This window comes from Cryptomeria japonica, chromosome 8, assembly GCF_030272615.1.
Source record: "Cryptomeria japonica chromosome 8, Sugi_1.0, whole genome shotgun sequence".
Classification (NCBI taxonomy): domain Eukaryota; kingdom Viridiplantae; phylum Streptophyta; class Pinopsida; order Cupressales; family Cupressaceae; genus Cryptomeria; species Cryptomeria japonica.
Genome location: NC_081412.1, coordinates 214158954 through 214231042, shown reverse-complemented (window position 1 = coordinate 214231042; position 72089 = coordinate 214158954).

Sequence of the window (72089 nt, the reverse complement as noted above, 5' to 3'; positions counted from 1 at the left end):
TGTTGGTTTATTTTGCTACTAATCTTCTGTTTACAGCCTATGGTGGATTCACAGAGAGGATTAGATTAGTAATTTTGCATGCACATCTCACAATAGTTAAAATTGACATGCATGGATAAATCTCACACTTCAATTTTTAGTGCTTAAAATCAACAACAGTTAAAATTGACATGCATGGATAAATCTCACACCTCAATTTTTGGTGCATAAAATCAACAACAGTTAAAATTGACATGCATGGATAATCTCACACTTCATTGTTGGTGCTTAAAATGAACATGGGCTAAAATTGACATGCATGTATCTCACACTTGGTTTTTGGTGCTTAAAAATCAAACAAATGGTTAAAATTGACATGTATGCCTTCATTCTTGGATTTGGTGTTTAAAATTGACATGCACATGCAGATCTAACACCTAAATTTGGGCTATAAAAAGAACATGAATCAGGATGCATTAGATTAAATCATTTTTCATTTTCTTAAAGGAAAAGAACTTTTCATTGTGTCTGGGGTGGACCTACTATTGCACTAACTGACTTTGTACCTACCATCAGACCTAAGGGAGAAAGAAGGAAGGTGACAATGACATCAAAATTTTATTTTATTCTACATAGTGAGGGGTATCTTTGACTGGGGATTTCATCACCCCACAGAGGTACTTCGAATTGGGATGCATTGGGGATATCATCTCTCCCAGCGTACTCTCGAGCAGGTTTTTTGAGCGGCTATATAAATATACTAGTCAGGTGGCTAGAGTGTTGAGTGAATTCGATGTATGTGGGGGCCTTCCCTGCACCGATAAGCTCAACTAAAGCCTTAAGTGGCTTGATTTGAGAATCCATCATTGGATCAAGATCCCTTGAAACCTAATACTAAGAACCAAATTAGTTGCCAAAAATCCTACGTTCAGTGGTTCCGGGAGTGCGGGTCGTACCCCATAGATACCCCTCGTGTACCTTACATTATGAGTCAGAAATCCCTCGATGATAAGATCTTCAGATCTTCGGGGTAAGAGAGACTAGCATGCCTGAGAAGTGTGTGCCATGGAGTGGAGCTAGTGCTGCTAGACTCTCTATCTATCCATCTTGTTTCGGTATTTTTCTGCAGGGGCCTCACTAAATGGTGTCCAATATCCAGCCTAAGACTGTTTTCTGTGCTTTTTTATGTATCATTGTGATAGACCAGTATTGAGTTATTCGCTTGGGCTATTTCAGGCCCTATCCTATGTATCTTTGAATTTTTTGAGATTGTATGAAAATTGAGTCAGTCAGCTATACATACCTGCCAACCATTGTTCTCAGATTTAGAAAACTGCAAAACATTGTCTTACACGCGAAGTTACCAAAAACAAAGTCCATTTTGAAACTGATTCTCAAAACATCCTTACATACTTGTGATCTTAGGCATAGTCCCATTTTACATCCTCATTATCATCCTAAGTCTTTTGCATAGTCCCATTTTACGTCCTCATTATTGTCTTAAGTCTTTTGCATAGTCCCATTTTACGTCCTCATTATCATCCTATGTCTTTTTGCATAGTCCTATTTTACATCCTCATTATTGTCCTAAGTCTTTTTGCATAGTCCCATGTTACATCCTCATTATCATCCTAAGTCTTTTGCATAGTCCCATCTTTACGTCCTCATTATCGCCCTAAGTTTTTTGCATTATTGTCCTCATATACGTCTACACCTAGACCTCATATACGTCTAAGTCCATTATCATTTATAGGTCCATAGCATGTGCCTTCATGGGTCTCCCAGGTGATGGCTTGCTCCCCTTTGAGCAACCTAATCTAGTTCCAAACGGCGGTCAACTAGAAATCATTGATGGTCTAGCTAACTTAGCTTGGGATTTAAGAAGAAGCGCACCCTAGTCTATGGGAGTTATATATGAGATAGATATTGAGTCTAGGATTTCCCATAAGATTGATAGAGAGATTGAGGCCGAACAACTTCGTCAATAAATGGAAAGACTTGCATTAGAGAAAGCTAGAAAGGCTAAAAAGGTCTCACATCAAAATCCTCAATAAAGAGTCTAGTATAGTATTGCATACCTCATATTTACGTCTACTTTCTAGTGTTAGGTCATCATCTTGCATAAAACCATCATCATATAGGACATTTTTAGATGCCCGTCACAAGGTCCCAAAAAGCAAAAGGAATAATGGACCCGAACAATACATAGTCTATAAACCCTACTAGGAACATGGACATGTCAATAGGTCAACACTCAAGTACACAGACAATGTCCACCATAAACGAATTACAACAACATCTGACAAAGGAAGAAATTGAGTCCGCACAGCAAGACCCGCATGTCCTCATGATCCTAGATGCACTTATACATAGTGATAGGGACAAGTATCTTTCACTGTTAATACAAAATGGGGCAAAATTACCTAAGGATTTTGATGTCACAAAGATTTTACCACCAGGAAAAACTTTAGGTCAAGATAACAATCAAACATTACCCTTGACACAAATACAAGCAACGACCTCTAGTCTTCCTCAAAACGTACTTCTTCCAACAAATGTCAACACAAGTGCAAACTTTCAAACAAGCACGACATCTTCAGTGATCAATGCTAGTATACCATCACAGAGCCTACCGATAATGTCAAGTATCTCAACACCTATTCAAACACAAGCAATAAGTGTAAACCAACCTCCAATTTCCTATTCTATGGGATCCACATATGGTTATCAAAATCCAAACCCAGGTACTACCAATACAACAGGTACAAGTCAACCAAACATGGGTTCACATATCACCTATTTTACAGTACCTACGGGAACACACAACACACAAAGTTATAATCTTGGTACATTCCAACAACCTCCTAGTTATGCAACCACGAATCCTTTTGTGGGACATACAAACACACAAGGTATACCTTTGACATCAACCAATATTTTGACACAACAAATACAAAGTTTGCAACAATAGATGATGACCATGCAAACTGGTACCGAAAAAAAGAGCTACACAATGTAGGACTTACGTCCTTATCCATTTGATCACATAGTATACATGCCACCTTTCCCACAACACTTTGAAACACCCAAATTTGATAGATATCGAGGGAAGGGTGATCCCAAAGATCATATCAGAGAATTTTTTACGACATGTATAGAAGTTGCCTCGGAAGATACTTATCTAATGAGACTATTCCCTAAAAGTCTGGGAGGTCCGACTTTAGAGTGGTTTTCACATCTACCACCAACCATCACATCATGGGGAGAATTAGCTAAACAATTTATTGCAAAATTCTCGCACAACATTGACACCCCGATTGCTTTGATGGATTTATGTGTAGCTAAGCAATACAAGAAAGAAACATTTGCATCCTTCATACAACGATGGAAGGCTCTCTACAAAAGATGCAAGATAGTTATCCTAGAAACAAAGCAAGTGGATATGTTTACAGAAAAATTGATTCCAAAGATTAAGTATCCAATACAAATGTAGTGCCTTACCACATTTAAACAAATCACAGAAAAGGCTCTCAAATGTGAGAAGGGCTTGATAGAACAAGGTCTTATTAAGTATGGCAACATAAACAATAGTGGCAAATCTAAGTTTTGGTCAAAAAACAAAAACATGAGCAATGATGGTGTTGTAGATGCTAGAACTATAAACAGAACCCAACCTGTTTTATCATTTGGAACGAGTCAGTCAACAAATCCACATACTGGAAATAACACCAATGTAAATGCTATGCAAAATACGAACACAAGATACCCCAGGGTAAACACTCCAAGAAGAAATTACACACCTTTAGGAGAACCTATTGAGTCAGCGCTCGGCGCTCAAAAAATTAATACAGACAAACATGATCACTCTACCTGAGGTAAGAGTTTATGAACTAGGTCTGTTCAAACCTACATGGTGGAATGACAATGATTTCTACGATTATCATAAGACTAAAGGCCACAAAATGACAAGTTGCTACAAACTAAAAAACTTGGTCCAAGATATGATAGACCAAGGGGACATCACAATTGATACAGATAAGACCTCAGCAAACACAAATCATACAATTTTTAAGGATCCGTTTGTCAAGCATGACAAGGGAAAAGTAACTACATCGGGTACCCAAGACAACATGGCTAACTACACAAAAGTCTCCTACGACTACACTATTCATGCCATTAGTTCAGGAGATACAACAAACAAAGATTCACAAGAAACATCTGATCAGGAAGACCAATATCAAGACACTCATAAAGATGACAACCAAATTTTCATGATATCCGAAGGACCAAAGTATGATGAGGATACGAATCTTTGTCTCCAAGACTAGGGGCAAGATCAACCATCTCACTCAGATTGGTTTTAAGATGGACTCATTGAACATATTATGAATGTCAAACATACACATTGGGACTATGAAGAAGGATTTAATATAAATCTAGATAAAATAGCTTATGATACCAATGATACAATTGCTACAATCACAATTACTCCCAAAGACAGAGACTGTGTAGTCATTACTTGAAGGTCAAAGGTAACCTTACAAGGGATACCACAAAATCATCCACCAACAGTAGGGACTTACAATGTAGTTGACCATCTTAAGAAAACTCTGGCACAAATATCCTTATTCGAACTACTGTGCATTTCACCCAATCATAGAGCTGTAATGGACAAAGCACTTCAAGATTCAGTAGTGGACAGAGATATAGATGAACGTGCCTTCCAGTCTATGGTAGGAAATCAGACACAAGGTACACATATTACATTTATAGAGAAAGATATTCCTAGTGATAAAATGCTTCATAATGACCCACTACATCTAGAAGCTTACATTCACAAGAAAAGGATGAGACGAGTACTTATAGATGGGGGAGCCAGTTTGAACATTTGTACATTAAAGCTAGTCAAAGCATTAGGATATTCTGAACTTCACATTGATTCCTCCAAAAGGATAAACATCAAGGCTTATGATGATGAAGAACGTCCATCTAAAGACATTGTAACATTACCTGTACAAGTAGGACCAATAACGACAGAGGTCGCTTTTCAAGTCTTGGATAGAGAGCTGGGATATAACATGTTATTGGGCCGCCCATGGATCCATGCCATGCAAGTAGTACCATCCACATTTCATCAGTGTGTCAAATTCCCATACAATGGTATCAAAATTACCATAAAGGGTGATCCAAATCCATTCCAATATTGTAATTATCTAAAAGATAGTGTAGATAATTAGGTACCTATCAATCAGGTTGCACCTCTCACTACACAGTTGGAAATGTTAAAGATCACAGAAACACAAAAAGATATGCCTATGACATCCTCCTTACAAATAAAAGATATGGGTTGTGGAGTGTACTCTATTGCAAACACTTCAAATGGGAAACAATTATCTCTTTCTCCTAAGTACTTTGGGAAACCTCATACTACAGTACAAAAGAAATACAAAGGAAAAGAAATTGTTAGATACTCAGACTCATGCTCTTTCATTAGATGGGGAGACTTAGAGGAAGAATCCTTGAATGAAGATGTTAACCATTGGATATATAAAGAAGAAGAACATATGACAACACCCAGAATACATACAGATTAGTATGGCAATGGATTCAAAATACTCCAAAGACATGGAAATGATGGTACCACAGGCTTGGGGTTACAAAAACAAGGAAGACTAGAACCTGTTGTTCCTAATGATAATCTAGGAAATCAAGGATTGGGATACAAGAATGTACAACATATCACACAAACCAGACAGTGTACCCTTGATATACTAAATCGACCAAGCAAACCATCAGATTACATATCACAAAGGAATTTGTCCACACAGGCTCTTCCATCTTCATCTCAAATAGGCAATCAGGTACCTACATCACCTAGCGCAGAATCAGATGGGGAAGACATGAGACAACTCTTGCAAGAACCTACCATAGAGTTACAAAATGATGTAGTTATTGACACAATAGTACAAGCTAATGTGGCAACAGATGCAGGATTACCCCCACCACCTAAATCCCACCCATGGTTATTGTCACTACTTCTACCACGAGAGGCAACTCAGGCTCAACCTAACGAAATAGATGAGGAAAGATTGCAAAGGCTTATACCTAGCTTAAGAAGAGTAACTAATGTACAAAGAAGACTGGTCAATCTACAACGGAATCAGGGACATGAACAAGAAGAAATAAGTGATGATAGCCCATATGATGAAGCATATATTGATAGTGAGACAGATTCTCATGACTATGAATTCATATCACTCCATGACTCTACCCCACCAGAAAGTGTGATATCAAAAAATCAAGTCTTCATGTTATCAGACTCTACTACAGAAGAGAATAATGATTTACCCCTAGTACATTCACACTTGATTGATTGGGGGAAAGAAGGAAAACCAACGTTGGATTGGTTTGAAAATGACGAAGCAATTTCAGAATTTCTAGGAGTTAGAGAAGGATTTCCGAAAGGTGATCATAAAGCAGGGTTTGCTAAAGACCTAAATAGAACGGCATACTTTGGAGAAGAAAGTTCTTCTCAAACAGAAGATAACAATCAAACTACCCATAATAACAAAAGTGATTTGGGTAATCTTCCTATGGAAAGAGAAAGTTCAGCATTACTTACAGAGGAAACAGAAGAAGTAAACATAGCAGAAGGGGAAGTTGTACATAAAATCCATCTGGCAAAATCATTGAGCAAAGAAGAAAAAGATAGATTCATCCATTTTTTCAAACAATGACCTATCAACTTTGCTTGGTCCTATTCAGACATGCCAGGCTTAGATTCTGAATTAGTGTTGCATCATTTCCATTGACACCAGGAGTTAAACCTTACAAGCAAAAACTGAGAAAAATGCATCCAAGTATCGCATTACTGGTTAAAAAAGAATTACAAAAGTTGCTAGAAGTAGGTTTTATCAGACCTATTGACTACATGGAATGGATATCAAACCTGGTACTTGTGACTAGGCCCATGGGAGGCATCAAAATCTGTACCAATTTTTGAGATCTAAATAAAGCTTGCCCTAAGGATGACTTCTCGCTACCTAATATCGACATGATAGTTGACCTAACAGCTAGAAATGAGATGTTATCCTTAATGGATGGTTTCTTAGGATACAACCAGATTAAAATTGCACCATAAGATCAACATAAAATGGCCTTTACATGCCCATGGGGAATGTACTGCTGGAATGTGATGCCATTTGGTCTTAAAAATGTTGGCGCAACATACCAAAGAGCCATGACAACATTATTTCATGACATGATCCATAACATAATGGAAGATTATGTGGATGACATATTGGCTAAATCGCAAACCAGAGAAAGTCACTTTGCAGTTCTTACATAGATATTTGATCAGTTGGAACAATATAATGTCATATTAAACCCAAAGAAATGTGTGTTTGGAGTAATAGCAGGTAAACTATTAGGGTTTATAGTATCAAACAGAGGAATTGAAATAGACCTTGCCAAGGTCAAGGCAATAATTGATATGCAACCTCCATCAACACTTAAACAACTCAGAGGGTTAGAAGGGAGATTGCAATCCATAAGAAGATTCATAGCACAATTGGCAGATAAGTGCCACCCATTCCAACATTTACTCAGGAAAGGAGTTATTTTTAAATGGATAGAACAATGCCAGGAAGCTTTCCAAGCTCTAAAAGAGTATCTTTTGAACACACCAGTGTTAATATCCCCTATTCCAGGACAACCTCTATTGTTATACATATCAACAACAAACTCAGCTCTGGGAGCTCTATTGGCACATCATGACAAAAATGGAAAAGAAAGAGCCATTTATTATATAAGTAGGACTCTGATTGGCTATGAGCTTAATTACACCCCCATAGAGAGAGCTTGCTTAGTAGTAATCTTTGCATCCCAAAAGCTTAGACACTACATGTTGAGTCATAAGGTACAACTCATTGCACGGTTTGACCCACTCAAATACCTATTGAGCAGAGCAACATTGACCGGGCGATTGGCTAAGTGGGTTATGATCTTGAGTGAGTTTGATATAGAATACATAGACAGAAAAGTTATCAAAGGACAAATCATAGCATATCAATTAGCAGAGACTCCTATACAAGACAGTCACCTATTACTAATAGACTTTCCAGATGAATCCATGTTTACACTAACTACCTCAATAATGTGGAAGTTGTACTTTGATGGATCATATACAAATCACAAATCCGGAGTAGGTATTGTCTTCATTACTCCTCAAGGGGATGTTATACCTAAGTCATTTAGGATCAATTTCCCATGCACCAACAATATGTCAGAATATGAAGCTATCCTCATAGGACTTTGTACAGTTGTGCAATGGAAAATACAAGAATTATAGGTCTATGGTGATTCGTAGTTGATTGTGAAGCAGGTCAATGATGATTACAATACAAAGGATGACAAACTCATGCCTTATATGAAGTCGGTCGAAGATTACAAGGAGCACTTTAGCAAAATCACCTTCGAACAAATCCCTAGAATACAAAACAAGGCAGCAAATGCAATGGCAACAATAGGGTCTCTTCTGAATATGCCTACTAATGAAACTCAGTTTGAGTTTATCATAGAACAGTTAATGCTACCTGCATATGAGACCCCCCTATCAGACTATGTATGTGCAATTGTGGGACTAGAGTCACCTTGGTACAATGAAATATATACATATTTGAATACCCAATACATGTCACCAAATCTGTCTAGAAATCAAAAGAAGACATTTATTCATCAAGCATCTAGATACACCATCATAGCTGATACTCTATATAGAAAGGGTTTCGATGGAACTCTTCTCCGATGTCTAGATGAGAATGAAGCACACCTTGCTTTAAAAGAAGTCCATGATGGAATCTGTGGGGCTCACCAAAGTGGTCCGCCATTGTCAAAGAAACTACTAAGAACCGGGTATTACTAGCCAACCATGGAAAAATATGCTTACAAGTATGTACAGAAGTGTAAACAATGCCAAATGCATGGAGACCTTATTCATGCACCAACACAAGATCTTCAACCCATCACATCACCATGGCCATTTTCACAATGGGGATTAGATCTCGTAGGTAGAATCAACCCTACTTCATCCAACGGGCACAAGTTTATCTTGACAGCCACTGAATACTTTACAAAATGGGTCGAGGTAATTCCTTTAACATACACTATGGGAAAGTAGATATCAAAATTTATGCTCAACTACATTATATGTAGATACGGAGTTCCAATGTGCTTTATTACAGATAATGGGCATCCATTTAAAAACTAGGAAGTGAAAGAATTGTCTGACAAATTTCACATACAACAGAGATTTGCCATGCCATATTATCCACAAAGTAATGGACAAGCAGAGGGTACAAATAAAACAATATTGAAAATTCTTAAGTAGTCACTGACATAGGACAGGACTAGCATCTCCAGCTAAATCCCACTCTCTGGGCTTACAGAACAAGAGTGCGCACCCCTATAGGAGCAACACCATATTCCTTGGTCTATGGTACAAAAGTGATACTCCCCATTGAAATAGAAATACCATCTCTAAGAGTATCCTTATAGAACATTATATCAGAAGAAGACTACAGGGTAGCAAGGTTGCAAGAACTAGAAACCCTTGATGAAAAATGACAAACAACATTCAATCATTTACAAGGATATCAAAATAGATTGAGGCAGAGCTATAATAAAAGGGTCCGCCCATGAACCTTTCAAGTGGGGGATCTAGTACTTAAAGAGAATCAAAGGAACTTAGCAGAATGAGAAAGGCCAGGGAAATTTGAACCTAATTAGCTAGGTCTTTTCATTATAACAAGGGTCATAGGCAATGGTGCCTATCATTTGGCTACCTTGGAGGGAAATCCAATCTCTGACCCTATGAACAACATGCATCTTAAGCAGTATTACACCTAAGGGCTGTGTAGTTTAGGTTTTACTTTCCGCATTCCATATCATATCATTTAAAACACTATATTACACATAGTTTATTTTTCAAATGCACCACATTCTTAAAGTTTTGCATTCTCACATAGAAGCATCAAATAAAACAAGGCAACTATTCGAGTTTATCATTCATTTTGCATCCTGAAAAGAAAACAAGGGTCATTGCCTTTCTTAGATATTCGGACATGAAGTCTTTGGGGTTCTAAAGTCATTCATTCTCAACATTACCCTATGAAAATGTTTTACTTATGGTTGGGTAGTGATTTCACTATTTGAGACTTGGTAACCCACAATCTATCAATTGCTATATCTTACACCTTAACGAGATCTCTAATTCATTCTAGACACCTAGTTGATCATATGACTAGTGAAAAATCTAAAATTCTACTTCAACGCCGCTATAATTGTCACACCCAAGTAGGTTTCATTACTTACAAGTCAAGGCAAGAAAATAAAAATAAAAAGAGCTATGCCCAATATCCATCTAAAGGAAAAAAGAGCAATGATATATAATTGAAATATCATGCATACAAATGAGATAAAAAGCTTGACTATGGGAACATGCAAGTAACTCCATCAGGGCTATGAATGCCTACCGACAGTGGAGCAATATTTGAGAAATTATAGTCTATAACCTCGTTGGAGCTCTCAAGGCTTGTTGGCAGCGAGGCTCTATTCGGGATGCTTTTGAAGTTAGAAAAACCATGTAGCTAGTCATATAGGATGCTAAGGATCTTTAGTGAACACAAGAGTGGGAATTAACTCATCTACACACACATGGGCAAAAGAAGATCAAAGTTTCAAGAACCAATGGGGAAGTTTTCCACGTCTCCATTTGTAAATCCTAGTCACTAAGTGTGTTGAGATGAATGTTCTGAAGGGTCTTAGAGATCAATTAACTACTTATCTACGAAATGTTTTGCACCTTCATTTTCAATCAGTGTATTACAAATGCTAAAAAATAAAGACAATCAACCTTGTTCGAATAGGAAGTGCATCTTCATCTTGCATATTGCATTCACATAGGTCATGTCAAAATTTCTTTGTCTCCACACGCATTCTGCAAATCATTATGTCATATGGGTCTGCACACTAGGGGCATCACTAAAAAAATTAAAAAAAAAAAAAAATAGATAAAGTCTTGAAAAAATAAAAAAAATCAGATAAAGTCCTGAAAAAATCCAAAAAAAGCAGATAAAGTCCTGAAAAAAGCCAAAATATTAGATAAAGTCCTAAAAAAATCCAAAAACATTGAAAAACTCGAAATCCAAAAAAAAAGACAATGGAAAACTCAAAATAACAAAAACATTCAAATACGATCTTGAAAAAATCAAACAAAAAAATCAAATACGATCCTGAAAAAATCAAACAAAAAAATCCATATACGATCCTGAAAAAAATCAAACAAAAACATTAAAAAATCTACCCACATAATCCAAAAACATCGAAAAAGCTCTTGGAAAAGAACTAAAAATAAAAAATCAATCAATCAAAAAATTTGCAATAAAATGTCTTGTGAGAAACAAATACCCTAGCAGATATCCAACAAACATTTTGCACGAAGTTAACAAAGGATACGACTATCGAGTCAAACATCTGTAATCAACTGATCAAACTATCTTATCAATCGTATCATATCCATATCAACGTGATCATTATCTTGTCTTAAACAGAAGAGGATACACTCGAAATCAGACAATTCAATCTTAAACAGGGTCTGCAACGTTATGAGATCAGACATTATCAACCATCACATCAAACAACTGAGAACGAAGGCATAAGGTCAGTATAGCTGCTGAATTTTTTCTGGGTCAGTCTTTATCTTTTTATCATTTGGCAACAGATACTGTTTCTATGCTACTCAAGGATGTCCAAAAGCGACTAGAGGAGCTATGATGAGCATTATCTTTTTCTTTGTTTGTTGTTTGTGGTGTGAACCGATGAAATTCTAGGGAAATTGCTCTAGTGGGTGTCTGTGATAAGAGCCTTCACATCAAGGTGAAATCGCCACACATACCTCGACCCCTAATGCAATTACCAGAATGGAGGGTTCACTCCTTGTCTACTACGTGTTTGTTTCTACAATGAGATATCTTTGCATCTTGGTTCCTTACACCCTGATGTGCTAAGCTTCATTGTTCAATAATAAGGCTCAGTGATGAATATATATTGACGCAATAAAATATGTGACACAGGTTCATGATTCATTCAATTTCATTATCATCTTCATCTCATTTGCTTATTGATAGTTTGTTGGTTTCTTGTCTCCCGTCTAAATCGCATTCTTTCTAACATTCTTTCTATCATCAATTTTTTTTCTCTATCGTCTAACTAACATTTCTTCAAGGTGTATCTGAGTTAAAGTTGGTTCAACCATTATCATACCAAAAAAAAAACAAAAAAAAAATATTCATTATAAGATTCATTTGCATTCATAAGATTCATTTGCATTCAAATAGATTCATTTGCATTCATTATAAGATTCATTTGCATTCATATAGATTCATTTGCATTCATTATAAGATTCATTTGCATTCATTATAGATTTCATTTGCATTGTTAATCCATACATATACAACCATTGCATTTTATAATCATATAAAATCAAATAGATATGCATTACAAAACTCATAGCGTCATATAAGCATATAGGAAAAGAAAAACATAAATAGATCATAGCCAAAACCCGCATATCATATATTCGACCTCAAAAAATGATAATGTGTGTGAATACAATAAATAAGCCCGAAGGCTCAGATAACATGATCAACCAACACTGCCTTTATCAGCAGGTGGATCCTCTCCACTAGATCCTGCCCTAGGATGTCGAGGTGGTCCCATAACACCACCACTGCTAGTCCATCATGAAGTAGATCTACTCAATCTCCTCCCCATGAATGCACTGAAGCTAGGCTCTCTCTGACCCTCGGGGATGGCTCTCTCATATGCCTGTCTATAATATATAGCCTCCTGCACAGCAGAGAAATATCTCTCTCCCTAGTCATGTGCATCTATACCTACTCTAAAAAGTTGATCAAAGGAATCTATAGTAATTTGACATCATCACACTACCTCATCTCTCTCCCGCTGAAGACGCACTCGCTCTGCCTCTAGGGAACCATAATCCGCATGATAGGTCTCTCGCTCAATATCTTGTCTAGCAACCTCATCCTCCAAGCTCTGCACCCATGCTCTAAGAGTCTGTAGCTCATCCTCATCACCAACCTCTCCTATCCCACCCTCTGCGGCAGGCGCATCCTCCAACTCTGGCATATCATCATCATCATCCCCACCCTCGCTACTTGATGACTCCGAGGAATCATCGCTATCCTCACTACTAATAGACTCAATGTCTCCACCAATGTCTATATCCTCATCTCCACCGTCTCCACCAACTCCTCCCCCATCTCCACCGTCTCCACCACCTCCTCCATCATCTCCTCCATCTCCTCCAGCTCTCTGCCCTGCGTCTATCCTCAAACACTGTCTAGGATGGCGAATCTGCTATGTTGTAATCGAAATAGCAGGATCAGTCAAAGGCACTGGCCTATGCCTAGCAAACCATGCATCATACTCCACTGTCGTCCCTGGATCCGCTCCACCCCTACCCGAACCCCAGAGTAATGGCTGCAATGAATCAAACTCAGCAAAGGCAACATGTGGCTGAATACACACACCCCAATCAGATACATCACGAGATACATGAGCAAAATATGCAGTAACCAAGGTGTCACCTGTACCTCATCAAACTATCTAAGAAAATGTCTAGGAAGATACATCTCTATGATCCGCTAAGTCTCAAAGGTCCTACCAATAATATATCTCTACTGGCGGCAGAAAGACAAGTGCACTACATCATCAGACCAACCGAGGCAATCTAAGTAAGGTCTCCAAATGAAATGCTGCAATATATCCAACTGATGTCTCTAGTACAAGGTGTTCCCCGAACCCCTGTGTCTGATACTTGTTGTATACCTGAAAGCATAAGGCTCACCAGACTGCAAATCTACATGAATGATAGGCCTAGAAATAGAAATGTGCTCCCATGCCCTTGTCTACAGCAAAGTAACACCACAACTGATAGAACGGTATCCCAGATACACAATACCATGCATCTGATAATACAACATGGCAAGTAGATAAGGACCCCAAGCATATAATCGATGATGCACAATCATATCATGGAGCACTCTGCCCCATCCAACTAGAAACCCATGACCGCGTCGATTAGTTATCAGTAAACCATCGACAACACCACATAATACAATGGTCAGGTCATCATAGTCTAATCAGGCCCAAGAGATCTCATAACGGCCACTGATCTGCAAATCCTGAATCTCACACTCAAAAAGTGCACATAGTCCAGCAATGCCATCGTTATGGTCATATATAACCCTCTCACCATGAATGAGAATACACAGTATATGCCATACATCCTCTAAAGTAATGGATGCCTCACTAGTCGGAAGATGAAATGAACATGTCTCTAAGTGCCACCGCTCCATCAAAGCTGTAATCATGGCCCTGTTGGTCGTAACCTCTGGCAAATGCAATACATGGTAAAGACCAAGCTGACAAATATGCTCAATCTCATCATCTGGTAGGTCAGCTCGAAGATCAAGTCCACTAGGCCTACTCTGTCGACAGTATAACACTCCAATGTTCTCCTACAAATGAGAAAATGATCAAATTATCAGATGTCGGATCTAGATAAACTTAAAATATTTTCAAACGCATGACAAAAACTTACATTTACAATGAATGCGTAACAGTTATGACTTATGCGGTACAAATATGGCTCTTGCGTGACGATTGAAGCTAATGCGTGACACAATGAGCGCATGCGTAACAAATAACACTTATGCATAATGATATACATGAATGCGGCATGATACAGCTAATACATGACGCTTACGACGCATGCGTAACATTTACAGTGAATGCAGTACACTAAGCACTAATGCATAAAAGTCGACAAGTGATTGCGTAATGCATGGCAAAAACTGATCATGAATTTTTTTTGGAAAAAGGCATAAAAACAGGAAAAAATTAGGGAAAGGCATGAAAAATACCATGCCGCCAGTCCTAGGAGGTCTCTAAAATGAACGTACTCGATCCGACAAGTGCAATCGAGCTCTAGAACCAGACATGATGACAGAAAACTCAGAAACAGGCGCAAAAATTGCAAAGAAACCAAAGAACTACCAAATCACAAATGAGCAAATAAAAACCTAGAATTATCTATTTATAGCTCAAAATTAGGGTTTTAAGACACTCCGACGCCCGTGGTCCCCACCAACTTTAAACAACTTGTAGCCTACTCAAACGATCTTGAAATGACACGAAATTTCACAAGCTTGCTCTTTACACTGGTATTGAAAACATGGTCTTATTTTTTAAATTTTTCGACCACCTTTTCCAAGGGGGCATATTTACACTATATAGCAATACCAAGGCATACTGGGGCATAATTTTTCATTTTCTTTGAAACAATGTCATTCCGACTTTGTCTCAAAGAGGGGCAAATGTACCCAACTAAAAATGTCTCACTGATCATGTACTAATTATTCCTCTAATTGATTAAATAATCTTTATTATTTAATTAAGTCAATTAAACTTATTCTTCTAAATTCTTCTAATTTCACATTTCTTCATAATCTTATTAATTATTCTATTTTCCTATTCTTTCATCAATTCATCATTTAATCATTTTCTAAATATTAATTAAATATTAATTATTTAATTAATTAATTCCCCAATTTAAGTAATCTTAATTATTTAAATAAATTATTAATTACTCAATTTCTATCTCTAATCATCTAATCATTCAACCCTCTTCTAAAGTATTAATTAAATATTTATTATTTAATTAATTGTAATTTAATCCTTTAAATTAAATAATCTTTATTATTTAATTAAATTTTATTTCTAAAATAATTAAATAGTTTCTTTAAATTATTTAATTAACTAATTAATTCTTCCAATTCCAAATCCCCAAATTCTAATTTCAGTTAATTTCATATTCTTCTAATTTCTTCCAAATTTCAAATACATGTGCATGATTTCAAAAACCAAATTGAAAATCAAAGTCAAGTTCTAAATATATTCAAATGCTAAATTGAATTAATAAATTCAATTATTTGAATAATATCTCATGCAAGGATTAAATTAATAATTTAAATCTAAATGCAAGCACATGCTAAATTAATTAATTAAATCATTTATCTCTCCAACTTCTATTTCCATCCTTCAGTTAGCTTTCTCTAAATTTAGCTCTCTGTGTCATCCTCTTTATTTCCTCCAATCATTGTTTTTCTTCCTTCAATTAACTCTTTCATCAATCAATTGACTCAGTTAATCTATTCAATCTATTGAGTTTCACTCCTACAATCAGCAGTTCATCTATCAACTTGCATTTGAGCTCACCTCAGTTCACACCTCTTGATCATTCTGTTCCACCTTTCAATCAATCTTCTCCAATTTTCTATAAAATGAGCATCCATTCTCCATTTTCAACAATCACGAATTTCGAATCTTTGTGCCACTTCCAGGTTACCAGCGCAATATTTGAGAGCCATCATACCACGAAGAGAAGAAGAGAAATGGAAGCAATATGCACATCTTGAGAATAGGGAGTTTTATTTGAATTGATTTCATTCTTAACTCCTGTTTTGCTTGATGATTGCATTATTTCATTGTCTAGTTTGTTAGGTTTGTTAATTAGATAGGGATTCATGATTTCCCTGATGTTTCTAATTGATAGCTTTAAGATGAATTCTAGCATACTTTATAATGATGTTTAGAAGCAAAAAATTGTTCAAGAGGTAATCAACCACTTATGTCAATACAATCGGTTGCCTCACGATATTAAAAAGGATATTTCTGATTCTTTGTACTCTATTCTTGCAAATAAGTGGAAAGTGTCTATTGAACAAGATCATGAAATTATTGATAGTATTTTCATTCAATATTTTCCTGAATTGTCTAGAGATGAATTATTAGCATTGCTTGATAATTTCAAAGGACAGTTTCATTCTAAAGCAAGAAAATTGAAGTTATTGAATGGAAAGGTGCAATTTGTTGAAGTTGAAACTCATCAGATAGCTAGAAATATTCAAAGGATGCATGAGCAGATGAAGTCTCATAAAACTGATCAAACGGAGACTAGAGCACAATCGGAGTTAGATGAAGAAGAAATTATTGCACCAGATATTGTCTATCCTATTAAGCATAAGGATGACACTACTTATCTATTAGTTATCTTTGTAGATGATATTCATGACACCATTGATTTATCTGGTAATATCATTGAACCAGTTATACAACCATTACAACAACTGGTCATTATTGTTACACAGGAAGCAGTTGAAGAACCGGTAATTCAACCTAGTGTGGATATTCAACCTCCACCGGAAAAAAAAACAAAAAAAACATCAAGTGGAAAATCAATTGCCACCGGTTACAATGGTTACACAAGAGAAACAAACAAAGATAGAAAAAGAGAAAGAGAAACCTATGAAAGAAATTGAAGTGAAGGAATCTGGACATAAAAAGGAGGAAGAGAAAGAGAAAACAGAGGAGACGATAGCAAATGAAAAGGAAAAAGAAATTGTTAAGAAGCAAGAAGCAAATTATTGATGAGGATGACTCAATAGGCATCAAAGGGCCTATAGATGTAGAAAATATGAGTGCATCTAAACTCATGGAGATTGCTACATTGATGCAATCTAGATCTCAGAAGAAAAGATTAAAAGAGCAGAGGAAGGAAGCATAAACAATTCAAACTTCCATTGAGATTTTGTCAAGTCTTCTACCGGAGATAAACATTGTAAATTTGTCAACTCCTATCGGCAAGCTTGGCCAGTTGGTTGCTGATGCATCTAACCAACTAAAGTCCCTTGAAGAAGTTGCCCAGACTTTAGCTGAGAAGAATTATAGAAAGAAGAGAGGAGAGAAAATAATGAAATATATTGATACAGGGAAGATTGCTTTATCCCTGAATAAAGATCTTTTGAGGACTGTTATTGAAACAAGAGGAAGGATGCTAGCTTATACATCTAGCATCTCATTTTTATATACTGATTTGATTAAGAGGTGAGAAGAGATAGAATAAGAACTTGAAAGGATATGTACTACCTACATACCTTTACAGGACTCAGCCTTAGCGTTTGGAAAATCAGTTGATGATTTGCAAAATTGGTTAGATATCTATGATTGTGAACAGGATAAGAGACTCTGATCCCTGAAGGAAGTCAAGAACCATTTGAGACCCAAAGTATAAAGCTTACAACGGGCATACAGGGATGTAGAAAAAGATTTGGAAACTCCAGAGATGAGCATAGTGGATGAGATGGAAGAATTCACTGCATAGGTTATGACAACCATTGAGATCACTGAAACCTTATTGGAAACATGGGAAAATGATTTTTCTTAGATGAATATCACTTTTAGTGACATTTTCTTGCAAATTGCAAAGAACACTCCTTGATAAAAACTCTTATATTTTTGTATATGTAATTTTTGATCCAAAGTTTTCTATAATATATATGTATTTTACTTTTCAATTTGGCATTTCTGTCAAATGGGGAGTACAAATATACGTGTTGTAAAATTTTGTATGTATTGTTAAGGGGTAGTAGAAATATGTTTGTACAATTTTTGTATGCACACTTAGTTGTAAAGTTGTAAAATTTTCTAAGTGTTGCCATCAATGCCAAAGGGGGAGATTGTTGGCTTGATGATGATTGTAATGGATGACTTCATGTGTTGTCATTGATGGCACATGTATACACACACATATGTTCATATTGTCTTAGTCATCTTAGTTAACACAAACTGGTATTACTCCTAAGTCCTTTGTATTGTAAAACTAGCATTTTATGTATTGTTAACTTCAAACGGTTTTGAGGGTGTCTAACCGGTATATGTAGACAACCAGTATATATAGGAATTGTTTGACACCAGCATGGAGATTCAATGGAGATCATCAAGGAAGAAAATGGAGGACAGTCAATCTATAAGTTGGAAGAGGTTAACTCTTAACCGGTATCGGTGTTCCAACCAGTTTCACTGATTGTGTGATGAGTTATCACCGGTCGTGATGAGTTATCCCTAACCGATAGATTTGGTGGCAATTTGTGATGAGTTATGTTAGATTGTCCAAATACACTGCACCTAGGAAATTGTGATATGATTCCTAAGCCGACATGAAATCTAATGTCTACATAATGACATTATGATGAACCATTTTTTATGATGTGAGATAAAAGTGTTAAGTTGTTGAAGGTGTTGTAGAGTATGTCGGTGATGCAGTTTTGATTGAGCAGAAGAGGATATGTTCAAGCAATTGTGCTACTTCTAGATCACACCACCTGTTGTTTTCTAATCAGTACAACAGTCAAATCCCCTAACCGATTAAGCTCTAACAAGCTTCATTATACAAATCCTCTAACAAGGTGATCCATTAGTTTGGGTTTAAAATCCTTTACCGAGGTTACTCCTAATAGGGTACTACCTTTAACAGGGTATAGCTCCTAACAAAGCTTTGGGATCTTTAACAGGATTCACTCCTAGCAAAGCACCTTTGTAGACCTTAACCGGTCAGTTACCTATTACTGCAAATAGCTAACTTGTGAGTCCCATCTCATCGTGGTTTTTCCCAATTGGGTTTTCCATGTATAAATACTTGTGTTATGGTGGATGGTTTACTTGTTGTGGATGCTTTAATATTATTTTGAATTGCATGCATAGTGTTTAGTAAACTGGTTATCTGTCTTTACCGATCTGTGTTTAAAGTGGTATTGTTTTTGTTGTCACTAATTCATCCCACCCCTCTCAGTGATTTATAAGTCTATCAATATGATTCTAGGATGATACTGCATATTGGTTTTGGTTCTCATGGGGAGATTTACAAAATTTGAACATTTTATATTGTAATAATGGTTCATCTAGCAAATAAACAACTAAAGTGTATGAAAATATAAAGGAGAGTGTTTTAGATGAATATGTATAGTATAGTTTCCATAGGGAATGTGTTTCCAGTTGAGAAGAGGCATGAGCTTAACAGTCCATTTTCCATTTTTGTCAAAGGGGGAGAAGAGGTCTAAGTGATGACATCAATGGAAAAGGGGGATATTGTTGGCATATTATTTTCATTGATATCAATTTGATGTCAACATGTTCAAAAGTAGATCAGATTTGAGTTATAGATGTGGGTTTAGATTTAGCTCAGGGGGGTGTCTTTATCTACCATGTCGAATGGGATCTTCTTCATGTCGACCTCAGTGTGGGTTATGTCTGAGTATTTGGGTGTGAGTAATTTTATGTCTCCTCAACACCCTTTCTTGTCACTATGAATTTTCCCTTCAACAAGAGTTCTTTTGGGATTTGCAGACCTAAAGAATTATATTGCATCCCCATTTCAGTGTGAGTTTTGTTTTGTCTTGTCGATAGAGTGTTTTTCGGGGTGACTTTTCTATTCGGTGAGACACTTATCGATCTTTGTAGACACACCGTATAATACCAATATCTCCTTTTTTTAGTGAGATAGTCTTTGAGTCTTGGCAACACGGACTTCCTTTATTGGGGTGACCTTGTGTAGTCTAGGTGATATGCAGATGGAGTAGTCCAATCAACAATATTCCCTCTTCATTGTGACATCAAATGTCTAGTCTTACTGATGCAATTCCTTTTCAAGGTGAGCTTGGGCTTCAGTGAGACCCATTTGGAATTATGCACTCTCAATGTCTCACTACCATCCCTACTTTGATGTAATTCCAAGAGTGTCTTTCCAAGAAGATAACTTTTTTAGTGTAACATGGTGTTTTAGCATAACATAAAATGCTTCCTGCCAATCCTTTATGCTACATCAACATGGACTTTTTCTACTGTGATGGGTAATGTTGGGCCTCATAAAATTTCAGGAATTTGAGAGGCCCATTTTAAAATTTTGCATCTGCACTTTCAAATGACCACTTAGTGAATCAACCTTATAGGCCTACTTTGAGGGCATGTAAAATGGATCCAACTAATTATCAAGGGGTAAGGCTTGGGAAATGTGTCCTACACCTTTCATTTAGCCTATGAAGTGTTCTACAAACTTCCAGAGTTCAGTTTAGATCAGTTTATCAAGTACCCATTTTAAGGGGTGAGCTAAAAGTCCATCATAGGTACAAATGTAGATTTTACCAAGTGGCCTACTTTGAGGCCTTGCATTTTATGTCCAGTAGATCATCATGTTTAAATTCAAATTGCATTGAATTGTATTCATATAGGTGTGTTCCCATGCCAAATTTGAATTCCCTATGAATCCATTTGCTTAGTTTGGTAAGCCCAATCCATTTGCAGTTTGTAATGTTTGCATAAGTCCCTATTTCAACAGCTAGTTAGAGTACCACATTGCATATGTGTAAAAGATGCCCAGATGAATGTCATATCAGAATGTTTATTCTAGGATACTGCTAGTATGAAATACAAGCTATGTTTCTAGTTTGAAGCTCCTACCAATCCATTTGATCAGTTTTCCAAGATGATTTCTTGAGGCATTTTGTTCATTTTTCTGCACTTGCGTTGTTGCATCTGTTAAAGTGGCTATTTTCCCGAGCTCACCATTTGTACCCTATTAGCTTCCTGGTTAAAATTAACATTCCATGGTCTTCCTTGTACTTCAAAGTATCTATGCCCTAGATTTGGGGATCCACAGAGACCATTTGATATTTTTAATGTGTGCACTTTGTGATCCTTGCACATTGATTTTATCAGGTTCCTTTGCTGACAGAGCCATTTAATCAACTTTGTGCATTAATATCTCACCACCCAGGATTTTTCATGAGGAGTGGTTTTGCAGGATGAAAGCTAACATATCAGAGTACATGCCTATCAGTTTATGAAGTCTAGAAAGGGGTTCTGGCCAGTTTTTGAAATTCCTCTTTGGGTTTAAATGTGAAAATGTGACACAAGCACCTGAAAGTTGCAAGTTGAGTTTTAATGATCAGAAAATTATGCAGATCAACTCCAGAGGTATGTTCAAGGTGTCTGAGGCATTTCAAGGGTCAGTTGAATGAAAACAATTTTTTGTTTTAGTCGGGCTCACTTTGGGGCCTGATCTGGCTCATGTCCTTGCAGTGTTAATTTTATGGTGGAATGGTTTTAATTCATAAGTAATGCACATCAATACTAGCTCGAATTCCATTGGAAACTTGGTTTGGTGAGAGAATATTTCACTTCATTCTTGTGACTGGATAAAGATTAGAGGAATATTTCTTTGCTAGTGGGATAGTGAGAGGCAACTTCATTTGACTTGTTACATATGGACCAATGGACATATATCTGAAACGCTGCTAAGTAAGTCATTTTTAGAGTGAAGATTTGAAATTCTTGATACATGTCATCAAGTACAAAAAGTGAAAAGCATGTTGATAAGGATTTGGAAATTTTCAAGCGAATGTTATCGCCAAAACCCCTGTTAGCATCCTCCCTGCATAGAGTGGGCATTTATAAATTTCTAAACAAATGCAATGGTAGATGTATTGCTAATGTTCCCCTACTATGCCTACATGGAGTGGAATATGGAAAAGAGCAAAGAAATTTTCTAAACAAATGCACTTGGCAAAGCATAAAGCCCAAAATCCACAGCCTCCCCAGCTCCTTCCTATCATGGGTCTTTGGCATGGAAAAGGTTTTAAAACCTTCAAGCAAATTCCATTGGAAGGTGTAAAGTTTAATTTCAATACTAAAGCTAGTCCTCCTTGCCTGTGTGTGGTGTGGTATGGAAATGTGTGGCCATTAAATGAAAAATTGAAACAAATGCAATGGCGGGCATTGAACCAAATTCAATGTGGCTGTTGAAAAGGCTTTAGTGACTTTCAAGTAGAACACAATCAGTAGGTGTAAAGCTCCATCCCTATCATGAGATAGAAGATGAATGTGTGGTGTGGGAAGGGTTGAAGATAAAACCTTTAGCAAATGCTATTGGCTGGTGTAAGCCAAATATCCCACGCATGTGTGATGCTGAAGAAAACATTAAAGTTTCAAACCAAATGAAATTGGTAGGTGTAAATGTCAAATTCCCTGTGTGTGGTAGATGAAGGGCATAGAAACTTTCAAAATGAATGAAATGGGTTGCATGGCTACAGATGGAGGGCGAAGGAATTTTTTTCAAGAACAAATGCAGTTGCTAGGTGTAAAGCCTAGGTCCATGACCTTTACTAGCTCCTCTCTCCATGTGTGGTATGGGTAAAACCATTAAAACTTCCAAGCAAAATGCAAATAGCAGGGGATGTGCAAATAATATTTGTCCCACATTGAAAATATAAAGGGAATATTTGATATTTAAATACTAGAACACACACATCTATAGTGTCAAATCTTAAAGACTTTTGAAAAGAGGCTACTTGGCAAACCAGTGGACCCCGCACACATGAATCTTGCGGCAACCAAATTTTGCAACAGAAATGGAGATTAAAGGTCGAGTAAGCTGGAGATGATCTAATGTGTCGTTGATTCATAATGAAAAGTTGTACAATGTTTACCCATCGCGACCCATTGATTGAATGGTGGGCCTGGCAGAAGAGAGAAGCTCATGTGTGTTAACGAGCATGCAAGTCCGAGTTGATCCAATGATGGTCGCTGATCCATGATGGAAATATGCTCGCCAGTCATCCATCGCGACTCAATGACAAAGAAGAGCTTCGGTCTGGTGGTGGGTCTAGCAATGTTGAGGTGGCAGTGAGGTGGCAGGTTAGGTGGCATCCAGGTGGATTCTGAGCGAACCAGAGGTCGACACATGGCGGAGCATAGAAGTAAAAATTGAAAGTAAACATATAGTTCTGACTATAGAAAAAATTCAAACATTTAAATGACTGGTCTGCATCCAGGATTAATTCACTAGAGGGGCATTATTTACTCAAATATGCAAGTATTATATGTCGTTCAAAAGCTCTCGGAATGGGGTATTCATTTCTCCAATCAATTTCAACAAATATCATATATTTTGAGAGCAATTTCCATGGGCATGATGCAAAGAATTTTTCAGTTGGGGAAAGAGGACACTTGGCAATGTGTGACGCAGATCTCATCTTTTTACCTCTTCTTTATATTATCAATTCTTCTCATTTGTAAGGGTTCCAAAATTTTTGTGAGAAGGCTCTAGAATTCTGAGTTCCTAGGTTTTGGAAAGGGGTTCCAGCCTTATGCATTTTTTATTTTCTTGGTTGTAATTGTTGATGTTCCTATTCTTCTGTCATTGAATAGATACATTTTGCAGATTGTTTCTTAGTTGTAGGTCACATATATGTAAGGCATATACACAATTGCATTGGATTATCTTCAGGCATTCTTCAATTTCAATAAATTTAGTCTTCAAGGAAGTTTGGGTTTATCCTCTCAAAGTGAGAATGTAATGGGTGTTCTTAGGTACTCTTCAAGGAAGAGTTTAAATTCTGTGAACAATCATTCTAGATTTGGGTCAATGTTTGGATATGTATGATCCTTTGATTGAATTTAGAATGTGTTAATGTCAGGCATTAATATAGGGATATCTTTTCAATGAATTTGATGTGCAGCTTGGATTCCATTTGTGGTTACTTGTATTGACTCTATGCCTAGGATGAAGCACTGATCTGTTATAGCTAGAAGTTACTTGCAACAATTTAAAATGAAATCAAAATATCTTTCTTTACTTTCTATTCTGTAGTTGGTTCCACCTATCTCATGCTCCAATTTAGTTGAGATGTCAATGTAGATCTAGCCCATCTGCAGAAACCTCCTTGTTGTTGAGCCTTTAGAGATTCATCTGCTTTTTTTGATGATGTCATGTATGTAATGGGTCTGATTCAATGCATCAAAGGTACACCCACCTAGGTTTTGTAGAGCCTGAAGAGTAGATGGATTTAGATCCTTGTTATGTTGTCCAAGTCCTGAAGTTCTTCATAGATTGAAATTGGTTATTTTATAGATAAATTGTAGGTGAACTTGGGTTTCTCATTTTTTGAGACCAACAGGTAACTTTTCTTGCCAATGGTAATTCTTTTTCAATGCGACCTTGTGTGTCGGCAAAACCAAAAATGTCTCTTGTTAGTCATTGGAAGCTATAGCGATATATGGTTCATTTCATTGTGATGGATGCACTATCTAGGTGAAATACTTCCAACAACAGGAACTGATCGAATGAAATGTTTTTCTCTTTATAGGTGGATGTCGATAGATGAATGGTCCACATGGACACTCAACTAAGGTTGACCTGATGAAATGGAAGGAGATGCAGAGCATGTAGAGTGTATGGAACAAATAATTTTGTTTCTGGATGAAAAGAGATCTTTCTTACAAAGATAGTTTACATAAATGCACCAAATGAGGTAGTTTGTAATCCAATCAAAACAAGTCGAGAAAGAAATAAGAGACAACTGCATTTAATGAGGACAATATTGTAGATTATTGAGTAACTCCAATATGATCCCACAACCACAAAAATATTAGAATATCTTTAGTTGAGAAGACACCAAGTCACAAACCAGGTGAAGATTACTAGTTATAGTAATCTATTCTTAGAGGTGGATCCAACAATGAAAGATGAAGCAATTAATGATGGAGGCTGCATGAAAAATTTCTTCATAGCTTGAGAAGACCATCTTGAATACCTTCTTTGGAGGGAAATTTGATGATGTATAGAGATTACTAGAACAAATAAGTTTGGTGTGAACTGAAGTTGGTGGAATGATACTGAAAAAGAAGTAGAGAAAAGAGTAGATGCTGGTGAAAAAAAGGTTGAATGGTGAAGTGTGAAGAGAGATGAAGAAAAGTAAATGAATGTGTGCAAAAATATAGAGTAAGGTGTGTGAAGCAACATAGAAGAGAAGAGGAGAAGAAGTTGAGGGGTATGTGCTAATCAAAGAGATATTACAGAGACAAGAAGAAGAGCAGTGGTGAACAAAATCAGAGGGAAGACCGTTTAGTGCAGAGACTAGCAATTAAGAAGGTAAATCACATAGTATAATAAAGTGATAACACTATATCAAGAACATATCAGAGTGTGTTGGATTACTTAAATCGGAAGGGAGAGGAGAGTAGTAGAGAAAGGATATCAATCAATTTCAAAGGGTTATAAAATCTCATTTGTAACAGGGTGATCAAAGTGAGCTTGTAATTGTCCTTAAGTTAGTTTAGATCATCTGAGTGGATTCTCATAACAGGGGTAGGTGCTCCTTTGAGTAGGTGCTCATAAAATCAGGGGTTGGTGCCCATAAACTTTGTAACATAAATACTTTTCATTGTGAAGCTAGATTAGAGCAGTAGACTCTAGCATCATTTCTCACTGAGGCTTTTCCCCATCGAGGGTTTTCCTCTCGTACACTTGGTGTTATGCATTTATCCTATTTGTGAATTTCTCTTGATCTCCTTGCATCTAAAATATCAATGCTTTGATAGATTAGAAAGTTAAAATTTTAATTATCACTGATTCACCCCCCCCTTCTCAGTGACCTATTGTGTTCCTTCACTCAATCCTATCAGGTGTTCAACAATCTCTCTCTTTCCTTCTTATTGGGTGAACATTTATTGTATATACATAATGGATGTAGTCCTTAGAGGGTATCATTGTGTCCTTCATACATCATCCTTTATTTTTATCTCTTTCAAAAATAAGTTTTTTCCCATCACTTTTTTTCCTTTTGCCCATTTGCAAGAGATTAAATTTGTATTATACATGGAAAACTAAAATAGTTTTTTTATTTGGAACTCATATTGTATAATAATCCACTCAAGCTATATTTCACTTAAGGAGGGTGTTGGTGTGAATGAGGTTTTATGCCCAGGAAAGGTCTTGTACGTAGATAGTTCCTAGTAGTAGAGTATTTATTCACATGACTTAAGTTTACCTAGGTCCTAGATGGAACTCTATAAGTTGATTATAATAAGGCCATGCTCACCTCATTTCCTTTTAGTTTCCTAGGCATTGAATATTTGCATCATACATTTAATGTTTGTATTAAGGGTAATTGTCATACCTCATCACACTCTGTCTTTATAAGAAATGCCTCTTATGTACGGTCTCACACCCATTGTTATATTCAATCAATCTTACATTGTTGAAGAAAGATATTCTTTCTATTATCTCTTGTGGAAGTTTATTGATTATGCAAGGATCTTGGGGATATTGTGGAGTCACCTATCTACTCCAAAACTTTAAACTTGAACATTTTTTTGAGAGGAAACTAAATTTGTAATCAAAATATAATTTTTGATATCATATAAGACTTGTTTAAATACTTGGATTAAGATTAGTTCCATATCAAATTTAGGCATAACAAGACTAAAGTAAATAGTTCCATATAATAATTTTTTTCTCAATAAATTCTTGTACGCAGTCTTTTTTGTTTGTGCATCATTTCACTTTTCTAGGCACAAATCTAAATGAAAGTAGTGCACAGTTAGTTTGTTGATTATGAGATGCTTGTTTGTTTGATCAATTCTTAATATATATTATAATAGATCAATTCTTGACATCCTCATTATCAATTTTGCATCCTTCAAATCCAATTGAATTATATACCTGAATATATGTCATTTTCAAAATAAAATCGACATATATATTATTTCCAATACCAACTTATTTATATAAACTAATTATTTATAATATTTTTAGAATATTGCAATTCTATTTCCTATTTCATGTGTTCCACTTATCGTCCAAAATAAAGATTTACATGTTTCTAAGTCCATGAGTGGAATCTTAACATGTTTTTATAATTTTGTTCAACTTAAAGCAACTACATAATATATACTAGCATTTCTCTAAAGCTAACTTTAAAGTCATCTATTCCCTCTATTATTTTAAGAATTTATGAGGATCTCTCACATGGAACAAGAATATAAACTCATATTCAATTTATTGTAGCAGCTTCTTGTGAGACAAGAATATAATTACTCATGTTATGTGGAACTTAAAACTAAATATTCGTGACTAATATAAAAGGTTATATGTTTCTTACATTATTTTTTCTTTGGTTTTATTAGTTGACATGAAATATAGGAAAATGAATAAAGTTCACTCTAGAATCATAATTATAATTTTTTAATACAAAATGTTATTTTAATTTTATTATCTTTTATGTTGTATGGAATTTTTAATATGTATTGATTAGTTTGGAAGTGGTGTATTTTATTTGAAAATTTGCAAATAAGCTTATCTTATCATGTCTATATTATCAGTTATTTCAAAGTTTGTATATGACTTTACATCTAGTTATCCACTAGCTTGGTTTGTATATGTCTATATATAAGTGAAATTTTATTTTAGGTTACTTTTATACATCAATCTTAATCAAATTGTTTTCTAAAATTAATTAATATTTTTCTCTAAGTAGCTAATATGAATATAATAAAACATAAATAATTACAAATTTTATTCTTAAATGATGTGTTTAAGGATTAACTCTAATTTATTAAGACGCTTAAAATCTATATAAGAGAAAATAGAACATAAATACATCTATGTGTATCAAAAATAAAATCTTATGACATCAACATTGCATTAGACTCGTAATGACATACTAGATAGTTTCTTATTATATTTGAGATCAACTTCCTCTAGATCTGACCAACAAAAAGTCCTTTATCCTATTAAATGTTTGAATAATTTTTTTAAACATTATAGTTAATTATTTTAGTCATAGATATAAAGACAAAAAAGACACAAAATCTCAAATTAAAATGTTTAGATTGACATCCTAAGGATGATTTCTACATTTGTAAAAGTGAATGAATTAGACACAATCTATTTTCAATTTTGCAATAGTCATATAAAGAGCCCAATTTTCTTAATACATTGACATATTACTTTGTGACATTTAGAATATTAGAAATCTATGAATCTACTTAATTTATTAATTTTGATGTTAATTTTTTAATTATGATTATATTATCATTTATTAGTTTCAAATCTATCACTATTTAATTATTTAATTATTGCTCTAAATGACTTGTGTTGAAAGATTCTATTTGCCATTTATATTAAAATGGTGAACTACCATTAATTCACCCCTAGGGTTTTTTCTTCAAAATTTATTCAAAGATGAATGGAAGGTCATTGTGGGTCAATTAGAACCTTAAAGATGCTTTACAAATACCAAAAAGAGGAGTATAAATTATGTATTTTGAATATCAATAGTTTTCTCTATGAACTTTTTTTATTTAATTAAATTTGGTAAAAGATGTCATCATTAAGAATGAAGTTGAGGATTGTTTATGATGAAAAATTTATTCAATATTTGTGTGACAATTTATATGTTCACATATTCTAAAGATTGATTTCAAAGAAATCTTGAGATTTTTTCTAAGAAAGAAATGAATATTACATTTTTAGAAAAAAATATTTATATGCACACACATTCGTTTACATAAACATATACATATACATATTTGCAAATAAAACTTGAATTAAAAAATAGAACCTTGCACAGATCTTATGATTTGTGATATATTTTTTCACATTTCTATTCTTTGACCTAGCATGATCTTACACTTCGTCATTAATTAGACTTCTAGATTTTTTCTTAATGTGTATCATTCGTTTTATATATAACTGAGATTTTGATCCACACTTTTGATTTAATATTATAATTAATTATATTTTTCACCCGACTTCCACTATTCTATTTATCTTTAATCTCCACCATTTGACACTTTAGGTTTACAATTTAATAAATTACTAATTTTCTAATATCATACTAGATCTAAATTTATTATTACCCTCTCACACTTTTTTTAAATAGTTTGATGCTTTATTTTAAAGGTAATAATTTATAACTTGTAATGCCTACCCATCCCTACTTTGGTTGATAAGATGAGGTGGCATTAAATGTATGATTGAGATGCTAGATTTTTATTGTGATATTAGATGATTTCATTTTCATTTAATTGTTAGATTTGATTTATTATGGAGATGCATGAAATATGGGTGTGTTACAAGTTTGCCCAAACTATTATTATTATTATTATGTTATAGTTCATTATTAAGCAAATAGATATTGATGTTGCTATCAAAAGCTGTCACATGATAAGTATAATTTAAATGTAACGAGATTATGATTATTATGTTAGGTCCCAAATGGTGATTATTCAATGTTTCAACTATTGATATGTATATTGAGTAGGTATTCTTTACATGTGGGCTAAGTGGTTACAAGTATAGGGCATTGACTTCATACTACAATCGAGCAGAATGGGTAAGGATAAATACTTGTGATCAATGTGATATATATCAATTATAGGTCAGCCTAAAGGTGATTTCAACTATGAAATCCCTCTATAAGGCATTCTTCTTAACTCATTCTCATCCAAGTAATCAATCTCTCCAAGAAATCAAGCATTCTTGCATTCATTAAGCATTATCAAGCATTTTAGAGATCTTCAAGGCTAGATTTCCTTCATTTATTAATTGTGGAGAAACATTACATCATTCATATGCAAGCATGTGTGTATTATTAGGGTTTTGTCATATGAATGTCATTTTCGTACAACATGATGTGATTACATTCAAGAAGCAAAGCATCATTATTAGTCATTGCAGATATAAGATATATCCTTCTATTATTTATTTTGGTATTTGCAATATTTCAATCAAGGTTAATTCCTAAACTAGGGTTTGACCTAAGAAAGCCCCCTATTCCCAACTTATTTCCCTTTCTTCTATGTGCAATAAATAGGTAAGAAGTTGCGATCTTCAGAATCAACATTATTTGCAAAGATGAATCAACCCCTTTTAGTGTACAAAAAGTTAGGACAACCAGGGAAAATTTTGCTCCAGTCCCAACAGTTTTTGAGCTTTTGGGGGATCAAGTCCGAATCTACTTATAATTCTTAGATCCAGGTGTGTGTCTTAGTCTCACATCTAGAGCTCATTGTTTCCATGTTTTTACCTTCATTTTTAGCACTTTACCATAATTTCAGCAATTCAACTCACAAAAGAGGGAAAACAAATCTACCACTTAAATCTAATCAGTATTTTTAGTCCTTATTCTTGTTGGTTTGTGATTAAATCTATTGGTTTGAACCCTCTTTTTAATGTTATAGGTCCTTAAGTAAAAATTAACAATTTTCATCCTTTTGGGAAGAAACCCTAATTTTTCACCGATTACAAGAAATTTGAAAAAAAGAGAAATTTGAATGTTTATCATGAAATTATGTGTTTTAGGATGTGGAAATGATGTTTTAATTTATGAAATCTCATATTAAATCAATTGGAATAGCATAAAAAATATTTCCAGAAAATACTTTTGTGCATTGTCTTAATTCCTTGTTCAAAATTGAAAAAATCAAATGTTTCATATGAATTATGATGTTTGAAATTGGGAGATCAAATGTGTGTCTTCTGAAATATTAAATGATATTCTTTGGATCACATGTTGAATATTTCATGAATAAGTACAATTATGCATCAATTTTTTGCCAATTGCTAGTTTTTAAAATTTGATGTATTTCTAATTTAGTCTTCCATTCTTGAGAAACTCTTGGGAACCTGGATGGTATTCCATATTTTATGGTCATTGAGTGATATAGTATTATTTTATTATTATCTTACCTCATCTCTTATAAGGGGTATATTAGTAGTCTATTTGTTAGGTACATGAGACCATTGTGATTTGTCTATTCTTCCCATCTCCCAAGTTATCTTATTTGATGTTGAGAGACTATATAGTTTACTTGCATTGAGAATGTGATTTGAATGCATAGTAGGAACTATGTTTACTATGCTATTGGTATGAGTATATACCTTTTCCCCATGTGTTTGGTGTGCATATGGTTGGGCTTTATGCCATCTCCTAGCACCATTGAGGACCGTTCTTAGATTATTTGTTTGAAGCATGCATTGATGTTTTGTTGTGGTTGTGACTGATGTAAAACTTGTTGTTCCAGGTTGATCTAGAATATTTATGGTGAAGAGTTATCTTGTTGTGTTGCTAATGTTGCAATTTCTCTATTGGTTGTTTTGGAAGTGCTTGGTTCTAGAATCTATTGTTGGTGTTGAGTATTGTTGTTATCTTTATTGGATATAGTTTTGGTATTATGAATGTGCTGGCAAGAGACACTGTTTTGGTGAAGATTGATGCATGAGAGATGTTTAGGAATTATCATTGATGGCAACTCAGTTCAGAATTCATATCTGGTATACATATATTTAATTTATTGGAAATTGTATTATGCATAAGTCAGGAAGGTGGAATACAGTATCCGACAAAGTATGAGTACATTGTGAAAATCTTGATTTTGGTTGCAGTAATAAAGGTAGATGATTTGAGGTTTGAGGAAAAATATTTTGTAATTGTAGTATCTGGTGTTGATTCATGAGTGAGATTGAAGGTTCGATATCCAGTAATTCAGGTAGAATATAGTCATTTTGATGTTAAGTGATGTAATGTGTTGGTTCCCCCCCCAAAAAAAGGGTTTATGTTGGCATTATGTGAACCAATATGAGGACATGATGACATTGTATGTTGTCATTGATGTCAATATGTTGAAGGAGAGAGAACAGATATGTTACCAAGAATCGGTATATGTGTCAAAGTGAAGCGGTGTGTTTGTTCAAGGTGAACCGGCATGTGGTTATGGGAACCGGTACATGGAAGCTTTGTATGACTACCAGTTGGTAGTCTCAACTTCAGGGTTTTTGGTTGAAGTGCTTCAAGCCTATGTGACTCAACCGGTGACTTTGTGTGATGAGTTAGAATTGTAATGAAGAATAGATCATGTTGCCACATCAGCCTTGTGCATGTGAAGGATCTTGCATGAAGGAGATTGCTCCTATCTACCTCAAGAATGTGCGAAGTCTATAAACAGTGAAAACGTGTGATGGGTTATCAGCCGGCCATGAAAATAGTGTAAAACAAATGATGGAGAATGTCTTGAGATTGATTCAAGACTATTGCATTTAATGCAATGTACTCAACAATCAGGATTGAACTGTTTGAATTTATTAACCTAACAGGTTTAGGGTTTAGGGTTTATGCTACCGACCTATCTGTTCCCTATAAGGTTAATGTTGTGTTTCTTTCTAAGGTTGTTGGCAAAAGTTGTGTGTGTATATCCAGGTGAAGAGATACGCGATTCTTGCCAGACTAGGGGAGAGAAGTGATACCTACAAAGTGTAAGTGTAGAAGGTGAAGAGGAGCTTAAGTGGATCTGCATTGGCATTGAGTGTTGTTACCAGATCATTGTAATACTTGCTGATCTCTAACCACTTCAACAGTTGGGAAATCCCTTCACAAGGTAGCATTAATCGGCTTACTGTAAATCCTTTGACAGGGTGACTCAAAACCATTGAGTTCTTGAAATCCTATAACAAGGTAACCTTTAACAGGGTTTAACCCTTAACCAGGTGATCCCTAACATCATTAGTTCCTAACAGAACCTATTGTATCAATCTTTAACCGAACAAGGCTCCTAACAGAGCAAACTTCTAAAGAGTTCAAAAATAGCTTTTGGGTATTCATCCCCACTGTGGTTTTTCCCAGTTGGGTTTCCATGTGAAAAATCTGTGTGTCATGTGTGGTGTTATTTATGTGATAGTTTAAGTGGTGTGTGTCTGAAGGTAAATCATGTTGATTTAGCTATTTATATATTTATGATGATAGGTTACCTGTTCATGCACTAGGGTGAAATGGAAATGAAGTATTAGATTGTATGAAAAGATAAGTGGCAACCAGTTTATGCTTGTCTCAGTTATTCTGGGTTTTGCCAGTTGTACTTTGTTTAAGACCGATGCTTTTGTTTGTCTTCCAAAGCACAGTGTCTACTGACAAACTAGTTTTTGGAATGTATTTTTGTCTGTACTGATTCACCCCCCCTCAGTACCGGTTTGGTACTATCCATTCATCATTGTTTTATCAATTGGTATCAGAGCATCCTCCAGGTCCTAAAGATCCCAATCTAATGATGAAGAGGGAAGGTCCAAAATTCAACAAAGATAATTTCAGTATATGGAAAGATAGAATGAAGATATACATCAAAATCATGGGTGCTCAACACTGGAGTTATGTTGAGAATTCTTCTGTTGCCCCTACCGGTACTCTCACCAATGACCAAAAGAGAGAGATGCAGGAGAATGGGGAAGTCATGGAAGCCCTAATTAGTAGTTTATTTGACATTGAGTTTATTGATGTCCAAGATAAAGTAAATCCCAAAGAAGTATGGGATACTCTTGAAAATATCTATGGCGGTGATGAGCATATAAAACATGCTAAGGAAGAAAACCTTAGAGGGAAGTTTGAAGACATATGAATGATTGAAGGTGAGACTATTCAATAGTATGGAGTAAGAATCAAAACTATTGTCAGAGATATCAAAATTGCAGGTGGTAAAATGGAAGATTCCACTATGGTAAGAAAAGTTCTGAGATCCTTATTACCGGTCTATGCAATAAGGGTTTCTGTTATTCAGGAGTTGAGATCAATAGACAAGACTAAGGTATCCCTAGACTCTATCATTACAAAGTTGACAACCTATGAGCTAAATAGTTTTGATGGTAGTGTTCAAAAGACTAAATCAGATTTTAAAGCTTCTGTCGTACCATCTAGAAAAGGAAAAGAAGCAAGCACCAATGGTGAACCAAGATAGTGTAGAGAAATGGATGATGAGGAGATTCTGATAGAATTTGAAGCTCTTCTTGCCAGGAAACTTCCTAAAGGAACCGGTAAATACAGAGGTAAGCTCCCTTTGAAATGCTTTTCTTGTAACTGGATAGGACATATTGCTATAAACTGTCCTAATGGTGACAACAAGGACAAACCAGAAAGGTTCAAGAAATTCAAAGGAGGAAACCAGAGAAACTATTTTGTGGCAGTTGATGAAGGTGTCACAGATGAGGAATCAGAAGATGAAGAAAATGAAGATATTGAGTTTGTTGTTGTCAAGGAAGATGTGTCAGACAAGAAGGCTATTGTCTCTCACTTTGATAATTCCAATGAGTGGATTATTGACAGTGGTTGTTCTCACCATATGACTAGTGACCGAAGCAAGTTTCTATCCTTGGAAGAGTATGACGGTGATGTGGTTTGCTTTGGTAATGATGCACCATGCATGGTCAAAGGTAGAGGGTCCATCTCTCTAAATGGAAAGAGTAGTGCTAACAATGTGTATTGGGTTGATGGTCTCAGACACAACCTTTTGAGTGTTGCCCAGTTGAATTACAGTGGTCTCACTCTGAAATTAAAGAATGGAGTGTGCAGAATCAAAGGAAATAATGGTGAATTGGTGGCCACCGACATGCAGACCAAAGGTAACCTATTTCAGCTGAATGCAAATATCAGTACATGTCTCATGGCCAAGTTCGATGATAGCTGGATATGGCATAGGAGACTCTGCCATGTAAACTTTGATAACATTGTGAAGGCTAGTAAGATCAAGGTAGTTAGAGGGTTGCCAGTGCTGAGCAAACCAGAAAATACCTTGTGTAGAGAGTGTCAATTGGGGAAAATGTCTTCCTCAACCTTTAAATGTAAACCTTTCACTGTAGACAATTTACTTGATCTTGTGCATACTGATTTGTGTGGTCCTATGAAAACTAGGAGTGTGCAAGGAGATAGGTATTTTATGATTCTTACAGATGATTGCTCAAGAATGATGTGGGTCACATTCTTGAAAGATATGTCTGAAGCTTTTGGAAAATTCAAAGCTTCTAGAGCATTAGTGGAGAAGGAAAGCAGTAAAAGGATCAAGTGCCTTAGAACTGATCAAGGAGGGGAATTCACTTCCAGTGAATTTAACAATTACTGTGAAGAACATGGCATCAAGAGGCAACTATCTACCCCCCAGACTCCATAGTAGAATGGCCTAGCAGAGAGGAATAACCAAACTATGGTTGAAGCAACAAGAACAATGTTGATTCAAGGAAAGGTAGCTCACTCCTTTTGGAGAGAAGCAGTGAGCACTACAGTCTACTCAATGAACTGGGTACTCATCAAGAAAGGTAAGGATAAAACTCCTTATGAGTATTGGACTGGTAAGACACCTATGGTTAGCTACTTTAGAGTGTTTGGTAGCAAATGTTACATCAAGAGGAGTGAACACTAGAGAAAATTTGATGCGAAATGTGATGAGGGAATATTCCTAGGGTATTCTACCAAGAGCAAAGCTCTCAAGTGTTTCAATAATAGGACTCAAAGCATTATGGAAAGCATCAATATGAGAGTTGATGAAACCTCTGAGAAAACTGAGAAAACCGGTAGTGAGCAAGTGGTAAATGAATTGGTTGCAACCTTCTGGGAACCGATTGCTAGTCAACCAAGTACCAGTAACAGTGTTCCTACACTGGTAGATGTAGATGCTGATACTGATGGAGATGAGGATGAAGAACAAAAGCAAGAGGAATCTGTTAAGACCATTCCTCAATATGTCAAGTCGAATCATGATCCTAAGAAGATCATGGGAGATAAGGATGCAGGAATCCTTACAAGAAGAAAGGTCAGAGAAAACTCATTAATGATCTCTGAATTTAAGCCTAAATCATTCAAAGAGGAACATAAAGATGAAGACAGGATCAAGGCAATGGAAGAGGAACTTGACCAGATAGAGAGAAATGGTACATGGTCTCTGGTACCCAGACCGAAGCATAAAAATATCATTGGTACCAAATGGGCTTTCAAAAATAAGTTGAATGAGGATAACATAGTGATTAGGAACAAAGCCAGACTGCTATGTAAAGGATATGCCCAAGAAGAAGAAGAAGACTATGGAGAAACCTTTGCTCCTATAGCCAGATTAGAAAGAGTTCATATGATTCTTACATATGTAGCTTTTAAAGGATTCAAAGTATATCAAATGGATGTATAATTTGCATTCCTAAATGGTGCACTTGAAGAGGAGGTGTATATAGAACAACCAGATGGTTTTTCCATATCTGAAGACAGTGACATGGTGTGTAGGCTACATAAAGCCTTATATGGTCTAAAGCAGGCACCTAGAGCATGGTATGAATGCATGCACTCCCATCTTGTGAAGATTGGATTTGAGAGAACAAGCGAAGATAGCAATATCTACTTGAAATTTGAAGGAGATCAGATCTTGATCTATGAGGTATTTATTGATGACATTATCTTTGGTGGAGATGACAAGATGAGTCATGAGTTTGCAGATGAGATGAAGAAAGAGTTTGAGATGTCACTCATAGGGGAGATTAAGTTCTTCATTGGACTACAGATTTAGCAGATGAAAGATGGAATCTTTATCACTTAGTCCAAGTATGTCAAAGAGGTGTTGAAGACCTTTGGTATGGAAGATAGAAAACCGGTTGGTACACCGATGGTGACCAGTTGTAAGCTATCAAACGAAGATGACTTAGCCAGGGTAAATGAGAAGGATTACTGATCAATGATTGGTAAGTTGCATTATGTAGTGCATAGCAGACTGAACATTGCACATGCAGTGGGTATTACCACTTGGTTTCAGCGAAGCCTTAGAGAATCCCACTTGGTAGCAATCAAGCAGATTCTTAGATATCTGAAGGGAACAATTGACTATGGGTTATGGTATCCATACAATAATGATTTCAACCTGAAAGTGTTCATAGATGTTGATTGGGCTAGAAATGTAGATGACCAGAAGAGCACGACCGGTGGTGCATTCTTTCTCAGTGGTAGACTAGTCTCATGGATGAGTAAGAAGCAGAGTTGTATCTCTTAGTCTATAGCGAAAGCAGAGTATGTTGTAGCTTTCATGAACTGGACTCAGACAATTTGGATGAAGCATGTATTAAATGGCTTCAAAGTTCCTGTATCTGAACTGGTAAGTATATTTTGTGACAATACTAATGCAATTAACATTTCCAAGAATCTGGTTTTACATTCTAGAACCAAGCACTTTGAGCTTGAGTATCATTTCTTGAGGGAAAAGGTTCAAAACAAAGAGATTGCACTGGAACATGTTTACAATAAGGAGCAGTTAGCAAACATATTCACCAAGCCTCTCCTAAAGGCTACATTTATGTACTTAAGAGGTGAATTAGGGGTGCTACCCCTTTAGGAGGTGAACTAAAGGTATATGCTCCACATCAGTCAGGTATTGCATAGTCAAATTTTTTTCAGGATTGATGTGTTGAAGGATGCTACTCCTCAGGGGGAGCAACATAATGGAACAAGGAAGCTTGTGCCTCCACTTTGGCATTGTTGTCAAAGGGGGAGAAGAAGTGAAGTGGATAAGATATATGCAAAAATTGGGGGAGAAGAAGTGAAGTGGAGAAGATATCTGTAGAAATTGGGGGAGAAGATGTGAAGTGGAGAGATATCTTTGTATATTGCCATCAATGCCAAAGGGGGAGATTGTTGGCATTATGTGAACCGATATGAGGACATGATGACATTGTATGTTGTCATTGATGTTAATATGTTGAAGGAGAGAGAACCGGTATGTTACCAAGAACCGGTATAACATTGTGAACTGGTATATGTGTCAAAGTGAAGCAGTCTATTTGTTCAAGGTGAACCAACATGTGGTAATGGGAACTAGTACATGGAGGCTTTGTATGACTATCGGTTGGTAGTCTCAACTTTAGGGTTACCAATTGAAGTGCTTCAAGCCTGTGTGACTCAACCGATGACTTTGTGTGATGAGTTAGCATTGTAACGAAGAATAGATCATGTTGCCACATTAGCCTTGTGCACGTGAAGGATCTTGCATGAAGGAGATTGTTCCTATCTACCTTGGGAATGTGCGAAGTCTGTAAACGGTGAAAATCCATGATGGGTTATTAGCCACCATGAAAATGGTGGAAAACAAATGATGGAGAATTTCTTGAGATCAATTCAAGACTATTACATTTAATGCAATGCACTCAACGATCAGGATTGAACTATTTGAATTGCTTAACCTAACAAGTTTAGGGTTTAGGGTTTATGCTACCAACCTATCTATTTCCTAAAGGTCGATGTTGTGTTTCTTTCTGAGGTTGTTGGCAAAATTTGTGTGTGTGTATCCAAGTGAAGAGATACGTGATTCTTGCTAGACCAGGGGAGAGAAGTGATACCTGCAGAGTGTAAGTGCAGAAGGTGAAGAGGAGCTTAAGTGGATCTGCATTGGCATTGAGTACTGCTACCAGATCATTATAATACCTGTTGATCTCTAACCACTTCAACAGTTGGGAAATCCCTTAACAGGGTAGCTTTAACTGGCTTACTATAATTCCTTTGACAGGGTGACTCAAAACCATTGAGTTCTTGAAATCCTCTAACAAGGTAACCTTTAACAGGGTTTAACCCTTAACTAGGTATTCTAGCCATCCCTTAACCGAGTGATCCCTAACAGGATCGGTTCCTAACAGAACCTATTGTATCAGTCTTTAATCGGACAAGGCTCCTAATAGAGCGAACTTCTAAAGAGTTCATAAAAAACTTATGGGTATTCATCCCCACCGTGGTTTTTCCTAGTTGGGTTTCCATGTGAAGAATTTGTGTGTCATGTGTGGTGTTATTCATGTGATAGTTTAAGTGATGTGTGTCTGAAGGTAAATCATGTTGATTTAGCTATTTATATATTTATGATGATAGATTACCTATTCATGCACTAGGGTGAAATGGAAATGAAGTATTAGATTGTATGAAAAGATAAGTGGCAACCAGTTTATGCTTGTCTCAGTTATTCTGGGTTTTGCCAGTTGTACTCTATTTAAGACTGGTGTTTCTGTTTGTCTACCAAAGTACAATGTCTACTGACAAACCAGTTTCTAGAATGTGTTTTTGTCTGTATTGATTCACCCCCCACTCTCAGTACTGGTTTGGTACTATCCATTCATCATTGTGGTATCAGTTTACATTGCAATGAGGAAGAGAACAAGTTGATTCTTATAACTATCTTTGGAGAAGCCAACTTTGACTTGTTAAAATCCTCAAGAGCTTGGACCAATTGATAAGGCTCTACAAACCCTTCTCCACTTTAGGCTCTGCAAAACCCAGGATGGTGATCCCTTAATGCATTTGAGACCTTTGGACCATTCTAGCAAATGACATTAAAACAAAGCAGATAATTTCATTTAAAAGGGCTCAACAAAGAGGGAGAATGTTACAGAATGGCTAGTTCTCACTGATCCTCAACCATCTTCGGAGCATAAGATGTCTTTAGTAAATTATAATCTGCATAAAAATGAAAAGATATACAAATATTCAAGAAATTAACAGCAAGTTGTCGGTGAGTTTTGAGCATAAAACTAGCATAAATGATAGTTACAAACTATGATCAACGCCTTATCCATTGGGCAACTGAATTTACAAGACATAAAATGAAAATATAACATAATTTTATCTAATAGCATGCGATCTAAGAAAATATTTCCTTACAATATTTCTCATATGCATATCCCAACCCAAATTGCTTATCTGAGTCCCTACATAATCCCTACCACTTTGCAATTCCACTCAAGTGTTTAATTGACACCTTACATCAAAGCATGAACAAAAAATACATACACCACAATAGTACAATGAATGAGAAAACCCTTGATTCTACTCACTCAAAACATGATAGAATTACACATTGAAGAAATGGGTTTGAAACATGTTTTTATTTACTTAATCAGTTACTCTCTATTACACAACATTTTACATATAACAACTTCAAGAACCTGCAAGGAAATAGACACAAGACTCTTATCTAATTCCCTTTAAATGACTTTTACAACTTTCTCATTTCACCTAGACTCACTATACAAGACCAAGGATTTGGAACCAAATTTGGGACCAAATTTCTTGACCTCGGTCTCATAGCCTTGAATTCCCTTTTATAGAAACAAGGGAGAAAAAAATATTTGGGCTAGAGGAGACACCTGTCACAAGACCATAAGACCGCTTGTGATTCTGGTACAAAATATTCTTTATGATTTCTTAAAAACTATCCACACTAGCATTCATGATGACATAGAACCAAAACTCCTAACTTCATTTTGGTAGAAAAAAAACTTCTTGAGTCATGCCACTATCACCCTTGATGTCTCCAGATGCACTATGAGATTCGTCATTTTATTATGTAGATCACTTCCCTTCCAAAAGGGAACTTAGATCCTGAAAAGAAGTAAAGTCACCCCTAAAATAGAGGACAAGCTCCAACCTTCATACCCAGGATAAGAGAAAATGGAAAGAGGAGCTCACAGAGGAACATATTAAGAAGGGAAGGTGTTGCATCTTCCATGTTGTCGCAAAGATGACCGGTTGTTGACTCCACCTCAACCTTGTTCCATTCCTGTCCCTTTGTGAGATCCTTCCTAAAATCCCCTACCAACTAGTGGCAGAGGAGAAGCAAAAGAGGATGTGTCATGTAGGGCTTTTTTCAGATGAAAAATGAATTTCAAGCCTCAACTAACTATCCTCCCCATTTTCAAGGCTCCACTGACTATAAGCATACTCACTCAAAAAGTATTTCCATCCGATATCATAGAGCTCACTGTAAATCCTTTCATATACTTCTCAAAAATCATCCTTGTCATTTTGAAACCTTTTTAGAAGATAATGAGGTTTATGCTCTTTCTACCAACTGAAATCACCACCTCGCCGTATTTATAATAAAAAATACTTTGCTTGGCAATGCTCATGCATGTGAAAAATCATTATTTAAATGCTTTGTACTCATCCTGTCAGCTATAGACTTAGGAAATCATTCCTATCAAACCTAGGATACTGTCATCTTCAAGCTATCAATCCACTGCTTTATGATAAGGCTCACCTTATGTGAATGTTTTTGTTCTGATTTTTTTTCCCTGACTACAAAATTTTAGCTTCAAAATCCCTTTCAGGACACTAAATCACTATCTTTTGAATTATTCTTGGAGATAATTCCATAATTTATCTAACTGTGAATCCCTAACAATATGCACCCTTTGATCCTATTGATAGGACTTTGATCACTCTATTGCCCACTCAGAAATCATCCTTACCCCTTTATGGCTCTAAAATCTTAACTTCTTGTTGTCACGACAATAAAATTTGCTGAGATGACTCCCTAAGAAATTCCAACACTGTTTGCCAATTCACCTCGACCCGTCAAACAACCTTTTGACTAGGTCTTCTCAAAATTAGTCAGCATCCATGTGTCTTGACTTGTCTACCTTTATCACATGTCAACAAGCTTAGTTCTTTCTGCCTTTATTTTCCCGCATGAGTGATAAGCAAGCAACTTTAATCATGTTTTTTGAAATACATTCTGAATTTACACCATAGATCTTATCCATCATGGTGCATCATATGATTACCATTGGTCAATCTGATAGCGACCCTCCAATGTGGGAAGTGGGTTTGTCAAAAGCTTGACTAAGCATCACCAAATCACCTTCCAACTCAACTCTATTAGCGGCCCCACTGTTGATCTTTCTTGATCTACCTAGTACACATGGCATCATCTCGTGATGTCGCGTTCCTTAACTTCCTTGCATCTTCCTTTGTGGTCCTATGAAGGCCATCATATTTGTTCTCTTTTTACATGTAGGCCACAATGACTTCTTAACATTGGTCGATAACCTTCAAGCATCTTTGTGCTTGGGTTAAAACATCATCATCCACTTGATACACATGCAAATTTATAGAACTTTTAGTAGCCCGATAATTAATCATAGAGATACGGGCTGAAATATTAAAGTTGTACTTAGGAAATTTTATCAACACCCACTAAAATATCAAAGGGGCCTGACCATATGAAAGAGAATGAAGACAGGAAAAAAATAAGAGGCCAACACAAGGGATAACGCCTAGGAAATGAAACATGGTCCCTTTGACGATGAAAATGATCCTCACTTCTAAGTGACAAAGGTAATGAAGAAACATAACAAGCTTTGGGTTTTTAATAAAAGATCCGCCAAGATATACATAAACCTCAAACCCTAAACCTTGAGGGAAAGAAACAAAGAGCATCAGTAATTCAAAATGGCTAAAACTTTGACAGGGAGACTAAAATTTTTGCATAGTCATTTTCAGGACTATCAGTGGCTCTGGTTGGGGATGATCATCACTCAAGAATGATAAGAGGATCCAGAATCTTAGGTAGAGTGGACCAAAAGGAAATTTTCTTGGACAGGAAAAATTAGAGAGAAAAGGAAACCTACTCTAATATGCACAAAGGCTAATCTACTGCTCATGGAGAAGAAATACTTCAAAAGAAGTAAAATTCTGAGAACTGTTCATAAACAAGCAATTCAAGGATTTCATCTGTCATACCTTGGAGAAAGTAGATAATAATTTTTTCTTGCTTATTTTGAATCAAATGTGGGTCTAACCAGATGGCATCAAAATTACCATGCTTTCCTTTGTCTTCTAATTTAGCCTTCCACATCAAGGCCAAAACCTTTTCTTGAAAACTCCTTACAGTTGCTTCTTATACAATTTTATGACCTTCATTTGAGATTTAGTATTTTTGTATTAGCTTCTCTTCTAGTTACATTCCATTTTATCAAAGCTTCAACCCTCAACTATATCATAGTTTCCATACTATCAACACAAGTTTGGACAAACTTGTACGTCTCCATTGGACAGCAAAGTCAACCTCCTTTTCTCTGCATGCTACACTATAGTTTGGAAAGTCAGACTACAACTGATGGCACAAGGCCACAAAAAATGAAACACTAGTATTTACTCTTATGAAAAGTCTGATTCTCATCTATATATGTGATCAATAACTTAAAAATATTACTGTATACATACTGACCACATACATAAATATTTGTAAATTGTAAGCTAACCCTATGCCTGACATCATTCATGCCTCCTTTAATCAAATACTCACTCAATTGGCATGAAACTAAAAATTATGCCTTGGTTTCTTGCACCTTACTACCAACAATGACAAATAAAATTCCTTGATTAGTTTGAATAATTCTTCCCTCATCATACAAACTATGCTCGCAATAGTCTAAAATGTTTTCATCATTACCATCACAACCAGTGATAGGGGAAAATTCACCTTCATTAATCAACTTCAAGTTAGAAATCACATCCTGGTCAGCATTTAAGAAGTATGGATTCTCAATTGTCTCTTCATACAAAGGATTAGAAACCAGATGATTCCCTCCTTAAAAATACTATAGAAAGGCACTAGCTAATCCATATATGCATCTTCATCAAATAGTGCATTAAAAGTTTCATTGAAACCACTGCCCATCTCAAGTTCGCATTCATTCTCATTAGGTAAAAAGTAATCACAATCTGAGCTAGAACAACTCCCAGCATTATAGTCCTTGCAACATAAATATTCAATGTTATGATCCTCATAGGCTTCAACAAGATCATCATGACTATTCTGACCTATGAGATTTATATTCTCCAATCACACTCACTAAAATAATTTGATCTATTGCATGAAGAGCTATATGTAATGGGACGGTTAGTGTATCATTACATGTAATATTTATTTCAGGCATACATACCTGAACTAACTCTTCACAACAATTACTCCAAATAAATTCATGTGGTATAAACATAGGCTTAAGCATACCTTCTTCATTGGAACATACCATGGAGTTCTCTAGCTCAAAAGCATCATCAACCAAAAATTGGATGTGTTGGCATTGTGTTGTCATTGATTTCAAGTGGTATAGCATGTTATCAGTATAGCAAGATGATTGGTATGGGAGAATAGTTTCTATGTTGTTAGTGTTATCAATCGGTAGTGTGGACCATGAAGCCAACATGCAAGAATATTGGAGTAACCAGTTTGCATGTCAGTATTGGGAAGAAGGAACTGGTTAGTGAGTATGCATGTTGATGTTGAACAAGCATTATGGAGAAATTACTGGTGAGTGATGAGAACCAACAAGTGTGTGACTGATAAAGCTTGTTGTAGTATGAACTAATGAAGTGTTAGCAGTGGAACCAATATTCTAGTGTGATGCCATCTAGTAGGACTCCCACCAAATGAAGAGAAGGTTGACAAAAAGTGTGTTGCTTCAGTGAGAAAAGATGACATATGGAAAAGGTATTGAGACATATGTCAAGTTGGAGATGTATCCTCTCCTTAGTGATGTCACATCATTATCGACAGGTGACATAGATCTTTCTCGACTGGTGTTTAGCAGTGAAGTGTAGTTGTCTACTCTTCCCACCAGTAAGTGATAATACCTTGCTTATCCCACAACATACATGACATGCATCATGACTCTCTAGGATAAGATAGTCAGAGTAAGAAAAGGTGGGTGATGGGATACATAGACCGGATGCCTCCAGTGGTCGAGATCTGAGATGTAAACCAGATCAACATGTGAATTCAAGATGTGTTGTAGCGATAGAGAAGGAAGAGTTGAGATGATGAGTTTTCCATGTTGGCAAACTGGTTGAGAGTAGAACCAGTCAAATAATAATGAGGCTCTGCAGTTGCACACTTGGAGTTACCAAGGTTTGGATGGAGATTGTTTTTGCCACTGATGGAGATGGTTGGAGGTTGATATCATGAACACATCAAGTGTCCCAACCCATAAACAAGGTTACTGACATAGAGATAAGTGAACTGAGAGACAAAAGTGAAGTGCTCAATCTGATGAAGAAGCACATGGTGAGTCACCCAAGATAATTTCTGAGGACTGATATTCTTGATGACTGGGCAAATGTGATTCACTAGAAAGACAGAGAAGACAAAGACATGAAGGATAATCAATTAGTGTTAACTGCCAAGGTTATGTTTTCTGGTAGGGTGAGTTGTATCGATGAAGTGTCTCGTCAATGATCCTATCCAAACCAACATAGAAGACTAAGTTGACATGTTTACCGATAGTGATGTCACATGGAGTTGAAATGGCATGTTTGCACAGGGCGGTGTGGTGTGTTGGTGAGTTTGTTGGTGGTTGGTCTAGCATTTAATGGCAACTGTGAAGCTCGAGGGATGATGGCAGAAGATTGTGGCTTGATATCAAGGAAACAATAGAGATCTAGAATATACTGATCTTGCAGATCGAAGTGGGTGAAGGAAACTACATCATGCTCATGATTAACAAAACTCAAAGCCAAAAATGATGCTACAGACAGCTGAAAATAGATGATGTGCATTGAAAGGTAAAGAGGATAGTGATGTTGATTGATGAGCTATAGATCATCAAATGAGGACATGAGATCTGATTGGATATAATATGTCACGATGATCAAAGATGAGATTCGATGCAGATTCAGTGCATAGTGGAAACCCTCGCACACCAAAGTTCAAACTCATGTTTAGGTGGGAAAGTATGGATATAAGCATGTAGATCAATGATGGAAAGATGTTTCTGCTACATAGAAGAGTAATTCCAGTGAAGTAAGTGGAACCAAAGGGATAAATCAGTCGGTAAAGTTCACTGAAGATGATAGCGATTGAAAGAGAGAGTGGTTAAACCGATAAGAGGGTTCAACTGTGATTCAACCAGTAAAGTCCGAAGTAATCGGTAAAGAAACAAAATAAGATAAGTGAAGAGGGGAACTAGTGGTGTTCAAGCCAGCTAGAAGGTAGTGTAGAATGAAGCATTTGTATGTTTGTATGGGAGAAAAGATCCAATAGGTAGAGAGAAGAGAAAGTATAAACCAGTGAGAAGAGTAACCGAAAACAGGTATATGTTCTGACTGTTCATCCAATAGGCAGAGGAAGAACTGGTGTGTCAACAACAGCAAGTGAAGGAGAGGAGAGATAGAGAGAGAGAGAGAGATAGAAGAAAGAGTAGGAGTCAACCGGTAAGGCAGAGGAGGTGAGAAATCAATAGGGTAAAGTGTATGCAGTGGTTACAAGATTCACTTGTAATCAGATTATTATTTTTGTAGTTGATTATGTTCATGATAGATCACTAAGTTGGAGCTCGGTGTAGGGGTTGGTGCCCTAAAGTAGGAGTGGTACTCCTTGGGTTTTTTGGTATGGTTTTGTCATTGATGTCAACACCTACTAAAACCCTAGCACTTTGGAGATCCAGAAGCATTCATCGGCAAACAAGTAACTATTGCACAGTTACTGGTATATGGTACACCGACAGGATATAATGATCATTGGCACTCAGAATTATGTGAAAGACACTTGGTAATGTCAAAGACATCTTTTTGACATCTTGTCCTGGAGTTTTGTTCATTGGTATATTCATATTTGCATATTTTCTTTTACCAGCAAATAGGTCCAAGGTTACCTAGGGTTACACCGGCAGGTTTATCTTTTCCAAATCAGAATGGCACGCTAAGGAAATGATTAATTATTATTGTAAATGCATTAAGCTGACATGTTCAATCGGTTATTGCATCAGACATTATATTGTTTGTAAAATGATTTTATTGTAATATATTGTAGAGCTGACCTACTAAAATTGGTCTTAGGTTATGGTATAAATGTAAGATCTTATTTGTAAGATCGAATGTGGAATGCAAAAAAGAATTGTGTGAAGGTATATGCGAGATTAAGCAGAGCTATACACAAAGACATCATTTGAAGGTGAAGTTATCTTTTTGTGAAAGCATATCAGCATTACTTCGGTACTGGATCCAGCATATGAAAATGATATTTTGTATAGTACATTCTTATTGAATTTAACCATCCAACTGTAGTCAATGTGACTCCCATTTTGTGATTGAGCAGTGAGCTCTAGGTTGTTGGCCTTTCTGCATGTGCAGAACGCATTTATGTACACTTACTATCTGCAGTAGTATCATCTGATTGTGGGTAAGGTTTCCCATTGTGGTTTTTCCCCTTATAGGGTTTCCACGTACAAATATTGGTGTCATATGTTGTGGATGACTTTGTGTCTATGTTTCATGCATTAATCTTTACCGGTATAGCTAATAACTATAAACACTATCTACCGACATACTTAACTAGTTTACCAGTATTAAGCATTAAGGTTGTTAAGTTATCTTTTGGTTTGAATTTAGTTGACAACTGATTCACCCCCCCCCTCTCAGTTGTCTCCGGGACCTAACAATTTATATCAGAGCTAAGTCCTCTTTTGCAGAAGTTTAAAAACTTGAGGAGATCCAATGTCTACTAATTATTTCAAGAAGGACAATCCTAAACTTGATGGAACCAACTATGGCATATGGAAGATTAGAATGGAGACACATCTAAATTGCATTGGCAAAGATGTCTAGGAAGTTACAAAGAAAGCTTACTCTACAGGTGTAGCTAGTCAGCCTAGTCCAACTACCTTGGTAAAAGGTGAGGAAAATGATTGCAAAGCAAGAGAAGTACTTTTGATCGCATTATTAGATCAACAAAACATGGGATTATCAGATAGGTCTACTGTTAAAGCTATTTGGGATCATTTGGAAACATTGAATGAAGGAGATTCCACAATCAAAATTGCAAAACTTGAAAGCTTCTAGGTCAGGTATGAACATCTGAAAATGGAAGAAGATGAAAGAATTTCTGCTTTTATGGAAAGAGTAAATGAAATTGTTTTGGGTATCAAATGTTGTGGAGGAACTTTAAGTGAGGATGAAATTGTTTCAAAAATCTTAAGAGGATTGCCACTGGCATATAAAATGAAGGTTACTACTATAAACGAGTTAAGAACAATGCCTAATACATCAGTAACTAGGGATACATTGATTGGAAAACTTTTAACTTTTGAAATTGAAGAATTTGGCCCTGTTGCTACTATGAAGATAGATTTAGCCTTTAAAGCATCAACATCATCTACTCCATCATTTGACAAATCTGATTGGAAAGCCTTTTATGAAAGAGAACTTGAAGAAAGCAGGAAAGAAAATGAAGAACTTGAAGAACTTGAAGCACTATTTGCAAGGAAAATGCCTAAAGGTCCAATTAGAAGTAAGTATGAAGGTAAAGCACCCTTTAAATGTTTTAACTGCAATAAGATTGGTCATACAGCTTCGAGATGCCCTGATAGACATGCTAGACTAAGAGAAGAAGCTAGAAGGACATACAAGCCTAATCCTGAATATCAGAGATACAAATTCAAGAAGAACAAAGACAAATCTTGCTACATTTCTAATGAAGGTGTGACTGATGATTCTGATGAGGATCTGACAGACAATGGATGGGTTTTTGTTGGTATAATAGAAGATCAACCGGCACCTACTGTTTAACCGATAGAACAAGTCCTAGCAACTAAAGTTGAAATAAAGGATGAATGGATCATTGACTCAGGATGCTCACATCATATGATAGGAGACAAAGGTAAATTCTTTAACTTTCAAGAATACAATGGAGGTTTAGTAAGATTTGGAGATGACAAAGTCTGTTCAATCAAAGGTAAGGGTACAATATCTCTTGATGGTAAGCATAACACTGACAATGTCTACTATGTTGAAGGATTAAAGAATAATCTTTTAAGTGTTAGTCAATTAGTTGAGAAAGGATTTCAGTTACAATTTAAAAATGGAAAATGCAAAATCATGAATAGAACTGGTTTGGAAATTGCAATTGGTAATCAGACTAGAGGTAATATCTTTCATTTGAATAACAGTGAAAAGACATGCTTGATTGCACATATAGATGAAAGCTGGTTATGGCATAAGAGACTCTGTCATGTAAACTTTGATTGCATGGTAAATATCAGTACTTCTAAGGCAGTTAGAGATCTACCTAAAATTGTCAAACCTCAGAACACAATATGTAAGGAATGCCAATTTGGAAAGCAAGTTAGAGCTAGTTTCAAAAGTATTCTAGAAAAATTCAATAATGCTCTTGATTTGATTCACACTGATTTATGTGGTCCAGCTAGAACTAAAAGCTTACAAGGTGATAGATATTTCATGCTAATCATTGATGACTATTCTAGAATGTGTTGGGTTACTTTTCTTAGAGAAAAATCAGAAGCACTTGGAAAGTTCAAACTATTCAAAGCAATGGTTGAAAATAAAACCGGTAAGAAAATCAAATGTTTAAGATTAGATCAAGGAGGAGAATTCACATCTAAGGACTTAATACATTCTATGAAGTGAATGGAATCAGAAGAAAGCTATCAGCACCTTGGACACCATAGCAGAATGGAGTTGTTGAAAGGAAAAATAGAACAATCTTGGATGAAACAAGAACTATGTTATCAAAAGAAAATTTACCACATGTGTATTGGAGAGAAGTAGTCAGCAAAGCGGTCTATACATTCAACAAAGCTCACATCAAAGGTGAAACTGATAAGACCCCTCATGAACTATGGTTTGGTAATACTCCTACTCTTAAGTATTTCAAAATTTTTGGAAGTAAATGTTATATTAGAAGAGATGAGTATATTCACAAATTTGATCCTAGAAGTGATGAAGGAATATTTCTTGGTTATTCATCTAAGAGCAAGGCATATAGATGTTTTAATAAGAGATTGCAGAAAATTGTTGAGAGTACAAATGTAAAAATTGATGAACAATTTAGAGGAACTTTAAGGTATATAGACTCTGAACCGGCAATAGAAATTGTGACAAATGAACCTACACCAAATCCACCGATACAGAATGAAGTTCTAGTTACCCCGGTACCATTTGATGATTCCACAATAACTAAAGAACAACAACAAACAAAGACACCCCAGTATGTAAGGTTGAATCATACTGAAGATCAAATAATTGGAAATAAATTTAAAGGAGTTATGACAAGAGGAAGATCAGAAAATGAAGAGGTATGTCTTATTTCTCAAATAGAACCATCATCTGTTAATGAGGCATGTGAAGATAAATTTTGGATCAAAGCTATGCAAGAAGAATTAGAACAAATTGAGAAAAATAATACTTGGACATTAGTTCCCCGGCCTAAAGATAAAAATGTAATTGGAACCAAATGGGTATTCAGAAACAAATTCAATGAAGATGGTAAGGTTGTCAGAAATAAAGCAAGACTAGTGTGTAAGGGATATTCTCATAAAGAGGAAGTTGACTACAAAGTTTATCAAATGGATATTAAATGTGCATTTTTGAATGGAGATCTTGAAGAGGAAGTATACATTGAACAACCTAATGGATTTTTTTTGACAAATGAAAATGATATGGTTTGCAGATTAACAAAAGCTCTGTATGGATTAAAACAAGCCCCAAGAGCTTGGTATGCAAGATTGGATAAGTATCTTTTAAAGATTGGTTTTACTAAAGGAAATGTAGACATCAATTTATATTACAAAATAACTAATAATGACATCTTGATTATAGAAGTATCTGTTGTTGATATAATCTTTGGAGGAGAAGAAGATGGTTTATGTAAGGAATTTTCTACTAAAATGCAGCAAGAATTTGAAATGTCTATGATTGGAGAAATAAAATTCTTTTTAGGGTTGCAGATTTCACAAACTGACAAAGGTATATTCTTGAGTCAATCCAAATACTTAAAAGAGTTACTAAAGAAATTTGGGATGGAGAATTCTAAACCGGTAAGCACACCTATGACTACAAATGACAAATTATCTCAAAGAGATGAATCTACACCTGTTAATCCAACTAGATACAAACCTATGATAGGAGGTTTACTGTATTTGACACAAACCATACCTAATATTATGAATGTAGTATGTATTGTTTCAAGATTTCAAAGTAATCCTAGAGAAAATCATGAATCAAGAGTAAAAAGGATTTTCCGGTACTTACAAGGCACTATAAATCTTGGATTATGGTATCCTAGATATGAAAACTTTGAATTATGTGCATACACAGATGCAAATTGGGCAGGAGATGTGGATGATAGAAAAAGAACCACCGGTGGAGTATTCTTTCTTGGAAAAAGATTAGTTTCTTGGTTGAGTAAGAAACAGAGTTGTACATCTTTATCAACAACAGAATCAGAATATGTTGCCGCAACAACTAACTGTACATAGGTACTATGGCTTAAGCAAATGTTGAAAGACATAAAGGTAAAATGCAAGGAACCTATTACCATATATTGTGATAACACTACAGCAATTGATATATCTAAGAATCCTGTACTACATTCTAAAACAAAACATGTTTCTATCAAACTGAATTTTCTAAGGGAAAAAGTTGAAGAAAAGGAGATAAAACTGGTTTATGTGAACACTAAAGAACAACTTGCAGATTTTTTCACAAAACCTTTGCCTAAGGAGACTTTTGAATATCTTAGAGATCAGCTTGGAGTCATACCACCATTGGTAGAGACTTAGATAGTTGATGATTGTCATCAACCAATAGAATTAAAAAACAAAACTTTTACTCCGGTCTTTGATGAGGAAGCTACTTCTCAAGGGGAGTAGTTGGTATATTGAATTGATTGGTATTTTGTACTTTGGTATTTGATGTCAAAAGGGGAGAGAAATCTATGGAAAAACACATTATCTTTTGGAAAAATTGGTATGGAAACTTTGGAAAACACATGTTGCTCCCAGGGGAGAAATTGTTGTTTGGGAGGGACTATTACTCTCTGTATTCTGGTTATTGTCTTTTTAGAGATTATTGGTATTTGGCATTTTTGTTTTGCCACTTTGATGGTTTTCCATCTTGTGTTGCCATCAATGCCAAAGGGGGAGATTGTTGGTACTTTGGTATGGTTTTTGTCATTGATGTCAACACCTACTAAAACACTAGCACTTTGGTGATCTAGAAGCATTCACCGACAAGCATTCAACTATTGCACAGTTACTGGTATATGGTACACTGATAGGATATAATGATCACCAGCACTCAGAATTATGTGGAAGACACTTGGTAATGTTGAAGACATCTTTTGGACATCTTTCCCTAGAGTTTTTTTCATTGGTATATTCATATTTGCATATTTGCTTTTACCGGCAAATAGGTCTAGGGTTACCTACGGTTACACCGGCAGGTTTATCTTTTCCAGATCAGCATGGCATGCTAAGGAAATGATTAATTATTGTTGTAAATGCATTAGGCCAACATGTTCAATTAGTTATTGCATCGGACATTATATTGTTTGTAAAATGTTTTTATTGTAATATCTTGTAGAGCCGACCTACTAAAATTGGTCTTAGGTTATGGTATAAATGTAAGATCTTATTTGTAAGATCGAATGTGGAACGCGAAAAAGAATCATGTGAAGGTATATGCAAGATTAAGTAGAGCTATACACGAAGACATCATTTAAAGGTGAAGCTAGGTTTTTGTGAAAGCATATCAGCATTACACTGGTACTGAATCCAGCATATGAAGATGCTATTTTGTGTAGTACATTCTTATTGGATTTAACCATCCAACTGTAGTCAATGTGACTCCCATTTTTTGATTGAGCAGTGAGCTCTAAGTTGTTGGCCTTTCTGCATGTGTGGACCCCATTTATGTACACTTACTATCTACAATAGTATCATCTGATTGTGGGTAAGGTTTCCCACTGTGGTTTTTCCCCTTACAGGGTTTCCACTTACAAATATTGGTGTCATATGTTGTGGATGGCTTTGTGTTTATGTTTCATGCATTAATCTTTACCGGTATAGCTAATAACTATTAACACTGTCTACCGGCATACTTAACTGGTTTACCGGTATTAAGCATTAAGGTGGTTAAGTTATCTTTTGGTTTGAATTTAGTTGACAACTGATTCACCCCCCCTCTCAGTTGTCTCCAGGACCTAATAGAAAAGATCCAATAGGTAGAGAGAAAATAAAGTATATGCTAGTGAGCAGAGTAATCGACAATAGGTATATGTTCTGACTGTTCATCCAATAGGTAGAGGTAGAACCAGTGTGTCAGCAACAACAAGTGAAGGTGAGGAGAGAGATAGAGAGAGAGATATAGAAGAAAGAGTAGGAGTCAACCGATAAGGCAAAGGAAGTGAGAAACTGACAAGGTAAAGTGTATACAGTGGTTACAAGATTCACTTGTAATCAGATTATTACTTTCGTAGTTGATTATGTTCATGATAGATCACTAAGTTGGAGCTTGGTGTAGGGGTTGGTGCCCTAAATGTTGTAACCAATGTTTTCATTGTGAGGTTGGATTGGAGCAATAGACTCCAGCAACATTTCTCACCGATTTTTTTCCCATCTTGGGTTTTCCTTGTATATGATGGTGTCATGTGATGCGCATTTGTGTGTTCTTGCTTTGTGATATCTTTCCTTATCTTATTGATAGGTTAACTTGGCATTAGGATTTTTAACCAGTAATCACTCTTAGTATTAAGAGGTTAAGAATTGGAAACCACTAATTCACCCCCCCTTTCAATGGCATACTATTTTCAACAATTGGTATCAGAGCCTAGGCTCCCAGTTGATAAGCTTTCTCCAACTTGGGTAGATTCTATTATTTGAACAGAATGGTTTGTTTAGTGTCAACCCCTAGTCTAGTGTTTCATGGTTCAAACTTTTATGTTTCGAGTCATAGGATGGAAGTCTACCTATCCTCCCTTGGGTTTGATGTATGGATGCCCTAGTAAAGTTAGTCCTCCCACCAGTCCTGAAGAAAAGAGAAGAAATGAGTGCAATGCCAAAGCCATGAATTCTATATTCAGTGGGCTATCTCATGATATTTCCTCACATGTGTATAGATGCAAATCGACAAAGAGTTTATGTGACAAATTGAAGAAGCTCTATGGAAATAAGCCTACCACTATAGATTTGGTTTGTGAAGACAAGATGAGAAATGTAACTCATGTGTCTATATATGATGAAGGCAAATCTGTTAGCAACAACAACAATAATGAAGAATTAAACCACCTATTTATGGCTCAAGAATCAGATGATGAGAGACACACATCAAAGAGTGATCATGCAAATCATTCTTACCAAGATGTGTTTGGTAGTGATACTAAAGATGAAGAAGGAGATGAATCCAAGGTAGATATAGAAGGAGAACTTGTAAGTGCACTTGAGGAGCTTAGTAGAGTGATAAATGAATACAAATTATTTAAGAATGCTGCTATTATGGAGAAAAACCAGTTAATCAAATGCCTTGAAGATTCTGAGAAATGTATCTCAAAGTTGAAGACTCAAAAAGAAGACACCAAGGAATGCAGGTGTAAAGATCTAGCATCTGAGCTAGAGGCAAAAGATAAAGAGTGTTAGTAGTTAGAAGGAGAAATGGAGAATCTTCGAAATGACCTTGATAAATGTCAAGATGTGCTCAAGGTAAGAGTCCGGTTTGATGGCAGTAGTGATGCCTTAGATAAAATGTTTAAGAATAAAAAACATTCTAAGGATACTTGTGGATTAGGGTGTGGTACCGATGAATGCTCTACAAGCAAGGAGACCTCACACAAAGATATTCAATTTGTCTCCTCAAATGGAAATGGCAAGGGTCAGAACTTCACAGTTAGAAATTATCCAAGAAAGAAGGTTGACCTAACTACAACCATTGAAGACATGATTAGGATGAAGACCAGTGTTGCAAGGAGGAACAATGCAGATTCAAAAGAAAAAGGGAAGATGAAAGAAAATACCTTCACTAGTTGCAAGAACAAGAGAAGACAATTCAGAATATCTTTCACTGGTAGAAGACAAAGGAATGTTGCTAACCCGAAGTCAAGACAAGTGTGGAAGAGAAAAGGATCAGATGGAAGAACTATAGAAAGTGGACAACCCCGGATCCATCCTTAGAGAAGCAAAAATGGAGATGCCAAACCGGTAAGATCACCTCATGTTTGGCAAAATAAATTTGTAAGTAATAAGTCCTCCTTCTCTGGTTACTGTTTTGCATGTAATGGATATGGCCATAGAGAAGAAGAATATAGAAATGGATCTAGGAGAAATAATCTAGGTTGCCATAGATATCATGTATATGGGTATAACATTTCAAAGACTAGAAACATGCATATCCACTATCCCTGCTATGCAAAAATTATATGTTATCAATTCAATGGATTTGGACATAGAAGTCATGAATGTAGGAAAAAGAATTCTCAGTCCTATGGCAATCGATAGAATAATCATGCTCATGATGGAAGTAGTTATAGGGCATATGAGAAACAAAGACCTATAGGGAACAAGAGGAGAAGTGTTCCTGAACAATCAAGGAATCCATGGAGACTGGTAGCTGGCTACAATGGCATAATCAGAAAAGGAAGAGGAAACCAATATGTTAGAATGTCCCCCAATCATTCGATTGGTATGAATGATGTATGCTACTACAAAAATGCTTCTAGTCATGCTGTAGAGTTTGGTAAATCAAGGTCTAATAAGTAGAAGAAGGTCAACATTATTCCAAGGGCTGAAAATGAGGAAAGGAAAGAGATTAAGAAGGTATGGAGGAAGAAGCCGAAAGATAAGAGCATGGGAAGACATTGTGCATTCAATGCACAAGTGATATCTCCTAAAGCTTAAAGGAGATGCATGACTAAGGGGGAGCTAAATATTGATCAGATCATTCACCCCCATGCTTGATAAGGACAAAGGAGAAGACAAGTTGCTACCAGTAAGAAGAAAAAGGTGACATAGGTGTGTGTGTGTATGGTTGATGCCTTGACTACACATTCATACTTGTATCAATGGATAGTTCAAATTTCAAATGGGATCAGAGACACTTGACACAAGAAGATAAAGGCTAATGGACAAGGTGTCCCGATGAAGATATTGAACCGATAGAGTAAACTGGTGTGTGAAGTGTGTTACCAGTATGGATATTAACTGGTATAGTAGAATATGTGAGTCAATGTGTCCTGGTTATATTGTAGTGGCTCCAATGGCTTGGACAGATGAATTTTTCTCTGATGATATTAGAAGTAGTCCTAAGTGACAATGTGTTGGACTAGGAGCCAATCCCATGTGTATGAGACATCATGATGTCAACTAGTGTGAGAGTTGACATGAAGTCAATGTGACTTGGCATTGTGGTTAGGTAAGATCATGTCAAAAATATGGGATGGATGACATGGAAGTAAATGACCATCAACATTTATAGATGCTCACTTCCACTGGTACAAAGTGCAATTTGGGCTACCAATTTAGGACCCGACGAAAAAAACAAGACTAGAGAGTTGTGATTTAGGGGGAGTTCACAATCATATCTTATGATTGGTATCTGATACACTTGATAGAGGAGGAGATCAAGTGTCATTGCTACTACATAGTGGACCGGTATATAGGGAGATGTGAACAAAGATGTGAGTTACTGGCATAGGGGGAGAATATGTCAAACAAATTGGTGTTGGAGCAACCCCCTATAGAGGAAGAATATTTCATTGATATCAAATTGGTATCAATGTCTGTATCAACAATTTGTTTCAATTAGTAGCACCTATAGTAAAATCACATTTGATTACTAAGACAAATTGACAACAAATGGGGAAGATGTAGTTTGACCAGTAGATAAGAAATATTCATTGACACACTTTTCAACAATTGGTTGATTCTGTAATCATTATCATATTGGTATAAAGAATTGGTATTAGTTCTTTGGTTTAAGTGCTTCTAGTTGAGATGTTGCAGAGAATAGTGGTAAAAAGGGAACAAGCAACCAGTACAAAAGGGGGAGAGAGAGCTTGCAATATACCGATTGTCAAGACCCTTTGTCATTATTGTCAAATGGGGAGAAAGAATCTGTAGTATATCAGATACTACATGTGTTGACATCAATGCCAAAGGGGGAGATTGTTGGCATTGTGTTGTCATTGATGTCAACCGGTATAGAATTTTATTAGTATAGGAGGACAACTGGTGTGGGAGAATAGTTGATATGTTGCTAGTATTATGAATTGGTAGTGTGGATAGTGAAGCCAACAGGTAAGCATGTTGGAGTAACCAAATTACATGTTAGTATTGGGAAGAAGGAACCAGTTAGTGAGTATGCATGTTGATGTTGAACAAGCATTAAAGAGAAATGATCGGTGAGTGATGAGAACCAACAAGCATGTGACTGATAAAGCGTGTTGCAATATGAACTAATGAAGGTTTAGCAGTGCAACCGGTATGCTAGTGTGATTACATCTAGCAAGACTCCCACCAGATGAAGAGAAGGTTGAAAAAAAGTGTGTTGCTTCAGTGAGAAAAGATGATATATGGAAAAGGTATTGGGACATATGTCAAGTTGGATATGTATCCTCTCCTTAGTAATGTCACATAATTACTAAAAGGTGACATAGATCTTCCTCCAACAATGTTTAGTAGTTAAGTGCAGTTGTCTACTCTTCCCACTAGTAAGTGGTAATACCTTTCTTATCCCACAACATACATGGAATGCATCATGACTCCTCAAGATAAGATAGTCAAAGTAAGAAAAGGTAAGTGATGGGATGCATAGACTAGATGACCAAAGAGGAAGATGAGGATGCCTCCAGTGGTCAAGATCTAAGATGTACATCAGATCAAAATTTGAGGTCAAGATGTGTTGCATCAACAGAGAAGGAAGAGTTGAGATGATGGGTTTGCCATCTTTGCAAATAGGTTGAGAGAAGAACCAGTCAAATGAAGATGAGGCTCTGTAGTTGCACACTTGGAGTTACTGAGGTTCATATGGATATTGTTGTTGCCACCAATGGAGATGGTTGGAGGCTGATAACATGAAGACATCAAGTGACCCAACTGGTAAACAAGGTTACCGACATGTAGCTAAGTGAATTGAGAGACAAAAGTGAAGTGCTCTCAATCTAATAAAGAATCACATGGTGAGTCACCCTAGATAATTGTTGAGAACCAATATGTTTGATGATTGGGTAAATGTGATTCATTGCCAAGATAGAGAAGGCGAAGACATGAAGGATAATTGACAAGTGTTAGCCGGTAAAGAAAGATATACTGGTAAGGTTATGTCATGCTGGTAGGGTGAGTTGTACCGATGGAGTGTCTAGTTGATGATCCTATCCAAAACAACATAGCAAACTAAGTTGAGGTGTTTTGTTGATAATGGTGCCACATGGAGTTGAAGTGGCATGCATGCATAGGTCAGTGTGGTGTGTTAGTGAGGTTGTTAGTGGTTGTTCTAGCGCTTAATGGCAACTGCAAAGCTCAAGGGACAGTGGAAGAAGATTGTGGCTCGAGATCAAGGAAACCATAGAGATTTAGGACAAACTAATCTTATAGATCAGAGTGGGTGAAGGAAATCGCATCATGCACATGATTGACAAAACACAAAGCCCAAAATGATGCTACAGATAGCTGAAAATAAAAGATGTGGATTGAAAGGTAAAGAGGATGGCGATGTTGATTGATGAGATGTAGATCATCAAACAAGGACATTAGATCTAATTGGATATAATATGTCATGATGATCAGAGATGAGATTCGATGCAGATTCAGTGCATGGTGGAAACTGTAGCACGCCAAAGTTCAAACTCACATTTAGGTGGGAAAGTCTAGATATAAGCATGCAGACTAGAGATGGAAAGATGTTGATTCTCCATGGAAGAGTAATGTCAGTCAAGTAAGTGGAACGAAAAGGATAAATTAGTCAGTGAAGTTTACTGAGGATGATAGTGATTGAATGAAAGAGTGGTTAAACTGGTAAGAGGGTTCCACTGTGAGTCAAACCGGTAAATTCCAAAGTAACTCGTAAAGAAGCAAGATAAGACAAGTGCAGAGGGGAACTGGTGGTGATCAAGCCAGCTAGAAGGTAGTGCAGAGTGAAGCATTTGTATGTGTGTATGAGAGAAAATATCTGGAAGGTAAAGATCAAAGAAAGGATAAACCAGTGAGCAGAGTAACCAAAGCCAATATATGTTTTGATTTTTCATCAAACAGGTAGAGGCAGAATTGGTGTATTAGTAGCAACATGTGAAGGTGAGAAGAGAGATAGAGAGAGAGAGATCTAAGGAAGAGTAGGAGTCAACCAATAAGGCCGAGGAGGTGAGAAACCAACAAGGTAAAGTGTATGCAGTGGTTACAAGATTCACTTATAATTAGATTATTACTTTTGTAATTGATTATGTTCATAATAGATCACTGCATGGGAGCTCGATGTAGGGGTGCTAGACATAGTGCACCACTATGAGGGGGAGGGGGGTGAATCAGTGGTTCTCAAATCTTTTCCTCTAGACTTTCTTTTGTGGATGACATCAATAGGTAAATCAAGCATAGGGCAGACTTATCAATTAGTGTTGAAAACCATCTCAAGCAAACATCACATAACACTAGCATATAGGAGGAAAACCCATTGTGGGAAAAACCTCAGTGAGCAATGTTGCTAGAGTCTACTACTCCAATCCAACCTCACAAAAAAACATGGTTACATAGTTTAGGGCACCAACCCAAGGAGCTACAACCCCTGCACCAACCCAAGGAGCTACAACCCCTGCACCAAGCTACAACTGAGTGTTCATAATGTAGACTTCAAATACATAAGTTATTATCATGTTACAAGTGAATCTTGCAACCTTAACATATATCTTACTTTGTCGGTGAAATACTCTTCTCTTCTACCAACTCACTCTTCTTCCTTCTCTGTACCTACCGCTTCTCTACTGGATTTGCACCTTACTCTCTGCACATCACCGGTTTCACACTCTTGTGGTGTGGTCGCTACCAGTTCTTCTTTCCAACCAGTTGAAATCTTCAAGCAGGTTTACTACCCCTCTCTTGCTCATTGAGCACATGGCTGATCTTGTCTCTACTTTCAAAAATATACTACTTAGCAATAACTCAATATTCACACTATTCAGCAGCAACAAAAAATCTCTTAGGCTATTTTTATTATCACATAGATTTCCTACCAAACACACATTCAAAACTCAGGTGGCTAGGGTTTCTTCCCCCTCTTTGATACAAACCAAATCCAATCAGATCTTGCAAGATGTGATCCTTCTGACATCTGTATGCATATCTCCACCATAGTCATGTTTCCTTGATCATGCCCTTTAATCCTGGTGATTTTCTCTATAAATCCTTTGGTAAGTCACAAAGATCCGTCAGATTGTTACCTTTATCACCTCAATCTTCTCAATCTCTTAGCTAGCTCATAGTTGTCATCCAAAACTCGAGCCTCAACACTGTGTTATCCTTTTGCAACATGTCCCATGATTTGAGTGACTTTTCATTAAAGTTGACCAACCTCTATAACAACCCCTTTGTTGTACATTCTATCCTTATCCAACTACGGGTTTATCATGTTGACTCTAGGTCAACAAAATGCTAGCTTGTCACTACCAGTCAATCAGGGGACTGTCACTGACCATCTTACTTTACCGGTTTCTTACTTTGATCGGTTTGCCAATCCTCCCAATCTCAACCATTCTACTAGTTTCCTTGTCACATCTATTTCCATCTGTTCTGTCGATGCAACCCTTAAAATGGACTCCGGATTGCTAAGTCCTTAGTATGATTATTTCCACAGTGGAGAAGCCTTCTACAATTGTACTTTTCTTATATAACTAGTAGACTTACATACCAGTTACCACTCTTTATGTTAGTCTGTCATCATTCTTCTCAAGGCTCTCTCTTGATTCAATCAGGTCAGATTCCTCTGCTTACATCGATGCATTATTTCTTCCTGATCAAGGATATTCCTTCCTCTACCAATTTATCAGAGAGACAATCCACTTTAGATTTCCTCTAACTACTTCTTCAGGATGACTACAACTTCTTCAAGTGGGGTCTTGTTGTTCTACATCCTCGCGGCATACCAGTTCATTGTTCTCTTCTAGTGTTGAAGTGTTTCAAATAAAACTCCACCTCTTCAACACAAGTAACCACTCTAATAGTTCTCCATCTCATTACACAAGTCAAGCACTAGCTTGTGTGTAGATGACCTCTGATGTCACCTTCCTTTCCTTTATTGGTGTTTAGTAGCACAAGGTGATATCCAAGATATCACATCCTGTATTCCTTCATCATAGAGTTGCACATACATTTCTTCTATCGGTAGACATCCCATACTGGTTGACATCAATGACAACACAATGCCAACAATCTCCTCCTTTGGCATTAATATCAACACTTGTAGTATTTGACATACTACAGTATCCTTCTCCCCCTTTGACATAATGACAAAGGGCACTGTCAGAATATTATTTCTCCTTGTATCCACTTGTCACTAGAAGAAGACTTTCTCCCCCTTTATCTTCATTCATTGTAACACTCCCTTTGACACCACTTGAAATCTAGTCACTGGCTGTTACATTTTCTTAAGGCACAACACTTGAGGTGGGGAACATGATCATCAACTGACACCAATTGTTGATGTGTCAGTGAATATTGTTCTTCTGCTGATCAAACTGCAACACCTTGTCAATTCCATTTCCTTTAGTTTGGGTAGTCAACAGTTTTACTAGTTCAAGCAAGCTATCTCTTCATCATGTGACTTTTCATGATGATCACTTGAACGCCCCCTGAGTTGTGCATCCCAGGTCCTCATCCATGGATAGGTACAATGCCAAACTCCATTCTTCACCATATATCGGTTGAGTTGTTTATATGTGATCATCTGATGATCCTTCAACTCCATTATATCCATCATAGCTTAAGACATGATCCTGGATCTACACAATGCTAGACAATTGTTATCATCATGCCAGAAATCAAACTGGTTAGCCCAAAAGCATGCATGCCTACATGAACAATCATGGGGCCAACAAATGTCATTCAGGTCTTTTCCAATGCCATCTGAGACATACACTCAACATTCCCTGCTACTGAGGTTATTGCAATGATTTTCAACTCCATTGTCTTATATAACCTATTTCTCATACAAGCTAGTAACATCTTGTACATACCGGTTAACACTAGATACCATTTGTTAACCATTACTCATTGAGTCACGTAGTGGTGATCCATCACCGATCTATAGGTGTTTAGTTAAGGAGATACCTACACACTCTTGTCATCTTCTAACTTTATGTTGGTAACAACATGATCTTCGTGTTGCCTTAATTACAAAGGGGGTGAATGACAACTTCAAAGATTTACTCCCCCTAAGAGCCTGCATCCCCTTTATTCCTTAGAAGATACCACCTGTGCTCTGGATGCATAGTGTTGGTTCATGCTCTTCTTCCTCCATACCTATCTAGTCTCATTCTTCTTCCCCTCATCACTCCAAAAAGCAAGATTTGCCTTCTTCAGTTGATGGGACCTTTCTCTTTCTAGTCCCTCACCATGACCGGAAGTGTTGCCATAGCAGCACACAAAATCAATCCCAACTTCATGTTTGGGGAGTCTTCTAACATATTGGTTTGACCATCTCCTCCTGTTACTACTTCTTTGACTAAAAATAGGGACCGGTGGACCTCTAACTCTTCCCAGAATGGGTCTCTTCTGGTTCCATGCAGATTTTTGCCTTCCATATGCTATGTTCTCACATTTTCATAGAGCAAGACCATTTTTTTGGCCTCCATGTAGCTAGAGGATCCTCTTCCTGCACTCAATTTCTCTTTGGCCAAATCTATTGAAGTTATGACAACCACTCTTTGCATAACCAGGAGATGGAACATGCATGCATCTATTTTTGGATACATTCTTCCTATCAACATGTTTTCTATGAGATCCTACATTATCCTTTCTAGATCTCATTCTACACTCCCTTACCTTATGTCCATAAACTTTATAGGTAAAGTAGTAATCGGTAATGATTGCATATGACTTACATGTTTGGATTGCAATGTATGAGGAGATCTTACCGGTTTTGCATCCCCATCTTTCCCTTTTCAAGAAGAGACCCATGGTTCCTCGTTTTGAGAAACTCTTCTATCTGATCTCTTCTTCTTCTTCCACACAAACTTCTCCCTATGAGTGGTAGCATTTCTTTGCCCCCTAGCAGTGGGAGGTCTCTTTTGCTACTTCCTCTTCCTCCTGCTTAGGGTGAGATTTTCTTCCACAATATTCTCCTCACCTCTGGGTTTTGTGTGAGGTTATCTTCCTGCAATATTGATCTTCATCTTTGTCTGCAAGTCCACACCAGTTGTGGTCAGCTCAACATTCTTTTGAGGAGCACATCTAACTAGTGAGCTCTCCTCTTTGTTTTCTTCAAGCAGCCACTGAAGTTTTCTATCTTTTATCTCTAGATGCGAGGCTAGATCTTCACACCGACATACCTTGGTGTCTTTTTCCCGAGCCTTCAACCCTGAGATGCATTTCTCCTATTCTTCAAGGCATTTGAATAACTGGTTCTATTCCACAATAGCAGCATTCTAGAATAGTTTTTATTCTCTTTTAACTCTATTAAGTTCTTCAAATGTATTTACAAGCTCTCCTTCAAGGTCAATTTCTTCTTCTCCCTCACCATCAGAAGAGACTAGATGGTAGGATTTATCTGCCATGTCTTCCTCTTCATTATCACCACTGCTCAACATATCTTGTTGAGGAGAAGTAGTTGCCCAACCACTTTCAGATTCTTGGGCGACTAGAAGTTGAACACAATTCGCTTCATAACAGTGGCTACTAGAAGCACCATCTTCCTCATTTAGGAAGATATGAGATGTGTCTCTCAAATTGTCTTCAAAAGAATGATCTATGGTTGAGGGTTCATTTCCATAGAGATTCTTCAATCTTTCTCGTAAGCTCTTTGATGTCTTACATCTATCAACCTGTGAAGAGACATCATTGATGAATGCACTGAAAATGGCCTACATGGCTTCTTCATTGCACAGGTTTCTTCTTTCTTCTACACTTCTAGTAGGAACACTGATCTTTCTGGGGAGACCTTCAACTACTAACATCTATACATCAAACCCTAGAGAGGATAGGAAAACTTCCATTCTGCAACTCCAAATAAAAAAGTTTGAGCCATAAAAAACTGGATCATATGTAGATGTTGAAAAAACCACTATGTCCATAGGTCAGAACCTACCCAAGTTGGATAACACTCTTCTAATTGTGAACCTACGCTCTAATACCAATTGTTAGACATAGTGCACCACTGAGAGGAGGAGGGGGTGAATCAATGGTTCTCAAATCTTTTCCTCTAGACTTTCTTTTATGGATGACATCAGTAGGTAAATCAAGCATAGGGCAGACTTATCAGTTAGTGTTGAAAACCATCTCAAGCATACACGCACAAGAAAACATCACATAACACCACTATGTATGAGGACAACCCATTGTGGGAAAAAACTTGGTGAGCAATGTTGCTAGAGTTTATTGCTCCAATCCAACCTCATAGAAAAACATGGTTACACAGTTTAAGGCACCAACCCAAGGAGCTACAACCCTTGACTTTAGGGTACCAACCCAATGAGCTACAACCCCTGACTTTAGGGCACAAACCCAAGGAGCTACAACCACTAACTTTAGGGCACCAACTCAAGGAGCTACAACCCCTGCACCAAGCTACAACTCAGTGTTCACAATGCAGACTTAAAATACATAAGTTATTATCATGTTACAAGTGAATCTTGCAACCTTAACATATATCTTACTCTATCAGTGAAATACTCTTCTCTTCTACCAACTCACTCTTCTTCCTACTCTGCACCTTACTCTCTGCACATCATCGGTTTCACACTCTTCTGGTGTGGTTGCTACTAGTTCTTCTTTCCAATCAGTTGAAAGCTTCAACTAGGTTTACTACCCCTCTCTTGCTCATTGAGCACATGGCTGATCTTGTCTCTACTTGCAAAATTATACTACTTCGCAATAACTCAATATTCACAATGTAGACGTATAAAAGTGACCATATTCCTAAATGAATATTTTATGTTCATTTCTCTATTTAATTAAATTCAATTTAATTAAATTATCCACATTCTTCTATTTTATTAAGTAAATTACTCAATTTATTTAAATAAAATTCACTATACCCATTTAATGAATAAATCATTTTATTCAATTAAATCCCCCTATCCACTTTTAATTAAATTCAAATTTAATTAAATAGTTATCCTAAATTGAATAAATCAAATTTATTTAATTTCTCCAAATTGCAACCAAATTGAATTAAATAATTTCAATTAAATCCTATTATCCCCCCATCCACTTGCAAAATCCCAAACCCCTTCCTAATCCCTTCTAGACTCTTCTAATCGCTTCTAATTAACCTAACCATCCTCTAAACTTTGTCACATCCCTAAGCAAAGGGAAGTCACTTCTCAAATGGCTTAAAGTCTTTGATAACCATTAAAGGTTTTCAACCTTCAACCACCAAAACCCTTAAAGTCTTTGAAAACCATTGAAAGCTTCCAACTTTCAACCACTTAATCCCTAAAGTCTCCAGTAACCATTAATGGTTAATTCAAACCCTCCCACATGGTTAAAATATTTGTTTTGACTCAACCTCTATCCAACCCAAGGGTCTCATCAGGCCATTAATGCTTTGACCATGATTATCTCTTAAACATTTGCACAAAGGTTTATCCTTGGATTAACTCTTAATCTAGTGGGTAATCTTAACTTAGACTTGACCCTTAGCCTTTAGATAACCATGAGGTCTTCTCAGGCCTTTAATGCCTCCAACCTCTTTTCTCAACCCAATCCTATGTTGACACTTGTCACCATTTCATTGGTACAAATTGTGCACATGGATCCCCAACTTTCAAACCTGGCCCTTGATTAAACCTTTCAATCTTGACCATCCATTGCCCTGTTTATGCTATAAATAGAGCTCTCATTCCTCCATTTTTAACAATCATCTTTCAAATTTGAAGCATCACACTTATGCTCAAATTCTTTCAAGCTTTCATTTCGTATATGCTCATCATTTAGCCTCTTTTAGATCAGAAATTAGACTAAATATGCATGTTTAGATTACTTTCTTTATCATTTTAGTTCAATCATGGACTAAATATAGTATGCTAGGATAGTATTCATACTAATCTTGTCATCTTATCATTTAGTTTATTGCATTTTAGCATCATACATAGCTTACAACACATCTCATACAAAATCAATCAAAAGCATCTCTCGTTCTCATATTTGCCATCCCTAAACCATTTTGCTCAGTGATTTGAGAGCAAAAACATTGGTTTGAGGGACATTGTGAGATAGAGAACCATGGGACCCTCCTTGGGAAGCTGAGTAACACTACGTTACTCCATAGCTTGCATCAAGAAGTCCTGTGTGTGTGTGTGGACTAGTATTCTAACATATTTTCACATATTAAGTTTTATTCGCCCACTTTTCCCGCATACACACAATATTCAACAACAACAATCTCTTAGGCTATTTTTATTATCGCATAGATTTCCTGCCAACCACACATTCAAAACTCAGGTGGCTAGGGTTTCTTCCCCCTCTTTGAGATAAACCAAATCCAATTAGATCTTGCAAGATCTAATCCTTCTGACATCTGTATGCATATCTCCACCATAGTCATGTTTCCTTGATCATGTTATTCAATCTTGGTGATTTTCTCAACAAATCCTTTGTTAAGTCACAAAGATCTGTTAGGGTTATTTCCCTCATCACCTCGATCTTCTCAGTCTCTTAGCTAGCTCATAGTTGTCATCCAGACCTTGAGCCTCAACCCTCTATTGTCCTTCTACAACATGTCCAATGATTTGAGTGACTTTTCATTAAAGCTAATCAACCTCTGCAACAACCCCTTTGTTGTATATTCTATCCTTATCCAACCGCGGATTTGCCATGTTGTCTCTAGGTCAATGAACTATCATCTTGTCACTACCAGTCAGTCAGGGGACTGTCACTAACCACCTTAATTTACCGGTTCCTTACTTTGGCCAATTTGCTAATCCTCCCAATCTCAACCATTCTATCGGTTTCCTTGTCACATCTGTTTCCATATGATCTATCGATGGAACCCTCAAACTGGACTCCCAACTGCTAAGTCCTTAGTAGGCTTATTTCCATAGTGGAGAGGCCTTCTACAACTACAATTTGTTTATATAACCAGTAGACTTACATACCAGTTACCACTCTTGATGTCATTCTATCATCATTCTTCTCAAGCCTCTCTCATGATTCAATCAGGTCAGACTCCTTTACTTACATCAATGCATTCTTTCTTCTTGATCAAGGATGTTCCTTCCTCTACTATTTTGTCAGAGAGACAATCCACTTTAGATTTCCTCTAACTACTTCTTCAGGATGACTACAACTTCTTCAGGTGGGGTCTTTCTATTCTACAACCTTGCAGCATACCAGTTCATTGTTCTCTTCCACTGTTGAAGTGTTTCGGATAACACTCCACCTCTTCATCACAAGTAACCTCTACAACACTTCTCCATCTCATCACACAAGTTAGGCACTAGCTTGTGTGTAGATGACCTCTGATGTCACCTTGCTTTCCTTTACCGGTGTTTACTAGCACAAGGTGATATCCAAGATATCACATCTTGTATTCCTTCATCACATAGTTGCACATACATTTCTTCTACCGGTAGACATCCCATACCGATTGACATCAATGACAACACAATGCCAACAAGAGGTTGGTTCTCTTTGGGTTGGTGCCCTAAATTAGGGGTTTGTTCTCCTTGGGTTGGTGCCCTAAAGAAAGAGTGGTACTCCTTGGGTTGGTGCCCTAAATGTTGTAACCAATGTTATCATTGTGAGGCTAGATTGGAGCAATAGACTCCAACAACATTAGTCATCAATTTTTTTCCCATCTTGGGTTTCCCTCATATATACCGGTGTCATGTGATGTGCATTTGTGTGTGCTTGCTTTGTGATATCTTTCCTTCTCTTACTAATAGGTTAACTTGGCATTAGGATTGTTAACCATTAATCACTCTTAGTATTAAGAGGTTAAGAATTAGAAACCACTAATTCACCCCCCTCTCAGTGGCATACTATGTTCAATAGGATGGCATCATTCATGCTTTCATCATCATACATAACTGATTCCTAGGAGAATGAACTCATGTCATCAAAATTTTGCACACTAGTATTAGATGTATAACTTTCCAATTCTCCTTTATACGGGCTAATAGATTCAACTGAACCATAAGATTGTAGATCGACCTTTTATATGGAATCCTCGTTGAAACAACTAATAACTTTTTCACATGGTATTGCAAATGAAATTACCTCCATCTTTGTACTAGTTGTGTTATATAATTTCTCACTAACCTTTTCTTTACTAATATGAGGAATAATGACTCTCTGGGAAAAATTCTCTTCACTCATATTATTGTTTGAATCATAAGTCATAACATGGTTATTGTGATCAGCAGGGATGTAAATTACTTGACATCAATCTTCACCTCTTGGCTCACAACTTTCTTTAACATCTAGTGTCTTAGGCTAGAAAACTCTTGCAGCTAGATAACCCTTAGGGATTCCATATTTCTAGTTGTTCTTGATGATATGATGAAAGAATAAGTATCTAGTGGAATACTGAGAGGGGGGGGGGCTGAATCAATATACTAAAAAACTGATACAAATCCCAAACTCAACTTCAATCACATAAAGTAAACATATCTCAGTCAAGCTCAATATTCATAAGAATACTTGACATCAACTGGTTTGACTGTTATGATAACTTAACAGTAAACAAATTCAATCTTGTAAACATCAACAATGCTTAATCATATCTCAACATATTCATCTCTCAATGCTTCTAGTTAACATACCTTATCAGAAGTTAATCAAATCAACAAATAAGATCATAACCACAAAAACATTCACCACTTGACACAAATATTTATATGTGGAAAACCCAAATAGGTAAAAACCATAGTGAGATGAAACTCACAAGGATAGCTATCTGAACTCTTCTGAAGTTCACCCTATTAGGATCCAAGCCTATTAAAGCTTTACAATAAGTCATGTTAAGAACTAATTCTGGTTAGGAATCACGCAGTTAAGGGATTTACAAATATGTCTCGATGAAAAGCACAATACCTTGTTAGGAGTAACCTCGCTGGAGGATTTAAGAATCCAAGCTAATGGACCACCTTGTTAGAGGATTTAATAAGTAACCAAGCTTGTTAGAGCTTACCTAGTTAAGAGATTTCACTTCTGCTATGATTGTTAGAAAACAACAGGTTTTCTTGATCTGTCTGAATAACACTACATTTGCTTGATCAAATCCTTTTAAGCTTCAATCTGCCTTTACTCAAAATGTAGATCCATTCACCGATTAGGAAACTACACACTCAATAGGTTTCTGCCAATCTTGCCAACCTTTACAAACAACTTCATCAACCTTAAATACAAATCAATTAGGTCAGTAACACAACAAAAACCTAATTCTAATAATTGAGATTAAAAACAAGTCAGTACAATCTTGACTATTAGAAATCATAACAATCTCTTCACATTCTTCAAGAAAATTCCAACCGCTCCATGATCACCGCTTCATCGGACTTTGTAACGCATCACATGTTGTGAATTAGATGTAATCCACTTTGCTCCTTCTCTAGACAATAAACAAACACACCAAAACAATCTGAAATTATCCTCATACAATGATCACACGTGTCTCCATCATTATGGCTCATTAGATAATAAACCAATAAATTGGATCAGTTAGGATTTAATAGTTGATAGGGTTGATCGGTTATATTGCATAGAAAGGTTTAACCCTTTGCACCGGTTTACCAGTTCAACTCATAAACTTAACACGCCAGTTTACAACATCTTCCACAAATCTCTTCTTACCAGTTACTAGCCAATATAAAAAACAACAATATCAACAATAACATGAATACCATTACCGGTTCAATTGACATCAATTACAACATATCATTAATGCATTATATATGCAAAATGCCAAATAAACTACAAATGCCAACAATCTCCCTCTTTGGCATTGATGGCAATACAAATATCAATGCCTCTAATTGCTGCTAAGATTGGTGAATAGGAATCCTGGTTTACATTACCAAGTATTCACCTTGCTCTATCTGTCTTCAGGCTACCACTAGTTCACCTAATCAGACACATAATTATTCTCCTCAATCACATAATTCTTCTCCCCCTTTGATAACAATGCCAAAGTGAAAGTAAAAACATTTAATTTTGCTCTCACTATGCATCAACATCATACTGCAATTTGATGCCCCCCTATGGAATACATCCACTTCTTGATCAATCCATCTAAAATTCTGCAAGTAGTTCAGGAACTGATGCAATCAACATCATGCTCAACTAACTTCATGAAGAGGGACAACCCCCCAATTGAATTCTAAGATACTAGAAAGTGGTCTTAGGCAGAGGTTTGGTAAAGATATCTGAAAGTTTCTCCTTGGTAGAAACATGCTCCAAGATAACATCTTTACTTTGAACTTTTTTTCCTCAATAAGTGATACTTCAATTCAATGTGTTTAGTCCTTGTGTAACAAGATTTTTTCAAATATTTATTGCATTTGTATTATCACACAAAATCTGTATTGGTTTTGAGATTTTCATCTTATAACCTTCCAAAATGTGCCTCATCCAAATAACTTATGTGTGACTCATATAAGCTTCTACATACTCAGCTTTAGCAGTAGATTGTGAAGTACAACTCTACTTTTTGCTACTCCATGAAACTAGGCTTCCTCTTAGAAAGAATGCTCCACTAGTAGTACTCTTCTAGTCATCAATATTTCCTACCCAATCAGCATCTGTGTATGCCTTCAAATCAAAATTTCCACCATATGGATACCATAACCCATAGTCAACAGTACCTTTTAGATATCTAAAAGTTCTCTTGGTTTCTATCAGATGTTCTTCCTTTGGATTCTTCTTAAATCTAGCAACTATCCCAACAACATGGGCAATATCCGGTCGACTATGAACAACATAGTGTAATTTGCCAATCATTGACTTGTATTCCTTTTCATCTATAGACTTAGATGCATCTTCCTTGGACAACTTACAACCTATAACCATTGGGGTTCCAACTAGTTTACAGTCACTCATACCAAAAGTCTTCAAAACCTCTTTCACATACTTAGATTGAGTATTGAAAATAGAATTCTTCATGTGTTGTATCTGCAAGCCTATGAAATTTTTATTTCCCCTACTAATGACATCTCAAACTCATTCTTCATTTCATCTGCAAAACAATTACTCATGTCATCATTACCTCCAAATATAATATCATCAACAAATACTTCACTGACCAGTATTTCATCTCCTTCAAACTTCAGATAAATGTTGTTGTCATCACTAGTTCTATCAAAGCTATATTCATTAGATGAGTATGAAATGGTTCATACCATGCTCTGGGTGCCTGCTTTAATCCATACAAAGCTTTATGCAATTCGCATACCATGCCTTCCTTATCTGTTAATGCATAACCATCACGATGCTCTATATAAACCTCTTCTTCCAATATCCCATTCAAAAATGTAGACTTAACATCCATCTGGTATACCTTGAACTTCTTATGAGCTACAAATGCAAGTAATGTTCTGACACCTTCTAGTCTTGCTACTAGTGCAAAAGTTTCACCATAATCTTCTCCTTCTTCTTGTGCATAACCTTTTGATACTAATCTTGCCTTCTAGCGAACTATAACACCATCTTCATTTAACTTGTTTTTGAACACCCATTTAGTACCTATAACATTCTTGTTTTACCAAACGGGGTACCAGGGTCCAAGTGTTGTTCTTCTCAATTTGATCCAACTCCTCCT